The 68,206-nt window shown below is 39.0% G+C and overlaps 2 protein-coding genes across 2 annotated transcripts; both read left to right on the top strand.

Moving 5' to 3' along the window:
* Positions 1-29,398: 29,398 nt before the first annotated feature.
* On the top strand, positions 29,399-47,018 carry KLF5 (KLF transcription factor 5). Its single transcript, XM_061170609.1, has 4 exons — positions 29,399-29,967; positions 32,339-33,212; positions 34,205-34,264; positions 45,259-47,018. The coding sequence occupies exons 1-4, from the start codon at positions 29,716-29,718 to the stop codon at positions 45,435-45,437; spliced, it is 1,365 nt and encodes a 454-aa protein (XP_061026592.1). The 5' UTR covers positions 29,399-29,715; the 3' UTR covers positions 45,438-47,018.
* Positions 47,019-59,343: 12,325 nt separating this feature from the next.
* Positions 59,344-59,921, top strand: LOC133076122 (peptidyl-prolyl cis-trans isomerase A-like). The gene has a single exon (XM_061170558.1). The coding sequence runs from the start codon at positions 59,344-59,346 to the stop codon at positions 59,890-59,892; it is 549 nt and encodes a 182-aa protein (XP_061026541.1). The 3' UTR covers positions 59,893-59,921.
* The last annotated feature ends 8,285 nt before the right edge of the window (positions 59,922-68,206 follow it).

Below are 68,206 nucleotides of genomic sequence, written 5' to 3'. Positions count from 1 at the left end.
TGATTATCCTGGTAGATATGAAAAAAGAATCTATCTAATCACTGTGTTCTTTGAAAGTTTACAGTATCATAGGCTATTAGTTGAGTGTGAGAGAACAGAAAAAGTCTCTGATAATAATATACACTTGTAAATCTGCTGTTGGCCTAAAAACCCTAATCTCATCCTTCCCTTTTATTTCGTTTGGATACATCTAAAATACGACTTTCTGCAACAAAGATTTGTGAAAACGGCCTTTCTCAGGCACGCATCCTAAATCCAGATGCCCTTATAATTCATTAAAACTAAACTTGTAGCATAATTTGTTTCCTTCCAAAATGCTAGAAGAGAATGTCTGTTTTATTTTCACCTCTAGTTATTAATCGAAAAGCATTTTATAGTTTTGTTCAGTCAACCCTGTTTGTTATATGTACGTATTTTAATATAAAGGAATACTGATTGATTATCCAAGTTAAAGTAATGGTGTGGACAAAGGCACAGAAGCAGGAAAATTTGGAGCTAATTTTAAAAATAGAAAATGCAGTGATGAGGAAATTGAGGAAGTCTTCCTCCCTCCAAATCCCTATTTTTTTCCCTCTTCCTTTCCTTTCATTTGTAGATATGAATTACTCCTTTAAAAAAAAATAGTTCTTTCTATCATTTCCTACCATTAATAAATCTCAGGATTAGACTGTGGTATGAAATCTTTTTGGATGACATTTGCGAATTTTCTAATTCAGATGCCACTCCTTCCAGAAAATTCTATCTGTTCTACCATAGTAATTTGTGTACTCTGTACTCTATATCTCTAATTCTGCTTACCATATTTTATAATAATTGCTTACTTGTCCATTTCCTTGAAGGCAAGAACTATTTCTTAAGCTTTTTTTGGTCCTCAGTATTTAGCACTGTGCCTTGAATTTAAGCTGTAAATGTTTATTTGATGAATTTGGGCACAGATGAGATACAGTGATGTAACTTTTTTTTAATATATTAAAAATCAGAGTTGTTTTTTTTTTAGTATCACAGAATCTATTCTAGCTCATTTCTTTTTGTTTTGGGGGGGTTTTATTGAATTTTTGAATTTTATTTTATTTTCTTATACAGCAGGTTCTTATTAGTCATCCATTTTCTACACATCAGTGTATACATGTCAGTCCCAATCTCCCAATTCATCACAGCACCACCCCTCGCCGCCTCTTTCCCCCCTTGGTGTCCATACGTTTGTTCTCTACATCTGTGTCTCTATTTCTGCCCTGCAAAGCGGTTCATCTGTACCATTTTTCTAGGTTCCACATATATGCGTTAATATACCATATTTGTTTTTCTCTTTCTGACTTACTTCACTCTGTATGACAGTCTCTAGATCCATCCACACCTCTACAAATGACCCAATTTCGTTCCTTTTTATGGCTGAGTAATATTCCATTGTATATATGTACCACACCTTCTTTATCCATTCGTTTGTCGATGGGCATTTAGGTTGCTTCCATGACCTGTCTATTGTAAATAGTACTGCAATGAACATTGGGGTGCATGTGTCTTTTTGAATTATGGTTTTCTCGGGGTATATGCCCAGCAGTGGGATTGCTGGGTCTTATGGTAATTCTATTTTTAGTTTTTTAAGGAACCTGCATACTGTTCTCCATAGTGTCTAGCTCATTTCTTAATACCACTACAACCCTTGCCTTTTCTTTAAATTTCCAGACCTTCATTTTCTCTTTCTAATTTTTTTTTAAATATATTTATTTATTTATTTTTGGCTGCGTTGGGTCTTCGTTGCTGTGCACGAGCTTTGTCTAGTTGTGGTGAGCCGGGGCTACTCTTTGTTGCAGTGCGCGGGCTTCTCATTGCAGTGGCTTCTCTTGCTGTGGAGCATGGGCTCTAGGCGCACGGGCTTCAGTATTTGTGGCTCTCGGGCTCTAGAGCGCAGGCTCAGTAGTTGTGTCGCACGGGCTTAGTTGCTCCACGGCATGTGGGATTTTCCCGGACCAGGGCTCGAACCCGTGTCCCGTGCATTGGCAGGTGGATTCTTAACCACTGTGCCACCAGGGAAGCCCTCTTTTTTTTTTTAATTTTTATTTAGTTGTGCCAAGTCTTAGTTGTGGCAGGCGGGCTCCTTATTTGCAGCATGCGTGTGGGATCTAGTTCCTGCCCAGGGATCGAACCCGGGCCCCCTGCATTAGGAGCACAGAATCTTAACCACTGTGCTACCAGCGAAGTCCCTCTGCTTACTTTTTTTTTAATTGTGGTAAAAAACACATAACATAGACTTTACCATCTACCCATTTTTAAGTGTAGGGTTCAATATGTTGAGTTTATTCACATTGTTGTACCACAGGTCCCTCAAACTTTTTCATCTTTCAAATCTGGAACTCTATACTCATTAAACAACTCCCCTTTTCCCCTTTCTCTCACCCTATCACACAGTGACCCAGAGTCACTATGTTGTACAGGCAGTGGTTGGATAATCACCAGGAAGTTTAAGGCCAGATTCCCACCTTTAGGGGAGGTTGAAGTTGTTAATGAGCCAGTTTCCCTTTTATTTTACGATTCTGAGAGACTAATGATAGACAAAACAAAAGAGTTTGTCTTAAATATTACTCCTTTAAAAAAATAATTATTATTGTAAATGCTTCAAAGAAAGACTTCCTGAGGCTTGGAGGTCACCAGGCAAAACTCGCCAGCCAAACAGCTATCTAGAGTCCTCCAAGGTAATGTTTACTTTCGTTGATTTACAGAGCCCATGGTCTAGTCCTCAGCCTTACAGGACTCAGAAACTTAATTCTGTTAATGAAGTAAAGATGACACATCTTTCAGGAGTATGCCCACACTTACTGGTTGTAAATCGTAATGTATCAGTTGTGAGTGAAAAGTAAAACTATTATACAGAATGTAACTTACTGGGATAAGCACAAATGATGTGTTCTTGCCTTATTTTCCCTTGGCTTCTGCAATACTGTACTCTCATTTTCCCCCTTGCTCCTCTTCTAGCTGATCATAAAACATTAGAGTTTTTCAAAGTGTCTTTTCCCCCTTAAGTCATTTTTCTGTTCTGTACTTATTCTCTTGATAATTTCTGCTCCCTGGCTTCAGTTGCTATATGCCAGTATTCCCAAGTTTATATCCCTAGTCCAAACTGTTACCTTTTAATATAAGACCTGCCTACTTGACATCTCAACTTGAATGTCTCATTGTGACTTTAAACTTAACATGTGCAAAACTGAATCCACCAAGTTTTTTCTCCAGTGTTCCCAGTTTCAATAAATGGCTCATATCAGTGGCTATTCAGTGGCTTGTATTACAAACCTATGAGTCATTCCAGACCCTTTTCTCATTAGGCCTCAAGCTTCAGTCACCACGCCCAGATGATCTAGCTCTTAAATAGTTCCCTTTTTTTAAACTTTAGATTATGAAAATTTGCAAATATATAAAAGGGCAAAATAAATCTTGGGGTGATGGATATGTTCACTATCTTGATTATGGTGATGGTTTCATGGGGGTGTATATGTATAAAAATGTTTATCAAATTCTACTTTTTTAAATGTACAGTTTATTGTATGTCAGTTGTACCTCAATAAAGATGTTTAGAAAAAAGAAAGGTAAGAGTTAGGAAATCACCATTTAGTAACCCCTGGTGAAATGATTCAGGCATCAATCACCAATGAATGCTAAAGCAGTTAGAGGATATCGGAGAACTTTATATCAGGTCATAACCACCAAAATGCTCTAATCAACCTTGGATTATGTTGATTTATGTGACTCTTGATGTGATGTAACATGAAGGATAAAACAACACCTAGGGCTTCCCTGGTGGCTCAGCAGTTAAGAACCCGCCTGCCAATGCAGGGGACACGGGTTCGAGCCCTGGTCCAGGAAGATCCCACATGCCGCGGAGCAACTAAGCCCGTGCACCACAACTACTGAGCCTGCGCTCTAGAGCCTGCAAGCCACAACTACTGAAGCTCGCGCACCTAGAGCCCGTGCTCCGCAACAAGAGAAGCCACCGCAATGAGAAGCCTGCACACTGCAACGAAGAGCAGCCCCCGCTCGACGCAACTAGAGAAAGCCCACATACAGCAACGAAGACCCAACACAGCCAAAAATAAATAAATTAAATAAATTAATTAAATAAAAACCAAAAAAAACACCTATGCAGTATCCTTGCAAAAAAATAATAAATAACCTGAATCAGATCAAGTCTTCAGACCTAACTTCCAGTCTGTAGGCAAAACAAGAAACACACCAAGCTTAATGACACCACGAAGGATGAGTCATTCTGGGCACTGGGAATGTTCATTGTTTCTAGGCCCTCAATGTTTCTAGGCTTTTTCAGTAGACAGAGTTATGAAATAAGTGTTTTTAAATAGAGAGGGGAAGATCATCAGTTCCTACCAGTATATCCAATTCTACTTTAAGATTTTTTTAAAGATTTCAACTTCTTTGATTTTATACTTTGTATTTCATTTCCTGTTTGTGAATTTCTATCACCACCTTAGCTCAAATCCTCATGTCCTCTTCCCTAGATTACGTCAGTCTCCTAACCAATCTCCCTAAATCTACTCCTGCCTCTCTCCAAACCATTCTCCACAGAGAATAATGATCTTTTTCCTTTTTTAGACACTACAATTTTTTATTTAGAGTTTAATCTACAGTTTATACAAGGTATTATAAGATATGAACTTAGAAAACGGAACACATTGCAATTGAGGTACAAGCTGAGAGCATAGTATGTCATGTTTCAGTAAATTTAATTGAAAAATTTTAAATGAGGACTTCCCTGGTGGTGCAGTGGTTAAGAATCCGCCTGCCAATGCAGGGGACATGAATTCGATCCCTGGTCCAGGAAGATCCCACATGCCACAGAGCAACTAAGCCTGCGAGCCACAACTACTGAGCCTGCGCATCACAACTACTGAAGCCTTTGCGCCTAGAGCCCGTGCTCCGCAACAAGAGAAGCCACCACAATGAGAAGACTGTACATGGCAACGAAGAGTAGCCCGCACTTAACCGAAACTAGAGAAAGCCCCCCACAGCAACGAAGACCCAACACAGCCATAAATTCATTAATTAATTAATTTAAAAAAATTTTTTAATGACCAGATAGATAAGCCTTACTTTTTCCTAAGCCCACATGAAATAGTTCTTTTATGTGTGGTAGAGAATAGTTTTATTTTTCATTTAATGCAGTCACGGGAATTTTAATCATAAAATTGTACATCATTGGCAAATTTAAAAATCATTGACTATATTGATCATAACTTAAAATTTTTTTTTTGCAATAGTTGCAGAAAGGTATTTCACTTGCTGCCTTCACAGACTAGAAGTTCAGAATTACCTTAACTTAAAAGACTTCTGGGCTTCCCTGGTGGCGCAGTGGTTGAGAATCTGCCTGCCAATGCAGGGGACATGGGTTCGAGCCCTGGTCTGGGAGGATCCCACATCCGCGGAGCAACTAGGCCCATGAGCCACAACTACTGAGCCAGCGCGTCTGGAGCCTGTGCTCCGCAACAAGAGGGGCCGTGACAGTGAGAGGCCCTCGCGCACCGCGATGAAGAGTGGCCCCCGCTTGCCGCAACTAGAGAAAGCCCTCGCACAGAAACGAAGACCCAACACAGCCAAAAATAAATAAATAAATAAATAAATAAATAAATAAAATTTAAAAAGAAGACTTCTGTGCTGGCATTATCAGGATAAATGCTTCTAAATAGATGGATTAAAGCATATTTTATTACCCCCAGTTAGAAGCCAGTTCTTTTAGTTCTTGTACTAGACGTATGTTGTTTCCTTTATATTCAAAGAGAGAACCTACAGTTTAGAAAGATCTTCATAAATTTCTTTTAAATGAAGCTAACTTTTGATACATTTTTTGTACTTTTCAGGGGGGGTTTTCCCTTATTTTATAGTTGGGCACTTTCTAATTCAAAAACCTAACACTACCTAATACACTTAATTCTGTGACCTAATGAAACAGGCTCTCAACTGTATTTAGCAATTTAGAATCTAACATATTGCCTCCAAATGGAGTGGGATGGAATAGAATAAAAATGACTGTCCTCTTAACCCAGATGCAATATAAAATAGTTCTCTTTTCTTCTAATAATAGAAATGCTTATGTATTACTTACTAGGGAAAAAAAAGTTTTAAGCTTTAAAGATTTAAGCTATTCAATTCCACAGCATATAATACAGCAGTTATGTCCTTTATTGCTGCCAGCTTCATAAAACTAATTTGTAGTTTCAAACACAGAAAAAGCTATAATACAAGTACAATTTTTCTTTAATTTTCTAAAATTCCGCAGCATGTGGACTAAATGGATTAAGAACAGAGAAAAAAAAAATTGTTTTAATTGCAATTTCTTCTTTTAAATAATCAAAACATAAGCCCAATAAATCAGAAGAAATGTTAGAAGCTGATCCAAAAACTTGAGTAACAGCTTTGCCGTCTTAGGGAAATGCATTGAACACCTTTTGGTTAGTTTATGGTTATAGTTTCCTTCCAAGTAAAGCCAAGCATGAAGTGGGTGGGGGGGATTGCCACGACTTCTAAATATTTGTGAAACATTTTTATAATATTTTTACTATATCACCCTATAATTAGCATGTTGATTCTCCAAACCGCCAGATCTCTGACAATTTTTTAAATTATAGTAAAAAAAAAAAATTTGTGTCCCTTACACAGTGTCGAGGGGTGTGCTCCTAAGTGTTTACCAGCCGGCTCTCAGGAGGAAGCATCCAGATTCGGTGGGACCCAGATTTCAGCGGTGAGATGGGATAAAGACCCCCAAACCACCCAGCTGGCGCTGGGCAGGGGTGCGCAGCCTCTGCCCTGAGGTGCCAGCCAGCTAGCTCCACACGCCGCCGCGGCCTATGGGGTGCAACCGTACCTACTTTTCAAGCTCCTTTTGAGCTACTCTTTACATAATTCAGTGGCCTTTTTGCAGTTCCTTAAACTCTTCCAGCCCCTTTTTTGCCTCAGGATCTTCACCACGGCTGTTTCCTCTGCCGAGGATACTGCGTCCTTCCTCCTCTGGTTCTTAAAAAAGCTTTAAAACCACTGCCCTAGACGATACTGGAATGGGCAATGCCATCCAGACTCTGATTTTGTAGGTTTTAGATGAACAGTCCTGACCTCACCCTGCCATTACCACGTTGCCTATACCTCTGTAATTTACATTCTAGTCACTTCCTAGTCCTTCCTCTGGGGGCCTGTGAACCCGCCTTCTAGGTGACTGTGCACACGTCTGCTCTAATCCAGTAAACTGGTGATTTTATTTTCACTCCGGAGGACTGCTTGATCCTTAAGTGCCACAATACCTTTGTGCTCCATGCCAACTTCGCAAGTTGTATTTCATTTGTTTCTGCTAGTGATTTCATCACTGCTTACTGTCATGTGATTTTGAAGTCATTGTTCAGACTTCTGTTTTAACATCCCTCTTTAAAAAGGAGATTGTACCTGTATCTTACCTAAGTCATTTAAATACAATTGAAATGCAAAAGTCACTTTAATCACCTTATAAACATTGTCTTTAAATAATAGGATTTATTTATACCACTGCTGTATATTTCCAATGACATCATTTTCAGGAAAGTACTATGAAATTCTCCATGGCCCTATACTTATTAAGTCTTCCTTTCTCTTCCCTTTCCCCCCTCACTCCCTCTCCCTCTTTGCTTTTCTTTTTTTTTGAAAAGCTTTCTTTTTTATTTCCTTTAATTAGTAAATTGTCCTCTGAATCAGAATAATGAACTTGTTTTTGTATCTTCTTTGATCTGATACTTTGTATCAGGTATTTACTTAATCTATTTTTTTATATTTATTTATTTACTTATTTATTTGGTTGAGCTGGGTCCTAGCTGCTGCAGGCGGGCTTCTTAGTTGCAGCTCACTGGCTGCTTAGTTGTGGCATGCGAACTCTTAGTTGCGGCACGCGTGTGGGATCTAGTTCCCTGACCAGGGATCGAACCGGGGCCCCCTGCTTTGGGAGCACAGAGTCTTATCCACTGCACCACCAAGGAAGTCCCCCCCTCTATTTTCTATATCTAATCATGTTTTATCCTCTCTTTAATAACCGTAGAACAATTAAAACATTTACTGAGAATCTAAAATTAAATTTCTTTCCCCTAAACCTTCAAAGTTCATAGCATATGTAATTCCCTGAATGCCATCTGTTATTGCTTTATTAAGCAAGTTGTTAAATGTAGCAGAAATGTCACCAACATTCAAAACTGTGCTCTAAAATATGTGTAGACATTCTAAACTGCTGATGACTTCTCTCTCATTACTCTGCTCACTTATTTGTAATACCGCAATCAGAGTCATAAATCTGCCTCTTTTACTTTTGCTTCCTTCCATTTATTTTTGGTATGATCATCTTGATTTACTGTTATTAGCAAGATTGGCTCATTATCATTACTGGTTACTAACACAGTTCCAGGAACACACCACCTATTCTATAAAAGTTACCTCATTTTATTTTCTTACTTCTAGGATCTTCTAAACATATCTATCTATTTAAAATACTTTCACCAGGAGCTGGAACAAAGCTATGACCCTAGGGACCTAGAACAAATAAGGAAAACACTTGTCTAATTCCTATTACCTTTGGTAACTAAAGGATAAAACACGATGGCCACTGAGGCCAACTTTAGGAGAACAAAGAACTTTAGGAAGGCATATCCTCCCACTGGTGTCCTCAGAGCTTAGAATAATGCCTTGCACACAATGAATACTCAATATAGGATGGTTGAATCAATGAATTTGTGGGCAAGCAGAGACAATAGCCATGTCTTATGTGGCACTGAATGCCCACAAATATATATGTATATTCATTAATTGTAGAATTAACTGGTGTGTCCGTCCAGTTGATCAAAATAAATTATATGGTCAAATATAATCACAACATGTTTGTCCATGTGGGGTGTTCAGTCACAGGTTCTTTAGGTACCTTTGTTTCAGTAAAGGTGAAATAAAATTTAGCATGTGATTGTTCCAGCAAATATTCATGCAGACAAGTGAATTGATTTTGGTTTTGTTTTTTTAAAAAAACGATACTTACTTGTTTTCGCTTTATAGAATCAGGAGTAAATGGTTTTGGCAGAAGTATACAGATGTTGATACAATTTTCTTTGGCTTCATAAATAGTTTTGAATTTATTTTTTAAATGCCTGGATTTTATAACTTATTCAATATTTAGATACATAATTCCTTAAATTCCCATTTCGAGGTTTAGGGTTCAGCCCCTTCCTCCTCACACATACTACCCAGGCCACACACCTGCCCCTCTACATTCCATTTGCTTTATTTTCTTTAGAGCAACATCTGAAATTCTTATTTTCTTATTTGCTCATTGCCTGTCCCTCCTAAATAGAATATATATTCCGGGAAAGCAGAAAATCTTATCTGACACTACTGTATCCCCAGCGCCTAGCACAGTGCCTGGTACAGAAAAATTGTCCTTCAAAATTTTGTTGAATGGTAGGAAGAAAGGAAGGAAAAAAGAAATGATATTTGCTTCCTCATTTTTTTTTTTTTACATTGAATTTTTGCTGGAAAATGTCTCAGTCCATTCAGGCTACTATAACAAAATATCATAGACTGGATGGCTTACAAAGACCAGAAATTTATTTCTCAATTCTGGAAGCTAGGAAGTCCAAGATCAAGGTGCCAGCAGACTCAGTGTCTGGTGAGGGCCCATTTCCTGGTTCTTGGGCAGCTGTGTCTTGTTGCTGTGCCCTCAACTGGCAGAAGAAGTTTGGGAGCTCTTGGGGTCTCTTTTATAAAGGCACTAATCCAATTCATGAAGGTTCCACCCTCGTGACCTAATCACCTCCCAAGGACCCCCCTCCCCACCTCCAAATACCAGCACATTGGGGAATGCGATTCGACATACCATTCTGGAGTGAAACAAGCGTTCAGTAGAGCAGAAAAAAAACGTTAACTAATTTGATGACCTTTTCTCCCATGTTACCCAGAAAAACAAGATCATTTTCCATGTCTATCTTAACATCTTTTTTTCCCTGTTCTTAAAAGAAGAGGCTTGGGCTTCCCTGGTGGCGCAGTGGTTAAGAATCCGCCTGCCAATTCAGGGGACACGGGTTCAAGCCCTGGTCCAGGAAGATCCCACATGCCGCGGAGCAACTAAGCCCGTGTGCCACAACTACTGAGTCCACGCGCCACAACTAATGAAGCCCGTGCGCCTAGAGTCCGTGCTCCGCAACAAGAGAAACCACCACAATGAGAAGCCCGCGCACTGCGATGAAGAGTAGCCCTGGCTCTCCGCAACTAGAGAAAGCCAGCGCACAGCAATGAAGACCCAACGCAGCCAAAAATTAATTAATTAATTTAAAAAAAAAAAAAATAATAGGCTTTTCTCCCTTCCAAGGTTAACCCCGTTATACTTGTACTGTTTACCTTAGATTAACATCCGTGGGTGAGCAGATGATCCAGGAAGAGTGAGAAGTGAGAAATGCAGAGGGCCCAAGACAAAATTCGAACACTTGAGGAAAAGACAAAGGAAAGGAAAAAAAAAAAAAAAGGAGAACCTCTCATTTACCCCTTGCAATCTGGTTTCTGCCCGAACCACCAAATTGAAACCAGTGTCCCCGAAGGCACTTGCTACACCTCCTGTTACTGAATTTCTAATTCTGTGTCTCTCACCACATCCTAAATGTCCTTCTCTCTCTAATCCCTTGGATAAAGTCACTCCTCAATGTTCAGTTGTGAGCCCCATGTTTTGTTTTGTTTTCCTCCATTCTCCTTTCAGCATAAAAAGTATTAGCGGGAAATAAACGTATCCCGCCGTCACCTTCCCCGCCCACACTCCGTGTTTTCCCTGAGGAGGGTTTTTTCCCAGACGCTCCTGCCTCTTTGCACCTCCTGACTATCTGATTGGTACATTTTGTTTAAGGAGCTGCGCTTGTATAGGTTTTCCTCTTTCTGGTTTTTTTTGTGGTTGGTTTTTTTTGTTTGTTTGTTTGTTTTCTACAAAGGAACCACCTTTTCTATCCCTGGGACAGTGCCCTGCTTTTCTTGTTCTAAGTCATAGTCATCACCTTGTGACGAGACGGTAAGTCTAAGGCACAGTGGGGGGAGACTAAGGCCCACTTGACCTTCCCTTTCAACTATTGATATATCCTCCGATATAACATATATTAATAAGAAAGAGGGTATAATCTCTATCCATTGCTTTTGTCTTCCTCATCTAGACCCTGCCTGGAAAGAAACATTCTATTTATTGAGCTCCTCACATCTCCACAATAGTAAAGACTTTTTTTTTAATGAGATCTGTGTACTCATCTTGAATACATATAAAATGTCTTTTTGACCCTTTTCTCTTCCTGATATACCTTTCTGGTGTCCAAACATACAGAACTTGTTCCTCCCGAAAGAGTCAGTGCAGACTAATTTATTTGAGCATTTATTTTTTTCATCACTTTGGAAATAAAGGTGTCAGTAGCTCTAATAGTTAGTACAATTGTTTTTTTTTTTTAAGTCCTAAATGATGAAAAGTATCTTTCTGAGTGAATGAAAGGAATGAATCAATTACTCTCATCTGTTCTCACATACAACTTTCAAATCTTCCTCTGTACCCCTTATAATCCCTGGAGTCTTTTCTACTTCCAATCCTATGTTACCAATTGTCTACGGAATATTTCCTCTTAGATTTTATTTTATCCAGTGCCCTACATGTTTTTCAATTCTTTGAAACTTTTTATTTTGACATAATTGCAGGCTTACAGAGAAGTTGCAAGAATATTGCAAATAATTTTATCCTTTACCCAAATTTTTCAAATGTTAACATTTTATCACATGTGCTTTGTCCTTTTCTCTAGTCTCTCTTTTGTTGTTGTTCTAAACCTTTTGAGAGTACTTTGAAGATATGATTTCCCTTTATTGCCAAATGGTTCAGTGAGCATTTCCTAAGAACAAGGACATTCTTTTACATAAGAAGAAGACAATGATCAAAATCAGGAAATTAACATTGATACAGTGCTGTTATCTAATCTAAAGACCTTATTCAGATTTCACCAATTGTCCCAATAATGCCTTTTATGCCAAGGAAAATCTCCAATCATTCATTGCATTCAGTTGTAGTATCTCCTAGATCTCCTTTAATCTCGAATAGTTCCTCAATCTTTCTTTGTCTCTTAGAACATGGATATTTTTGAAGAGTCCATGTCAGTTATTTTGTTGGCTGTCCATCAGTTAAATATTCCTTTGACCCCATCCATCCACATTAATTTGCCCTTGGAACAACAATGAATACATGTAATCCATTTTCTACGTCCATATTCCAGTTTCATATTTCATCACCTCTCAGTAGGTATGTGATCACTTAACCTCTCTGTGCCTTAGTTCCTCATCTTAAAAACTGGAATAATTATACCTTCCTAATGAGTTATAGAGAGGCTTAAAGGAACTGATATGTTTAAAAGGAATTTACCCTACAAACTCATCAAGTTGTATACATTAAATATACACAGCTTTTTGTGTGTTAATCATACCTCAATAAAGTAGTTTTGTTTTGTTTTTTAAAAGGGATTTACCCAGTGCATGTCACAAAGTCATTTGCTTTTCATGTGATTTGATTTCTCAACTGTCCACCATTTTGCCACTCTTACATAAATGCATTCTAGTTTGCCCAGGTGTCTCTAAAAAGGGGCTTCTAGAACTACTTACAACTCACCAAAATAATTGTCAGCCTCATCTGACTATTTTTTTAATTAATTGATTGATTGATTGATTGATTGATTGATTGATTTTTGGCTGTGTTGGGTCTGTGTTGCTGCACATGGGCTTTCTCTAGTTGCGGTGAGCGGGGGCCACTGCTCGTTGCAGTGCGCAGGCTTCTCATTGCGGTGGCTTCTCTTGTTGTGGAGCACGGGCTGAAGGCGCACAGGCTTCAGTAGTTGTGGCATGCGGGTTCAGTCGTTGTGGTGCATGGGTTTAGCCGCTCCTCGGCACGTGGGATCTTCCTGGACCAGGGCTCAAACCTGTGTCCCCTGCATTGGCAGGCGGATTCTTAACCACTGCGCCACCAGGGAAGCCCCTCAGACTATTTATTAATATTGAACCTGTAGTCAGTTAAAACCCCTAAAACTTTTTCTGCATCACCTTTTTTGGTATTAGTATCATTACTACAACTAATACTAGCACCAGTACTTCTTGGCCTAACTATATGTGCCGAGATCTGCATAGAACACCTCTTTGGATGGCCCTTTATGTTATGTACTTCTCCCAATTTCATGCAGTAGTTATTATCTGCATTTTTGAGACGAGGAAACAGATTCAAAGCAGTTAAATCACAGGATTTGTATAAGTGAGAGAGCTGGAATTTAGTCCCAAGTTTTTCAGAACATGAGTAAAAGTCTTTGTTTCTCTATTAAGTATCGTTTTTAACTTCTGCCCATCCTTCTGGCTTATTGGAACCCTTAAGATTCCTGATTTTGCCAACCAACATATTAGCTTTTTCTTCCCAATTTGCATCTTGTATAACTCTCATGTCTTCCTCCAGGTCATTGATGAAAATATTATTTGAGAGAGACCTCTGTGATAAATGCTGAACATTTTCTTCTACATTGAAATCAATCACTCTCTGGGTACAGTTTTTTCAAATAGTATAAATAAATCTTGCTAGATTGTAGGCTAATTCACCTACAACCATCTTATCCACAAGAACAACTTAAGATTTTTTTTTTTCATGCCTCTGGCATCCCCCCTGGCTACTAATCTAATAGCACCACTGGGGGAAAAATGTTTGTCTTAGTTTAGCCCAGCTTGTTTGTATTGGAATAATATTGGTCCCTAGTGGTTATTCCTTTTCTTCTTACAAATTTTCCCTTTAGTAATCTATTCTAGAATTTTGATAGGGGTGAATTCAAACAAGGGTAGTTTCCAAAATCCTGGTCCCTTTCTAACAATGTCACTGAGTTGCTATGTGACCTAGAAAAGGTCACTCTTTTGACCTAGACATTTCTGAATGAATGAGAAAATTAAATCCACTATTTATTAAGCTCAGTGTACGAATTACATTTATTTGATTTTGGCCACAACTTACCCAGCAAATATTATCTCTGTTTCACAGATGAGAATGCTGAGCGTTGGAGAGATTTGGGAACTTACCTAAAGTCACTCAAGTTACAAGTGGTAGAGCTGTTAGATATATTGAGTCAAAAAAAATAATAAATAAATAAGTGGCACATTTTTGCAAACTCTTTATGCTGTAAATCATGTCAGGACACTCTGCTGCCATTAATTGTTCATTTGTACCAAATGGTATAGACTAAAAAGTAGATTTGCTTGAGCATCTAAGTGTTTCCTACCCAATCAAATCAGTAATGTATCAGAAGGCCACAATCCTCAAAGTGTTTTCAAAGGAGCACTCCAGTAGCCTCAGGCTAAAGAAGTTCCGTCAAATGTTTGACATAAGTTTCATTCTACTGAGATTCTCTTGGAGATTCAAAGCCTTCTGAGGAGCCCTTTAGAAAAGAAACCCATTTAACATTCGTGAGCCACAGAGCTAGAGTTTCCCTAATCACTTTTGACACAAGCTGTTATAGGTGTTAAAGTAGTTTTTCTTTTTTGGTCGTTTCTACTCCTTGGGACTCCAAGGATGTTTCTCCGGGGGTACAATGAGGTTTAAAAACATATTTTTATTTATATGAACATACCTCTTATTTGACAGTGCTCCCTCATGTCCTGAGGTTGAACCTGGCCTTCACACCCTCCTAAACCTCCTAGTTCAGGGATGTGCTGTTATCCCTTTTTTTTCTTTTCTTTTTTTTTTTTTGGCTGCGCCCATGCAGCTTGCCGGATCTCAGTTCCTCCACCAGGGATTGAACCCGGGCTTCGGCAGTGAGAGCACCGAGTCCTGACCACTGTACCGCCAGGGAATTCCCAGCTGTTATCCCGATTTTACATTTGCAGAAAAAGGTCTAGAGTTTCTAAGGAATTTGCTCAGGCCTGACAGCAAGAGAAGGGCCAAACCGAGACTCAGATTCAGATTTTTCTCAAACCCAATTCAGCACTCTTTCACTTGACTCATGTCTTTGTTTCTCTGCCTTTGATCATTTAAAAAGCTTGCTGACATTTCCGAAAACAAGCAACTTTGGAAAATGGACCAGGTTATGTTAAAAATGGTCGATGACCTTTACATTACGACTGTTTAAATACTAAACTGATATTTGGAATTTTTCCCCTTTTGAAAAGTTCTTATTCCTCCCTCAACATCAGCAGTTGGGGCTGGGGATGGAAAGGGGGTAGACCATACTAAGTTTGAGCCATGTGGGAAAACGATGGGATCCTGAAAACAGCAAATTAGCCCACAGCTATACCTGTTTACATAGTCAATGTGTGTTTGTTCTGTTTGAAGATACTTCAAAAATAACAACTGTAAAAGAGATTACTGCTTTGATCAGAGAATCTGAATCTCCTTTGTTTGACCATGAATAATTGGTCTTTGTAATGTTAATGCTTCTTTTAAGGAATATCAGATCTGTAAATGCACCTTAATTACAGGCAAGCCGTTTTGGAGGGAATTCGCGACAGCATTTTATTGAAGGTCTTTTCTAGTTCCCCTTCAAATCTAATTACAGTAGAAAGATTATTTTACGCCAAGCAGCAAAAAGCTATAATTATTAGTGTTTTCATTCATGTTCACATAGGTGAAAAGAGTTATCTTATTGAAGAATAAGATTGAAATCTTAAAAATGTCCTAGTTTTCCTATTAAGCACAGAAGGAGGTAAAGCCTTAACTGAGTTATACTTGCTAACCTGTTAACCATAATCCAGCCGGCAGCTCTGAAGTCTGTTTTCCCCAGACTTTACACTTGGAAGCACCACTTGGGAATCCGCAACTTAAGCAATGATTGATTCCTAAATCTTGTTTTTAAATTTGAAACCAATTAAACAATCCAGTTAGAGTATATAAGTACAGTAAGGAGAGAAGAAAATATCTTTTTTTAAAAAGGCTTCCAATTGTAATTTTGTGGTATTCAGCTTAGTTATTTTTGTTGTAAGAAAATAGATGTCAATATAGAAAGTTAGATGTTGCTGAAGATGTGAGGAAATGGGATTGCTAAACTGCAGATCGGGTGATTTAGTTAGATATGGGGAAGAATGTCTCAACAGCAGAGTGAAATCTCCTTACGTGGAGGTGGCTTGAAAGTTGCATATTTTATGAAATGGTATGGGGCAAAGCTTGTGAGCCAAGCAGGGCCTTCTCAAAGGGGAAACTTTCCATAGACTGCATTTGCTGTCTTACTTTGTATTCAATCCCAAAATGGAATTTTCTCCTCCTCTGGCCAGAAGGCTAACGACCGTTAAGCACTTATACCTTGCCCCCACCAGCTTCCACCTTCCAACCTGAGAGCATTTTTTGCAATATCATGTTAACATTTAAACTTATCATTTTAAAACTATGAATAGAGCCCATCACACCTGTATAGGAGGGGAAATGTCTCTGAGGTTTAAACCACACTGAGTTAGCACATTCTCAGTCATTTGGGGTGTGGTTTTTTCCTAATTATAGCAGCAATTAGCTTTGCAGCATTGCATTCATTCCGAACAGCAGGGATGGAGAACAATAATCTTGTTTACCTGAAGCTGGAGAGAGTGTACCTAGCTTTGTTCCCTCCGCAGCCTAATCTAAGAGCTTTGCGAGGTGCCATCCTGCACAATGGAGTGTGACTGGGCCCCTCAAAGAGCCTCCCTCACCTGGTTAATTCAGTTGTCATTGAAAACCTCCACAAGGTCAATGAAAAACAGGTAACACGCCGTTTCAGATTTAATAAGGTGGCATCTTTTATTTACATTGATTTCAAAGACAGAGCCCTCGGATATAGTGATACCTTTTTTTTTTTTTTAATCGTTTAATCTGTTAAAATTATCCCAGGGAAAACAATGGAACTCCTTTAGAGTGTTCTTGACAGTGAATGAAATAGGAAGATGGCTGTTGTTAAAGGTTCTTTTGCAGTCATGGGGAGGAGCAAATTATTAAATGGACAAGTTATTTACATTTGAAAATGAACTGCATCTCACACGGGGAAATTGGGCGACAGGCGATTCTGCATTACAACGGGAACATGTCATTAGTTTTCATTTTCCACAACAAAGATTTTAGGGTAATTTCCTTTCATGAGAGTTGTTTCTCTTCTACGTACATTACCCTTCAAAACCACTGTTGTCACCATTAGAGGGTCTTCGGTTTGGGTTTGGGTTTTTTCCTTAAGGTGTAAGAAGAATAGCCTTGATTATTCTAAATACCTAAATATTAGGGCAAAAGTTTGATTGCAGCCAGCAAGAACTGAAATGGTGGGTGGGTACAGTACAAATGGGTCATAGCCCTTGTACATTGCCAAATGATAATACTCTGAAGGTATACTACAGCGTTTGACATATTTTAGTGTTTTACAGTGTACACAGTTTATTTCTCTACTGTCAAATGTAGGCTACTACAGAGGAAGAACAGTAATCAGTTATACATTAACCATGAAAGGTCATTTCTTGTGGCAAATGCAAGGTCTATTGATCAAGTAATATTTGTTGGTAGAAATGAGTCTCATTACTGAATGAAGCTTGTGAAGGAAAACATTATCTAGTGGGACATCATGATGTGTGCAAATCATCCATTTGCTCAAGGTGGTTTGAATATCATCAAATGTTTATCTGAACTTCTTAAATGTAATTTACTGACTTTTCAGCTAATCAATCCCCAAAGCTGCGTTCTTTTGTCAACTTACTAGGCTGCACATTCAAACAATGATTAATTGCCTCATGTTAACTATGAGATAAGAAAAAAAAATGAAAAGAAAATGAATGACGTATTCACTTGGGTTACAAAATGGGCTATAAACTAGTTTCCCAGCATGAGCTGTGGTTTACTTTCAAACTTAAATAACTTGTCCATGTAACCTTATCTTCCGGGCACTTCCTGCAAACTTCATATATTATGCAATGAAGCCCATAAATATAGGTAGAAGTTAACTTGAATGGCTGGAACAGAGTTAACCACACACATGTAGTTAAAGCTTTATCACCATTTCTGTCATAAACCTCTCCCTTTTCTTTAAGAGATTTACCAAGCTATCATAAAAAAGTATTATGGCTGTATCTTTGCAAAAAAAAGAACCCTTGAGAAGTGGCTTACCTCCTTAAACATACTGGACTTCGCCTTACAGTCCCATAGTCATGAACCATGAGTGCTGCCACATGTCAGGAAGGCCAGTGTGTTTGCATGTCGAACGTCACAGGGTTGAGGTGGCACTGGCATTTATTATTCCCTTATTTTTCATAAATTCCTAAAAAATTTAACACAGTATAACTCCAATGATGACATATTACTAGAGGTATACGATTTAAACACATTTAGCCAAGTCACCAATTAAACAAGGAAAAGTGTAAAATAGAATGCTTTATGGGGGAAAAAAGTGATTATACATAATCAAATATCTGTAATGAGAAGGATAGAAATTTTCCAGGCATATAATCAGCCTAAAATAACTGGGCAGGAAAATTGAAAGGATCAGATCCCCTACATTGACTTAGTAAATGGCTATAGCAAGCACCCTGATGATTCTGCTGACTTCTTTTCAAGAGCTAACACCAGTGGCATTATATCTTGCAGTATACGTGTAGCATCTTGAGAAACTCAGTCATGGTAAGTTTCTAATATATATTTTTTAATGGGTAGACACAAGCCCTCTCTTTCTAGGAATGATTTCTCTCCAGAAATATGAGATTATCTTTAATTACGTCTTACTTTCTATGTTCCTATCAGAGAAGTCTGAGGATCATGGAGTAGAAGATTACTGGACTTGAGTCAAAAAACTGAATTCAAATTCTTCAAGGCCCTTCTCAGAGATCTCTTCCTCCAGGAAGCCTTCCTTGACTGTCTGACACAGATAATGCTTTATCTTTTAGGTTTTCAAGGTATTTGGTGTTTAATCTTTAATAACACTTTTTAACACTTTTTTTTTTCCTTTGAGTCACCAGTGCTCTTTAGCACAGTTCATGTCCCATAGTAGGTGCTCAGTAAATGCTTGTTGAATAATGGGTTTCTAAAATTGAGAGGGTTCTATTAGGTGAGATGAATCCTTTGGTTCTTTTCAGACCAACCACATTCCATGAGTCCTAGCTCATCTTCCTAGTAATAGGCATTTATGGAGATAGGCTACTTTTTGCATGGAATCGCCAATGCTTAACTGGGACATAACTAGCAACCTCCCTCCCTGCCTGCCATCCACAACCCCCAATCTCTCTCCTCTCTCCAGAGGTAAACTGTTAACAGTTGTGTGTTAGCCATTTTAGACAATATATGTTTCACATAAATCGCTTACATAAATGACACCATGAGATATGTATTAACCAGTGACATTTTTTTTCACTTATTGTGCCTTTAGAGACATTTCATGTCAGTATAGATATAGCTACTTCATTCTGTTAAAATTTCTGGGTAATATGTGGATAGAGTAGAATTTACTCACTCATTTAGTTGACCATTACTTATTGCTGGATATTTAGATAATTGTCAATCTTTCATTATTACAAACAATGCTGCAATAAACATTCTGCTACATCTATCTACTTTTGTGCACACTTAAGGGATTTTGAGGAATGAATTTCTAAGAGTAGAATTTCAAAGTGTGTGAAAATTTTACCTTTTGATAGATGATTTAGAGTGCCCTGTGCAGAGAGCCGTTTTACCAAGACCCTACAAAGTTATATTTTTACTAACATTACGAGACTTCCAGTTTCCCCACACCCTCTCTGAATCACTTTCATTTCTGTACATCAGGTGAGCAAAAATGGTTATCCCATTGCTGTTTGTTTTGCATTTCCCTGAGAGTGGTGGGGTTGAGAAACTTTTCATACATTTATCGGCCTCTTGTACATCTTCTGTGAATTGCCTATTTACCACCATTGCCTAATTTTCCTTGGGTTATCTCTGTCTTACAGATTTTTTTTTAAAGATCTCTTTTATGATTGTGAATATGAATCCTTTGTTGCAAATGTTTTCTCCCAGATAGTCACTTACTATTTAGGGGTTTGGGGTAAAGGGGTCATTTGTCTTTTACCTTCACGATCACACTGATACACAAGGCTCTCCATTAGGTTAGACTTTCTCTTGGACTTTATTATATAAATTCTTTATATAGCATGTAGAAATTAGGTTTGATCTATCCGTGGGCCAACTGTTCTCACCAGTTTACCCAGTTTGTGATTTACCCTAAGCACTATGTCTGTTCTTACATAGAATTCCCTCCTCTCTCCTCCTATCTGCTGTTTTGCAGAAACTTGTGTTTTCTTTAAGGTCAATTCAAGAATCAAAGTCCACAGCGGATCTCTCCTTCTTCCTTGTTCATTATCCACTGGCACAAAGTTATTTTGCTATTTTATGTGCACATATACTGTAACTTCAACGAGATGGGAAGCTACCCAACTGAAGGTCCGTTGCTTTTGCCATAACTCCCACTGTCTAACACATAGTGGGACTCTAATAAATAATTGTTGGTTGTTTTAAAAATTCTTTTTTATAGGAAAATACTTAATCTATCCCTTCTCCCCCAGACATGTACACCATCCCTGTGCATTTCTTCAGTCATCTTTTTTGTGTAATTTGTCTTTTGTTCCATTTGTCGTTAGGTCACACCTGCTTATAATGTCTGAGGTTCTAAACCTCAACAATAAATTGAGAGCAATGTTAAGGATCCGATTTTCTCAAAATTCTCTGGTGGCACAAAGAAGAATCTAGTATTTTTCAAATTTGAAAGCTGCATCTCCAAAATCTAACTTATTCCCTGGGACAGGTTTTTATTTCATGCTACCTGAGACCTGTCTTCTCAGACACTAAAGAGAGACTACGGCTTTACGGCAGTTTTTTTTTTCTTTTTTTTGGTTTATTTGTTTGTTTTTTAAAATTAAAAGTCAAAAACCTAATCTACACTACATTAAAATACAATTTATATTTCATTGATTGGTCAAGTTGTGCTTCTTATTACTACTGCTTCTACTGTGCTTTCCTTAAAAAAAATTTTTTTATATCATAGAATGTTTCAAAAAGATACAAAAATAGTGAGAATGAACCCTTCATGTACTCATCACCCAGCTTCAACCATTATTAACTCGTGGTCAATCTTTTTCATTCATACCTTCATTCAGTGTTTATCCTCTCTGGGTTATTTTGAAGCAAATCCCCAAATGTCACATCATTTTATACTTAAATATAAAATTTAAGTCAAAAAATGTAGTTCAAAGCTCTGGAGGCCCTTGTGTTTTGTGTGTGTACGTGTGCGTTCTTCATTCAGACATGCATTTTCATATAGTACTCTGCACAGCAGAGCCATGGTTGGCTGAAGAAACAAAGATGAATGTAACATGTAATATAATAAAAATAAATTTGATAAGTGCAGTGATAGTGGTGGTACTCAGTACATAGGGCCATCACGACAAAAATGATAGTTCCATAAGGTCTGTATGTTTTAGCTGAGGTGGGATTGCTTTTATGGGTTTGTGATAGGTTCTCCTCAATTTAATTTCAAGTCTCCTACAAAAACAAATCTGTGAAGACCAGTGCCAGAAAGCAGGATCTCATCTTTCGAAATAAAACAAATTGTTCTCAAACCTTTATTCTTTTTTTTTCCTTTTAATTTCAAAATGATTTCAAACTTAAAGAAAAAGTTGCCAGAATAAACAAAAAATTCCCATATTCATTTTACCCAGATTCATCAGTCACTAACATTTTGCCACATCTGCTTTCTCTGTCTCACTGTTTATCTCTCTGTCCCTCTGTTTTTGCCTATCTCTCTCTGTACACACACACACACACACACACACACACTGGTTTTGGCCTTGATTAATTCAACCATTAGTTGCAAACATCATGACCCTTTATCCATAAACATTTAGGGAGTATATTCGAAGAACAAGGGTATTCTCTTATATAACCACAGTTATACTATCGAGTTCAGAAATGTAACATTGTCCATACTCAAATTTTGCTAATACCCCAATAATGTTCATTGCAAACAATGCTGCAATAAACATTCTGGTACGTCTATCTTTGTGAACATTTAAGTGATTTTGAGGAATGAATACCTAAAAGTGGAATTTCAAAGTGTTTGAAAATTTTATTTACAGTTCATACTCAAATTTTACTAATTAGCCCAATTATGTTTATCGTGACAGTTCCCGCCGGCCTCCCCGCATGTAGATCAAACCAGGATTATTTATTCCTTTAAAAAGAAACAGTAGCTGAAACTTTGTCTTCCATGACTCTTTCATCATATGCATATTATTTTAATTTATTTTTGGCTGCGTTGGGTCTTTGTTGCTGCGCGCAGGATTCCTCTAGTTGCGGCGAGCGGGGGCTTTTTGTTGCGGTGCGCGGGCTTCTCATTGCGGTGGCTTTTCTTGTCATGGAGCACGGGCTCTAGGTGCATGGGCTCTAGGCACGTGGGCTCAGTAGTTGTGGCTCGGGGGCTCTAGAGCGCAGGCTCAGTAGTTGTGGCGCACGGGCTTAGTTGCTCCGCGGCATGTGGGATCTTCCCGGACCAGGGATTGAACCCGTGTCTCCTGCATTGGCAGGCGGATTCTTAACCACTGCGCCACCAGGGAAGTCCCTCTTTCATCATATTTATTGTACATTTTTGAAGAGTGAAGCCAGTGGTTTGTAGAAAGTTCCTCAATTTGAGTTTGTCTGACTTTCCTCATGGTTAGATTCAGGTGATGTATTTTTATGTACAGTACAATACAACACAAGATAAACAACGTTGCATCCTTCTCAGTTCATCACATCAAAAAAACCCCAAGATATCAGTTTGTCCCATTAATGATGATGTGAATTTTGGTCATCTGCTTAAGGTAGCGTCTGCCAAGTTTTTCCATTGGTAGGTTACTATTTTTCCCATTGTAATTAATACCTTATTTGTGGGGAAATACTTTGAGACTATGTAAAATATACTATTCCTCATCAGAATGGTACCCAATCATTTTAGCTTCCATTAATTCTTGCCTTAATCAATTACTACTACGATGGTTGTAAGAGGGTGATTTTTCTGACTCATTTCTTCTACATTTTAAGATGGCATTCTATGAAATTTTATTCTTAATTTTACCTTTTATGTTTATAAGAATAAAATTGAGTTCACCAAACATCAGTGGTCTCTTTGGTGTGGGATACTGTGCTCAGAGGCATCATGATGGGCACAAAGACAAGACCATTTGTGTCCTGCAGGGACATGCGATTTTGTTGGGGGAGATGGATTCAAGGCAGATGGTAAGGAGTGCTTTACTGGGGATACAAAGCTAATGGGAAGGAGAAGAAACCAAAAGAGTGTAATTTTTACTGGGGTATATGGAGTGACCTTGGGAGAGAGGTGGGATTTTAGCTGGGCTTGTGATTTATGGTATATGTAGTCAAAGACAGACATTGGAGGGAACAGGAGTGGCATTTGGGAAATGACAAATTTTCCCTATGGTTAGAGCCTAAGGTTCCTGGGAGAAGAGGCAGGGAGGCGTACGGAGATTCCAGGCTGGAAAGATCGGCTGGGGTTGGCTCAACGTCCCAAACTGAAGAGTTTGGACTCCAATTTACTGAGAAGCAAGAAACATATTTGGTGGGGGGGGGGGTTACCTGTCAGATAATGCTTAGGGCAGGGACTGTATCCTACCCATCTTCATATTTCCAAGGCCTACAGCAGTGCTCAGCACACTAAGGGTGTTCAATAAATGTTTTCAGGCACCAGTGATGTGCTGGATGATTTAGAATAGGGGTGTGTGTGTGTGTGTGTGTGTGTATGTGTGTATGTTTTACTTGTGGGTTGAGGTCATGATGGGAGGGTGGAGAAGGGGCATGTGGGCCCTTAACTCTGAAAGCAGCTCTCTATTGACTTGTTTATAGAAAAATGTTTAAAATATTAAGTTCCTAGACCACCACCAACATGCTCCCCTGACTTTAATTTTCAATTCCCAGAAAGCAAGTTTGGGAATTACTTTTGAACAACTTTAGGAGAACAAGCCTCTCAGAGAGAAGATAGTAAAGACAGCCCATTAGAAACCATTTTACTCTATATCGTCTTTATGAATATTTTAGAATTTTAAAAAACTCCAAAAATGGGAATTCCCTGGCAGTCCAGTGGTTAGGACTCGTCGCTTTCAATGAGGTGGCCCTGGGATTGGTCGGGGAACTGAGATCCCACAAACCCTGAGGCGTGACCGGAAAAAAAAAAAAAACCCACAAAAAACACAAACAGCCCTTAAGAGATGCATATGAATTTTAAGAGTCTATGCATTTTGTCAAAACACTGTAAATAACCTAGTTCATTTAATAGGGGAAAACAAAGCAAGAACGTAAAATGAGATACCCAAAATAACTTTGAGTATAAATCATTGCAGAAGTCTTGTTGATCACTTAGGAAATAAATTAAAGCATATTTATATTTAAAACATTCCCAGGTTATCCCTTTCCAAACTTCAAACCTTGTAATCTCTCTTCAGCTTGTTTACTCTGCAGTGAATGCTGAAAATCTACTGGCTTGGTTAAGAAGGTTTACATATTTTCCCAGCACAGGGTGTCGGCAAGTTGTGGCTGTATTTGGTGCTCTCAAATGGAAAATCATTTGATCTTCACCTACAGTTCCAATAAACCCTTAACTGTATAAAGGTAACATTTTTGTATGTTTTTTATTAAAAACATTTATTCTGGTTACAAATGGAATATGTGGCAATTGTGAAAAATTTAGAAACTATTCAAAAGTATAAAGCAATGTAAAACCACCCATCATTTGACCATCCAATGAGAGCCACCAAAATACATACGTGTTTTGTATTTTCTTTTCATCTTTGGGTCTGTGTTTATAAAAACCTCTTAACTTTGTTTTACTTCACATGTCATGAGTATTTTCCCATGTGACTAAATATCCTTTAATACTATGAATATGGTAGTAGATTCAGTGGCTGCTCTTGAACTACTCTCCTATTGTTGGATACCTGGGTTCTTTTCAGTGTATAATGTAATACATTTCCTAGAGGGGGAATTATGTATTGTTTTAAACGTTGTTTACATTTTAGCCTTCTTCTGCTTATTGTCAAACTGTCCTCTTCAAAATTAACAGAAGTTTACACAACCATCACCAGTGGATAGACGTGAAGGCATGAAGAGCCAGCATTGGGCTTAGCACTATCCTTACACATTTCATTCACAAATTAACCTCCAAAGGCGTACGCAGTTCACCTGAGCATTCAGTAGGAGTGCCTCACAGCCTAGGACCATTAGTGCTTTTGTCATCACATGAACAGCAATTGGCTCAAAACACTGCCCATTGTGATGCTGGTGATGAGGCCTCCTTAGTGTTCTAAGAGATTGTTTGGTGTAACTACTTCAGTTCAGGATTTTTCTCTTGACCTTTCCTAACATGTTGAGAGTCAGAATTCAAATACTGTACAGTTTAAGCTACAGTATGCCTGGCCCTGGCCTGTAACTTGGTTCAAGGCATTTATAGTTGTCTGCTTATTATACTCACAAGATGGAAAAAGCAATCCCAGTACACCCAAAAGGTAAAATACTGTTTTTTGTATATTACTAGAGTTTTAAAAATAGGATAAATCACAGTACATTTAGGAATAAGTGCACATTGAGAGTTTTATGAGATATTTCGGGAAGAACACATTTAAATCCAAACTTAAATATAAAATTTAATTTCTTAAGAACTGGGGTTGAGATAGGAAAAAAATAGAATATGAAGCTTTTTTCTTGACATCGTTTTAATTTATACAAAAAGAAGTCTATAATCCTATTTAAATTACATACTGTTTCATCACAAAAGGAAAGGACATCTTTTCTCGTGTGTCTTAATTTTTTGAGTCAAAATGGTTTGAATTTTGACTAATCTCATTTGAAGCTTCTGTTTATTGTGTTCTTTTCTCAATGGCATTTTTTTCTTTGTATGTGGGGCTACAAGCAGTTGCCATTAATGAATAGAAAAGATTAAAAGTGTGAAATAAAGGACAATAATTCTGTCTTACGTTCCTACTGATACAGATTCTAACACTAGGTGGATAATCAATGATTATCAAAAAAGTCACTTTAAATTGAATAATCTCACCCTAGAGGAGAATTTACTCCCTTATTAAAAAAAAAAGAAAAAGATTTTTATTCTTTGTCGTGCTTTTTCTATGGCCCAATATCACTCGGAAATTTGACTTTGATTTTACCGAGTTGCAATATTCCATGAATAGTTTCCAAAGTGAATAAAATGTTGTCAAAAATACTCTAGATCCCTTAATTTCAAGCTCTCCGTGACGTGTCGGCCAAACAACTGAGTACAGATATTTCTTTTGCCGTGTCTTCCTATGAACGTTGCCCTAGTGATAGCTTCATATTTCTCTCATCTCATCATTCAGAAGCTATTTATCCATTTTTTTCCACTGCCTCCTTCAAACCTCCCCCTCCCCCATCGTTGAATGCCTATTCAGCCTCCACACATTCAGGCGTATTTATTCCCGTAAAGATAGTGACACTTAGGGTTTATTCTAAGACTAAATCTGTGTTGCCCAGTGACTAAGGACTTAAGCATGCACACTGCTTCTGTGCTTACCCTCCTACCTAACTTGACTACTCAACTTTTCTTCTTTCTTTCCCTCCGAATGCTCTGTTTTGGCACAGTTCAGTTAACACACCACTGCCAGGCCACTAATTGATTTTTGAAACCTGACATTTGTTTTTTGTTTTCTCCTATCTTCCCTCATGGTACAGCACTACTAAGCAGGAAGGAATGCAAAGAACTAGAAAGTTCAAAGTAATTGAGTATCTGTCCATTCACACTGTCTGGCTTCACGCCAATGCAGAACCTGGAACATTTGAAAAATATTTATCAAGTTTTAACCCTTTTGGCTAAGTCAGTGAAGCAGGTTTGCAGCTGGGGCATTTGTGTTCACAGCAACAGCAAATAAGCTTGGTTGAACATGTCTTTTATATGTTCAGAACCGCATGGCAAATGTCTCAGAAAAGGATTTCTTTCCAATTTCTGTACTATTGTACAGTGCTAAGCTAGTTATTTTCTGTGAGACTGCAGACCTGGGTATTTCAGAGAAACTATTACTTAAAAGTGGCAGCCCTATTTCATGAACCCTTATGTCAGGAATGAAATTTAAATAAATGCTACTGTATCTGAGCAAAAAAGATTGTATTCAGCTTTTCTGCTGTAAATATGTTTCTAGCCCAACCATAGCTAGGTTCATATCTTCATTCATTAAGAAAAGTGGAAATATGAAAAAAAATTTAAAGGACTATAAAAATGTTTTATTAAAAGTTTATCAAATAGCTTTTTTTTTTTTTTTGCATTGGAAACGCTTTTGTAAATGAAAGCATGTTAAAAAATGGTGTGAAATGTAGAAATATTTCCAGTAAAATAACTGGATTTTATTGCAGCGAAAGCTTAGGTTGAAATAATAGGCCATCAACGCTCTGGTTAAAAAAAAAAAAAAAAAGAGAGAGACAAAAGGAAAGGTCTAGACAGGTTTAAAAGCAAATTAAAATATAAATAGATACCAACTTGTATTAAATCTAAGTTAGATTTAAAGTTAAAAAGAATACAAAATTCTATTGTTATCTATATCACACAGGTTTGATCATGTTATCAGCATTCAGTACTAAAAATCTTGCAAAGTTCAATTTTTTTTAAAGTTACATTAAATCCCATACCAATTCTATAATCTGTTTCTAAATTATTTAATTATATAATTGGGTTCAATATCAGAGAAAATCAGGGCGGCTTTTTAAAGGTGAAGGTGGATGGTGTGAGATTGCTTAGAAAAAAATTTGCCAAAACGCATTAAATAATACTTTGGTAACATGAAAGTAGTCGTCAACCATTCTCTGAAATCAGTGATCACAGCTCTAAAAATGAATCATTAACAAGAACGGAATGAAAAGGAGAAAAAATATATTTTACAGCATAATTTTATGTTTTCTAATAATAAACACCTGTAACACTTTGTGTATATAAACTTTTTTAATCTACGCACTGAAACGAGATCCCTATCTGTGTTAGATTCACTTCTTGAAGAGAACTTTTTCCTAAGAACTCTTTTTTTTGTAAAAGCTGCCTTACTGTGAAGTGATGTTGTATATGTAAAAATGTCTAATGGTATAGTGTGCTGTCACCATATATATACATATGTAGTAATATTCCAGGCATTTTTATTTCAGTGTATTGTTATGGCTTCCCAATAAGCCAGATAAAAATCATGTACAAGAACATTAAAGATTCAGGAAAGTGCTTTCCTTAGGTGATTGCTGGCAAAAATTCACCTTCCCATTATAACACAGTCAATGGACAGTGATATATTTTGGCTATTACTTTCCTACAAATTTGGATTCCCAGTTTTCAGAGCTGCTGCCTGTCTAACGTTTGTGGCTTCTTTGGTTGTCTTTTCGTAGGAGTAGGTGCCATGGTGAAAGGTAAATGTGCTACGTTTCTGTTTTGTAACTATTAAACTCCACTTTTTGAACACACAGTGGTAGCAAAAATAAGTCAAAGATGTAATGTCTATTTAAATACGTTTCATCTAGTCGTCAGTGCTTAAATTAGATTGCATGCTTTGGCTAGAATCAACAGTGTAAATATTAAAAACTTCAAAATTCATATGACCCATCCCCCTCCTCTCCATACACGGATACGAGGTTGAAATGTGTGTGAAAACTACTCCTACCCATTTAAATACTGTAGGAAAAAAAAACCCAAGCTTTTATGTAAGGACTTAAAAAAATACTTGCCATTAAAACTTTTATTCAGGACATTCTAAATTTGCTTTGCTAAATGGATATATTCAGTGCTAAAGATACACAGAGACAAGAGCTGTTTTTAAATTTATCACACCGCCCCTAGTTCTGCGCTAAAGAAAGTACATTTTGTATATTTAAAAATACACGCTCATTAAACAAAACTCTCCAAAACCCTAGCGCCCGCACCTAGCTGCCTTCTAGGTTTCAGCTTGTGAGTTTCAGGTCCTTGCACAACACCTAAGACCTGCAAAACTCTTTTTTCTCTCTAATCCTGGCAGAGAACAGTCCGTAGAGATCTCCCTCCACGTCTCCACCCGAATTCCCTCTCTTCCCCAGATTCCACCCGCTTCTTTCCTTCCTCCGCCCCCAGCTCCGCCAGCCCAATCTGTCAGAGAAGTTGTGTACAAACTGCGCGGCCGCCCTGCGCGCGAAGCTCGTGGCCTGAGAGGGGTGCGGTGTGCCCGGCGGAGGCGGAGCTCTGGGCAAGCTTCTCCTTTCTCATAGGCTAGTCGCTCCGGCCCTGCCGGCCTCGGGGCCTCGGGATTCGCCGGAGCGCTGCCAGTCTTGCCGGCGGGCCCCGCCCCCCCAGAGTTGGGTAAAATAGAGGCGGGCGTCAAGTGTCAGTAGTCGCGGGGCAGGTACGCGCGCTAGCAGCTCGCTGGGGGACACCAGCAGTGGCGGGAGCGGGCTACGGGGGAGCGAGGGAGCGTGGTGGGACGGGGCGGGGCAAGTGGTCGCTCGGAGGACATCGGCGTTCACGCGAGGCGGAGCGGAAGAGTTTGGGTTTTCGTGCGCGCCTTCAAAAACCGCGCCTGCTGTGAGCTGAGGGGTCCGCCCGGAGCCTCCCCTCCTCCGCCCGCCGCCCCGCGCCGAGCTCGCCGGCCCGAGCCAGCGTGGGCGACGTGGGAAGCTCGCTCAACCCGCACCCCGCGCCCGGAGCCGACCCCCGAGTTCCCATGGCTACGCGGGTGCTGACCATGAGCGCCCGCCTGGGACCCATGCCCCAGCCGCCGGCCCCGCAGGACGAGCCCGTGTTCGCTCAGCTCAAGCCCGTGCTGGGCGCCGCGAACCCGGCCCGCGACGCGGCGCTCTTCCCCGGCGACGAGCTGAAGCATTCGCATCACCACCCGCAGGCGCAGCCCGCGCCGCCGCAGCCGGCGCCGCCGCCCGCCGCCGGCCCGAGACTGCCAGCCGAGGAGCTGGTCCAGGTAGGAAGAGCTGCTCCCCTCCCTCCGCCTCCCTCCCGGGGCTCGGGCGTGTCCCGCCGCTGCGACGCGCGGGCGACAGGGGCCGCTCCAGGCTGGGGCGCGCGTCGGGGCGCACCGCGGCCCGGGTCTGGGGGGCAGCCCCGCCCTGCCCTCCTGGCCGGGCACTTGCTTTTCGCCGGGAGAAGGTGGGGGGACCTGAAGGGGAGGGTCCAAGGGGAATCTGCCCTGGCAGCTCTGTCCGGGAAAGGTTGAGGGAACTGGTGCTCACGCGCACCTTAGTTGTTTTTCTTCCACTCGGGGGATGAAACCTCGTACCTCACGCCCTACTTCGCTTCGATTCCGCGTGTCCTCTTAATCCCGCCTCCTGCCGCTGCCCCGGCCTTGGACTCCCCCCCTACCCACCCCCGTCCCACGCCGTCCCGGGTTCAGTGGAAACGCAAATCGGGGTGCTGGAAGGAGGCCTCTCGGGGTGCTAGTTTCATATCCCTTGGTGCAACCTGCTTTAGACGCTATCGTAGGGCTGCCTTTGGGAAACGGGAGTTGGAAAAAGCTAAGGTGGTGTTGGAGCGCTTATTTTTCCTTAAAAAGAAAGACAAAGAAAGACCGGGGGGTGTTGGTTTCTTCATGTGCGCGTAAATTTCCTCCTGGAGCCTCGATGAAAGCTGGCAGTTGGCTTTTACACTTGCCCGGCAGCCGAATTAGAGCAACCGCCTGTTTCTTTCGCCCACGCAGGGAGTCATATAGCCCAGAAAAAACTTCCCGGGACTTTTAGCCTGTCCCAAGGAAAAAAAAAAAATTGGAAACATACCCACATGCAAACAGCTGGAAGAGCTAAAATCAGAAACCACTAACCACCATGGGAGCGAAGTGCACGAAAGGGTTTAGTTCGGTTTATTTCAAGACGCCTCATTTAATAGCCCCTTGGTACACTGTGTATTTGCTACCCAACTCCTGCTCCGGAGGGTCTGCGAGTGTCGCGGTGCTGTGAAAGGGCAGTGGCATTTGTCAGAGAAATGACTCACAAGACCAGAGCGTTAATTTTTATTTTTAAATCGTGTCTATGCGGGAAACACGGTCTATATCCACACCGAATGATTCGGGGTCTGATTTGAAACACTTGAAATTAAGTAGTAGCAAAAAATGACTGTATGATTCACTGGTTAGGATGCCGCGGTTGATCGTTCTATGAGCATCTAGTTTGGGGTGTTTTGTGTGTGTTTGTGTTTTTTTTTTCTGTTGAAATTTCCTTTCAATGTAAAAAATTGTAGAAGTTTATGTTATACCAGGAAAGACGATAGCTGTAAAAGACTGAGGAGACCAGTTACAAGCTGGGTTGTGTCCTAAAAAAAAAAAAAAAATGACCATTTTAAAATGATTTGGTTATTTGTCAGTTTGCTGCTTAGAAGACACAAGAGGATAAGGATGACTGAGCTTTTTACAGAGTGAGGGGGAATGTAGCATTGGCCCACTGAGGAGCACACGATAAATCTTTGGCTGATGACTGTGCTGGCGACAGGCAGCCTCTCCCCACCCACGGGCCCCTTAGCACCACTCTACCAAGGGCATGGTTTTCCCCTAGGTAATTAAAGATCTGTTTTGGATAGGGATATGAATAGGAACATTTCATTATCATATTAACCAATTACAGAATCTGCTGATTAAAATCAACATTTAGATCAAATGGTGAAGGGTGAAGTTGGTTTGTTCTTTCAGTGGATACTGTGTTTTGCTCAAGACATTGTGTTTAAGTTTCCACTGAACTATAAAATGGAAAAGGCACTGAAATAGCCAAGGAATATGTTTTATATTAAATATTTTAGCAATATCTACCCAAGCAAAAAAAAAAAAGAGAGAGAGAGAGAGAAACTTTGCAATATTATGGTTAAGGTTTGCTGGTTTTTTTTTTTTTCTTTCTGTTTTAAACACTGAATTTACCTGTATGACATGAACAGAATCAAGGTAGTTTGGCCATATTACAATACTGTATTTCAGTTGCAAACTTAAATGTAATGGGGCAGGGAACCCTGGTTGTACGTGAGTGATGATAAAGTATACTTTATTATTGCATCAGAAAGGAATATTTTTTCTGTTTGCTTCCTTTTTCTTCTTGGTTTGTCTCTTTCACTTTTTATCTGGGGTTGATTGGGGGCTATTTTACCAAATACTTGTTAAACACAGTTTCGTAAGTTTTTGGTGAACCATTTTGTTACACAATTGACAAATAAACCTGATATGTTTATAAGCAACACTTAGGAGTTTGCCTTAGTACTTTTCATAAGGATTGTTGGGGGAATTTTTAGTAAGCACAGTTTGTCCTTCCTGAGATGATGAATTGGGTGGATTATACATGTTTGTATCTCTTCTTTTTTAGACAAGATGTGAAATGGAGAAGTATCTGACACCTCAGCTTCCTCCAGTTTCTATAATTCCAGAGCATAAAAAGTATAGACGAGACAGTGCCTCAGTCGTAGACCAGTTCTTCACTGACAGTGAAGGGTTACCTTACAGTATCAACATGAATGTCTTCCTCCCCGACATCACTCACCTGAGAACTGGCCTCTACAAATCCCAGAGACCGTGCGTAACACACATCAAGACAGAACCTGTTACCATTTTCAGCCACCAGAGTGAAACGACAGCCCCTCCTCCGGCCCCGACCCAGGCCCTCCCTGAGTTCACCAGTATATTCAGCTCCCACCAGACCGCAGCTCCAGAGGTGAACAATATTTTCATCAAACAAGAACTTCCTACACCAGACCTTCATCTTTCTGTCCCTCCCCAGCAGGGCCACCTGTACCAGCTCCTGAATACACCGGATCTAGATATGCCCAGTTCTACAAACCAGACAGCAGTGATGGACACTCTTAACGTTTCAGTGTCGGCCGCCATGGCGGGTCTTAACACTCACACCTCTGCCGTCCCGCAGACTGCCATGAAGCAATTCCAGAGCATGCCCCCTTGCACATACCCCATGCCAAGTCAGTTTCTTTCCCAGCAGGCCACTTACTTCCCCCCATCACCACCAAGCTCAGAGCCTGGAAGTCCAGATAGACAAGCAGAGATGCTCCAGAATTTAACCCCACCTCCATCCTATGCTGCTACAATTGCTTCTAAACTGGCCATTCATAATCCAAATTTACCTGCCACCCTGCCAGTTGCTTCGCAAAACATCCAGCCTGTCAGATACAATAGAAGGAGTAACCCCGATTTGGAGAAGCGACGCATCCACTACTGCGATTATCCGGGTATGTGATCCTACCTGGTTGAAGCATCGATACGAGTATTTAGTGTGTGTTTGTGTGTGCCTTTTTACACGGGAGAGTAGTGCTTGACGATAAAAAAAAAAATTCACCTACTCTGTTCTTGTCGCATCACAGTCTCTGTGCCTTACCCAAGTTTGTAACCGTTTAGTTACCTAGTGTTTATGTGACGTGTTAAAAAGTCTGGACTATTTGGATAAAAAAGGTTACTTTGGACTTTTTTCTCTTTAATATTATATACGTTAAGAGTCTTGCTACGTTTTCTTTGTTTACCATAGCAGTCTAAATTGGAGTTCTTAATTCTACATTAAGTACCCTGAAAAGGGATTACTTAAGTAAGGTAGGGGAAAATAAGGGGTGGGAATGAAGAGTAGGTTGCTACAAGACAGAACTATCTACAGAATAGATTTCAAGGTTGGTTCTGATAGCATGTGAACATACGCTCATTCTTGAATGAGATACGTGGCCCAAAATATAAATTGATGACGGTTATGAATAAATCTGCAAGTTGCTGGCATAAGCTAGTTTATGATTAATACAGGGTATAATTTATTATACATGATATGGCATGACATACTAAATGAAAAAACAAGAAATGTGGGAGTACAGAAAATTGCAGTCATCTTGGATAATGGTTTAACATTGTCAGCTCTAGAGCCATTAAAATTTTTTAAATCACTGAAGTATGTGTTACTAGTATAAAGCACCTACTGGTATAAACACAAATTTCCCATTTGTAACTTGGCTTGATTGCCTGCTCTCTTTCTGCTAAAGTGATACATGAAGCAAATCACATTATACCTTTAATCAGGTAGTAGGGGAGTATGCTTTGAGACATCTCTTAAAATTGAAGTTTCAAATACCTCCTTGCGTGAGAGATTTCTTCTTTAAAGCCAGATTTTAAACACTGAATCATCAAATGTAAAGATTGCAAAAAGATCTCCAGAATGACACGCTGTTCTTCTCCTTTATTTTAGGCTGCACAAAAGTTTATACAAAATCTTCTCATTTAAAAGCTCATCTGAGGACTCATACTGGTATGTTAATTTTCTTGTTAATTCTGTGAGTTGTGTAAACAGTATTAAGTGGTATTCACCCTTTAAAAGCCAACACGTGGTTTGATCTCTTCTTTCTTCTGTCAACTTTTATTTTTTAATGGCCTACCTTTTCAGCACTGGCTTGGCTCAAAATTCAGTTCAGTGAAAACGTTTGGTTCCAGGAAGGCTGACGGTTCCCTCACTAAGGCCTTGCCCTGTCACCTCACATAGAATTAATTGCTTGCAAACATAAACAACGATGTTTACTAATGGATTTTAAAACTTTAATGGCACTGCTATTCCTATCTTGAAGGAAAAAATGTAACTCATTTTCTCCCTCCGCAGCAAATCAGTTGGCTTCTATAAAACTATATCAAACACTAAAACCTTTTCTATTTAGCATGTAAAGCATAACTCCTGAATACATTATCTTTAGTTTCACCTTAACCTAAAATATCTGCGTTTAGCGTTGTTTTCCGTGCTTGGTGAAAGGTAGGGTCGAAATTGCAGAGTATTAAAATCAGGCAAAACTGGAGTCATGGTTTAAAAGTTACTCTACATCCTACCCCAGCCCGTATTTTATACATCGGAGAGATATTCTTATTCTAGCTTATATCTCATCCGTGTTGAACATGTTTAGCCCCTATAATTTTATGAATACATATCTTGTCAGATCTATACAGTCATTTTAAAATGCTTTTTCATTTTAAAACTTTACATCAAAACTCATTTGAGGACGAAACTAGGTGGCAAGCTGTAAAAGCCTCCAAGTACCCAAAGTATTTGCAAATATATAGGTGGTTACTGTGATTTTCTTAAAAGGATAGCCCTAAAGGGAGGAACCTATACAAAGTGATGGTGTTTTTTTTTTTTCTCTCAGTAAATGCAGCTTTAATCTAAAGTTCAGAGAATAAGTTTGCTAATAAAAGCAATGACCTAGCAAAATGTTTTATTCCATCATTGCTATGGAAACCAAAGTATTCAACAGCTCCTTTGAATGGGTTGTTGGATTAGTGTGAGGACTTGAATCTCCCCAGGCTAGATGTTACTATGGAAATTGAGTATTGATAAATGAAACAGTTATCTCTTAACTGCTGCATTAAAAAGTAAAAGCCTTTGAACAAAGGTCAGTGCTGAGATAGAGCTCTAAGAGGAATATGGCTGCAGACATTTTGTGTGCACTTAGGAAGTATTGCTTGATATCCCAGTGATAAACACTACTTCTTCAAATCTAAATAGCGTTGGCGACAATGTGGTAGATTCCAGGTCTTTCTGAGAAATTGCTTTTAAAGAAAAGACATCTCATGTATTTATCAGTGAAACCAATGGATTAATTCGGCCCAAAGTTTTTAGATAGAGACAAATTGATTATGTAAAAGGAAAGATCGTACCTCAGCAGCCCAAAGTAGAAGTTATATTTATAGTTAACAGCCGTTAAGCATATAAACTCAATCTGAAGTTTTCAGAATACATATGACAAGGCCATGAAAACATTCCCTATAGAAATATTAAACTATCCTTTATGTGTTATATATTAAGGAAACATTGAAAATGGGTTTTTACTTGAATTTTGATTAAGGAGAAGAGGAAATAACTTCGAAACTTTTGAACGATTTTTTTTTTTCCTTTGAAAGTCCTTGAAACAGGAGATAGAAAGGAGGGAACACGTTTCTCCTGAGGTTAAAGTCTCCTAATAAAAGAGGAGGGCGATACTATATAACGATGTAATCAACTGCTTATTGCAGGGATGTAGTCAGAGCATATCTAAATGGCCTTGCAACCCCTGTCAGGGTTTAGTGCTCTGAATGCTTATACCTAGGATTCTGGAACTTGACCTGCTGGCAGAGAAATTTAATAGTGGGTTGTCTTAACAATGCGCGTACTTAAAAAAACAAAAAAACAACTAAAAAGAAGACGTAGGTCTAGTTTGGGTCCCATGCATCGACTTTTTCACCAGATCATAAATGTGTGGCCATCGACATCTGATGAGTGAGACCCTGTAATCCAGTTTAATAAAGTTTTGTTTGATAGCCTTTCAGATGCCTTGGGGAGGGTTTGTAGCAGACTTGTTCATCTGGCTAAACCCGTTCTTGGGTAATCATAGAGCATTGAGGTTGTTTTCTCCTCATTTCTAGTTTCTAGACAATGCCTTTGAAAATTACCTGTGCTCTCTCATTGCATCCTCCCCACCCTGCCTGTTGTTTTTTAATGAATGTATCTGAAGCCAGCAAAATCTTTTTTTTCTTCTTCTTCCTTTAAAGGCCCAGGTATTTCTAAGTAACTGCTCTCATGTGATAGATTTTTGTTTCCTTTCTGTCTCCCGCCCACCCCCTGCTCACCTCCCCTGACAATTTGTTAGGGGACTTTAAAAACAATTTTTATGGGAAGGTCGATCTTGTTTTTGATTTCAAAAATAAAAAATAACTTTTTAAACGATTGCCATTTTGCAGGCAGAATGTGAAGGACCCTAGGATTTCTTTGGAATATAATTGTGATTGCTTTAAAATGTCAAGTTACCTTATGTTTTAAAAATGATTTAAGCAATTAAAACAGCCTATGCCTGAGTTCTATTTGCATATTCTGGATTTTTAGGTTGCAAATGCTTCTTGACTTACAAATTGAACATAAGGAAATAGTCCTTCCAAAACAAGACCTTTTTAAAAAAATTTGGGATGAAAGAGTAGAAATAATCAGTTTCTTGAACCAGAAGTCTCATAGCATTCAAGTTTTTCTAAGTTTATACACTTTGATTTCTTTATTCAGAAAGAATATGCAAATAATAAAAAGTTCTATCTTTATATGGGTAGACAAAATACCTGAAACGGATGTTTCCTCTATTCTAGGAAAAAAACTATTTCACTTAAAAACATGCTACGTCTTTATATACATGTGGTACCATACTTATAAGCCTATAGGGGTACCCTTAAACGTGTGTAGGGGTGTTTGTGTGTTATTTGTAGTGTGTGTATATACATGTCATGCCTCTGGTTAGAAATAATTATGGCTGCTTCTAGGCAACAGTGTCAAGAAGTGTATATTTCCAAATAAAATTATTTGCACTTTTAACAGCATTTAAATTCAAACATTCTACTGAAATTTGTGTAAGCCTCGTGACGTGTACAAGGGGCTTTAACCATTGCCATCATCTGAAAGCTGCTCCCAAGCACCTTTTTAAAAAAGAGATTCACATACCATTCTGCCCTTACAGATCAAGGTGACTGTTAAACTGATTCATAAATCAAAAAGAATATTCTACTGCAACCAGCAGTATAGTTGTTTCTGCTCATACATCTTACTGTCTTTAATTTTGTAGTGAAGATTTTAAAAACTTCTGAGCACAGGCTTGGGGCCAAAATATAGGAAAAAGTTAAGACTATATATAACAAAGAAAAATTTGCAAGAAACTGAAAAAATTTCTCATCATCTGATACTGGTTTCTTAGTATGCCTAAGAGTACCATAAGTTAAAATGCTGCTTTTACATTGAGTGTGGAAATTTCTTTGAAAATTGTATTTACACATTAGTAAAAAGTACTTACTTTCCAAAGAAAGAGTTCTGAAAAAGTAAATAGTGAACTCTGAATACAAATGTTTGAAATCTGAGTAGTTTTAGTTTCATGTATGGCTGTGCACTTAACCCTAGAGTATATACTAAAGCAGTTGGGAGAAGAGGGTATGGTAACATTTTAAGGTCATTGGTCAGCTGCCTGCAGCAGGGCAGAAAATGAGCATGTGTGCAGAGTCTGAGCGGCGCACGCACTGGGCCCCGGTATCCCTTAGACCCGGACTCTGCACGGGCTGCTACGTGTGGACTAAATGATCCCAGAACGCCTTGCCCCGGGTTGACAAGAAAAGGACCATTGGAAACACCCCACAAAAGAAAATGGAAGCATAAATAACATAACAACACAAAATGGACTGTGGGTGAAGCACTGTCCTGTTAGAATCTCACAGTGAGCTGTATTTGGGATTCCTTGTTTAAGAAAGAATTTCACAGTAAGCCTTGGAAAGATTTTGAGCCCAAGCCTACTTGTAAAGGGACTAAATTCCTTCGTTCTGCCTTACTTGCTCTGTAGAACACTTTCTTTTCTAATGGCATTTATATTAAGATGTTACCATGTATACTCTAAAATACAGAATCTCTGCTAGAGGTTTATTGCTAAGCATTGATTTTAGTTTCAGTTTGGGTACTAAAAAATCCTTAGGTATAAATTCCTGTCTAGTTCCTTGCTCTACACTTATTATCCATGAAATATATTAGATATGGATTTTTATTTTAAAATACTGACCATGTTGATAATAAAGGTATTTTGATTTGTAGCACTTCCCCACAAATAGAAAACATTCATAATGTTCTGAGCATGAGTTACTCCTTTTGTGGAACTGTGGGAAGTGGTAAAACACTTAAAAAATATAGGAAGGACTTCATTTCCTTAGAAAATGATTTAGAGCTGAAATCGGCATATGATTGTATATATGGCCTTAGTGGAGATCATGCAGTTTGGATCTAGAGATCAATATTGGTTAAATGTGTAACCTGTGTTATTGGTAAAGGTGAAGAAGTTTTGCAGGATGAAATTATTTAGTACTCAGTGATTTTTTTGAGTCTATATTTGAAAACTATGCAGGAAAAAGTATCACATTTAGCCTATGTTATATGTTACTAGTTAAACAGTCTTAAATTATTTTTGTTTGCACTTTGAAATTTATTTTCTGTATTGACAATTTCAAGTTAATGTAAAAAAAAAAAAATAGTGGCTTAAAGAGATTCTCTGGTTCAGACCCCTGGAAAGGTATTTATGAGCATGAAAGCTTAGAAACAATTTCTTTTTAATGACTCACTGGGAAGATTAAACTTTGCTTCTGGGACTTGTTCTTTCATCCGAAAAACATTTACATAGGAAATTGATTAAACATTGTTTTGAGATGATAAAGCTTATGGAAGGTTAAGAAGTATAATTTAATTAAGTAAACGTTTTTGACTGATCTTGTGGAGGATCCAAAGAGAATCTCTTCTTCCTTTTGTTTTTATAAATTAGTGGGAGAAGGTGGTTCATAGATGGATTAAATAGAATTGCTGAAGTTGAGACAGAAACGGTTAGCTGTGAAGGTAGTGAGAATGTAGTTTTTTAAAAGTAATGGTTTAATCACCAAAGGTTTTTACTTTGGCAGCTATTTTTAGTTCTATAGAATGTAGTAGTTGCTGACTTGATGACCTACATCTTTTCAGGTGAAAGATTAGAAACAAAGTAATGTCCTACTTCAGTAAGTGTCTCTGTAGCAGCATTCCTATTCTGTCAGCCTGTATTATTTATATTCAAGGATCTTTAACAACTCTGATTAAGGGTGAGTTACTGTTTTAGAAATACACCATAGGTAGCTTTCATTTAAAAACATCGGAGCGAAAGAAAATACTTTTGACTACTTTATAAATATAAACCTTTAAGAGTTGGGAAGAATCTGCAGGTCAAGGTAACCATGTTAAGTGCAAATCAAAGGAAAGGATATCTAGTACTCATTCAGTGCTAGAAAAATGAAAACATAGAATTTTTCTATTTTCGTTAGAAAGGAGAAGGTAAAATATTTCACCAAGACTTTGCTTTTTTAAAAAAAAATTCGGTTTGGGCTCTTATTACAAGAAGGTGAATCTGAATGTTGTCTTTTTGTCAGGAGACTCAGGAATTGGTATTTCATTAACACTGTCGATGATAGAGGTTGCTTTTGTCCAGAACCCTTAGGAGAAGTAGCAGAGAGGAGCTTAGGTGCCTAGAGATTGGTCCTGCTGGGGTAGAGATATCCTGTCACCCAGGATATCACGCCCACCCCTGTCCCCTTCAGGTGTGGCAGTTCCCTGGCTGCCGTTGGCCAGCACTAGGGGCTCCACAACTGCTTGGTTTTCATCAAATCCAGTCCAATTCTGGAAAAGAAAGCTCGTTTACATAGTTGATTTATCCTTGGACAACTTCGGGATGGATAATCAACTGATTCTGAACATGTCCTTCTGAAGAGGCTAAAAGTACGGCTCTCGCCTAAATGTACCTTTAGTCAGATTACACTCAGTGGTCCTCAGCAAAACAGGACCAGGCAAAGCTCTGCTGCAGGTGGGGTCGTGGAAAAAAAGACACAATATGGTGGCCTCACACTAGATGCTTTCCTGTCTCTTATACCTTCCCTCCTTTTTGTGAATGAAAATTCCCAAGTTGGTCAGCCTTGGGCCGAACGTGATTAACCAAAGGTGCACGAGGAGAAGTGAGGCAATAGAAGACAGTCTCTGCCTTTGAGGAACTTTCACGGCTAGTTAAGGAGGCAAAAATACAGCTATTTGAAGCCTTCATTCAGCAATATCTGTGCCAGTGTAAATCAGTCATTTAAATCACATTGAATTGATGATGGGGATATAGAGAAGTGGAATGATTTCTCTTGGACTGTTCAGAGGTTTTCTAGAAGGAATCAGGTGAGTCCGATTTTAAAGATAAACACACAGGGAGAAAGAAGGGAATTTCTTAATATATCCTTTTAATTAGCCTCCTTAAAGTGAGTACATTATTGACAGGGATACTATATCTAGTAAACATTAGGTGCATTTTGCAAATACTGGTAATACAGATCTTTGAAATGAACTGCCTACCCTTCCGTTGCCAGGTGTAGGAGATGTTCTGCAATGACCTTTAATAAAAAGATTTTTAATGGAAAATTACTGACATAGATGTATACAAATATGAATTAATGAGCCCAAATCGTCTTGCTTTATCTGTTTTTTAAGATACCCAACATTTCCCTATGAGTTTCTTTAATCTTGGGATTAAAGCTTCTTTTTTTTTATCCTTTTATTAGAATGTATACTGTTTCAGCTCTAAATTCCTTAAGTCACTAATGATGGGAAAAGATCTAATTATTCTTGAATTGCATGAAAATATTTTCCTCCTGAAATAAGAGCTCATTTTGAGCATCAAGGACTCAAGTTCTAAGAATTAAGCTTAAGTATTGGCTATTGAAATAATTTTATTCCACTTTAACAGTCAGAATAGAATATGGATGTTAAGCTCTTTGAGGCCAGAGACCAAGTCTTATTCGTTGTGTTTTGCAAGTCGCTTGGTACAGGTTACACTCATCAGTACAGGTTATACTCTCCTTTACTAAACATTGACTTTAATTTTGATGATTTTGGGCCTCTATCAAATATAATTGATTGGATTTATTTTTTAGCCATCAGGAAGGAAACCAGGTACACAAATTTGCTGTAACAAAAAAGTTACCTAAAATAACTATTGTAAGATAAATATTGCCATCTGTGATATTTTTCTTTTGTTAGAAGAATCTGTGTAGAACATTCTAGGGAAAGGCCTTGGTGTGAGTCTTTTGAATATGTTCAGCAGAGCAGAGAAACTTTTCCCATTCTATTGTGGCAGATTCAAAAGTCATTTCTTAATCTATTCAACAGAAGAAAAAACATCGCTAAAGACTTTTCAAATACTTAACAGACATGTTCTGCTAACCCACTGAAGTTCCTTTAGCCTGGGGTAAAAGAGAGCCATCATTAGGTGATATTTGGGGATCGTCAGTCCCAGCTTAGAACAGCTGTCAGGACTGCACAGGTCCTGAAAAGCAGGTCTCCCCCCACCGAGGGATGGCTCAGTCAGGGTGTGTGTCCTGTGCTTCAGACAGTCTGGGATTTCAGGCCTGCTCTCAGTCCGTTAAGCTAGTCATTAACTGACCTTCACAAGTGGCTTCAGAATCTTTAAATAAAGGTGAACAGTATCCTTGTGTTCCTTAAATCATTCATATATAGAGCGTGTATTGGTGTTTGCTAATGGAGGATGTAAGCAGGACGTTGAGGAAAAGTGGCAGGCCAGGCTTCTGAACGTGGAGCTCATCATTTTGCTTCTAACTCCTGGAGGTGTTGTGAGGATAAATGAAACACAAGTACCTGTGTTGGGACTATGCGCTTAGTGTCTGTTTCTGCCTGCTCCCTCCTTCTACTGGTGATGTTTTTGCTTAACATTAATTGACTTCATCAGTATGGACCCATATGTATGTTTAACTTAACAATTTTTTAAAAGATCAGGGATTTCTAGTAAAATAGTCCTAGTAATTTTAAAAGAGAATGAGAAAGTACGTATTTACTTGAGAGAATTGAAGCTTGTTTTACATGCTGTACAGATCTGTCACTTTTTTTTTTCTTTTTGCCTTTGGAAAGTTTCACATTAACAGCATGAGAACTTAAAAATACAGTTGATGTTGAAAGAGCTTAACTAAATATTTTAAATTGGTGGTATTGGAAAGAGATTCTGTAAAAATCCAATTAAACTTTTGAAAGCTCTATCTTGTTGAAATAACTTAAAGGAAGTTAGTTTGGTTTCCCAGAAGTACCATGCATAGTGTTTCTGGCTGAGGAAGAAAGGCCTGCATCTGCTATTTGGCCAGAAATTGGGTACCAGTTTCCTCTACAATGTTTTACTTGAGCCGTGTTGACACTTGAACAAATCCCGTAGAAACTGCCTCAAGTGGGGAATAGTTGTCCTTGCTTTTATGGTAAAGCCCTGGCCCCATAACTAACGTCCAGACAGTGGTAGTATTCTTGGCTGAATAATCTATAGATACATATAAATTGAGAGCAAAACCCCAAATGTTTTAGGAATTTTCATGGCTACCGTTTTTCAACCAATCAGTTAAGTAAACTTTTAAAAATACTGATGCAGTTTATTGCTTCCTAGCCAGTAAAAATAGTGAACAAAAAGAGTCTAGTGTCCCTTGTTTCTTAAATAAACTTTGAAAATTCAGTTCTCTTGCCATTTAATTATTCAATTCAAAAGACTAGAATGACTTCTTTTAAAATTGGGGCACTTTAGGAATTTTTTTCCTTGCCTCAGACATCAGAAATAGCTTTCTCTTCCCATTAAATGACAGTAAAGTATTTAACCAACATGTTTGTTTTTGTGATTTATTTTTCACGAGGAACAAAAACAAACACTTGTGTGCAAAAGGTTAATTTTTTCTGTTTGATTTACATCGACAAGAGTGATAGCTACATTTACAACTGGCATTAAGACGTTTCTATGTATTAAACAGATTACATGTGAATATAAGTGAAAGAAAAGTGGTTTATTTCTTGTTACTCAAAAGGTTTAAGTATATTAGCTTAAATTCTTTGAATGTACTCTGAGGGGAAAAAAAAACCGCTTCAGGTATTGAGGTGTGCATTTTTTTAAATGGCGCAGTAGGAACCTAAAAGGGACTTAAAAACACAAAAAATATTTGTGTCTTGGCTCAGAGGCAGAGAGGAGAGGAGAGGGGAAGGGTGGCTAAGGGGTGCACACCACAGGAGTTGAAAGAGAAATCTCCTGGGAAGTAACTGGTACAAAATTCAAAGGGCTGCTGTGGCCCTTCCATCTTTGTCCTTAATGGGATTTTGTTTAGGAGTCAAGAGTGGTTATCAGGACAGCAAAAATACATTAACCACGAGCTGTGGAAATCTCAGTTGATGTGAACAATGTCTTTTAAAATTTGGACTCAGTTGAGTAATCTTACAACTTCCTGAATATGATCCTGTTAAATCAGGCAGAAAGGTAGTTGGATTTCATTGCGGTACTAAGTAACCAGTGTTCAAAGCACCTCTTCCCTTGCAGAAGAAAACGTTTTAAGGAATTTAGGAGTTTGGCTATTCAGAGTTTTAAAATGCTATCCATATAAAACTCAGCAGTAAGCCAGCAGTACTTTAATATGCAAATTGACTTCACAAACTCTATTCTTAAACAAACTCATGGAAAATTATAACAAAATAAAGCAAAAATATAGGAACTACTAGTGAATGCCCAGTGAGAAGTTCTTAGGTTTGGGGGTTTATTTAGAGGAATACATGATCTTAATTAAATAGGATTAATTAATTCTAAAACTGGGAGTTACGACTGCCTTATAAATAGCAAGTAGTTTTTTTTCCAAAGGTGACATTAATTTTATTTGTATATCAAAAATATGCAATGATGCAGGGCAATTGCATGAAGTCAGAAGCTGGTCTGGAGTGAAGGGTAGCAAAGGCCTTTGACAGACCATCCGGGAGTTTCTTTGGGTGCCACTGTAGGCAGAATCCTTTTGGGCTGCCAATATTGAGTAGTTTTGAAAGATGAGCAACCAGCAAACTTTAGACAACATTAAGAATAATACAGATTGCAGGGGGTAGGGCAGTGGCTCAGATGTCAGTTCAGTATTTAAGTGAAGAGAGCTGTGAAAGAACAGGAGGATTGAATTAGAGGCTTTTCTATGTTACACATACAAGCTCCATGAGGTCAGGCATTTTTGTTTTATCCTAAGCATTCAGGACGGTGCCTGGCATATAATATGCATTTGGCACGTCGTTGATGGAATGAATTTTGCTTTTTGGCGCAATGCATTGCAAAGGAAAATTAAATGCATTGATCAGCAAATGTTAGAATTATTATGGCTGTTTCATGACCCTTCACCAAAGTGAAGTTATCGGTACCAGACTTTCTGATCTGGTTGAGGAATTATTAAATAGCAAATGCATAAAGCTTTAGCACCATTCAACTTTAATCTCTTTCTAGCTTTGCTTTGCTTCAGTCTGAAAAATGGGAGGGTGTGTGTTTGTATGTGTACTGGAGTGAATTTCAAAGAGCCAGTGCCCAGTCGTCCATTTTGGAAAGCCATGTGTTCAAGCAAACTGGCTTATGTGCTGGAAGTTTCAGTGTGGCTGATTCACAAACTTTTAGGACCACTTTGTTGAAGTAAGGGATCTCAGTTGTGGTCAATTAAGTTTCTAGTATTGGTGAACAGAATACTTTTTCTCTCTGTAATTAAGTGCTCTTCTGCAAAACAGTGACTCTGCGCTCGATGACGCGAGGGGTTTTTAGTTCGTCAAGGAATTCACACACTTCCCCCGCTCGGAACATGAGTGTGAGAGAAATGCCTTAGCAGGCAGCGCTGCCTGTGTCCGTGTTGCGAGCCACCCCTTCACCTCCTCCTCTTGGTCCCCTGGCGCAGGTGAGAAGCCGTACAAGTGCACCTGGGAAGGCTGCGACTGGAGGTTCGCGCGCTCGGACGAGCTGACCCGGCACTACCGCAAGCACACGGGGGCCAAGCCCTTCCAGTGCGGCGTGTGCAACCGCAGCTTCTCCCGCTCGGACCACCTGGCCCTGCACATGAAGAGGCACCAGAACTGAGCTGCCGCCGCCGCCCGCGTGTCGCCTGCCGCCGCTCCTCCACCCGCTTGGCAAAACTCTAAACTGCAGACTTAACTGTATAGAGAAAAATGAAAACGAAAACAAAAGACTGGAAATGTATATTTTGTATATTTGAGAAAACAGGGAATACATTGTATTAATACCAAAGTGTTTGGTCCTTTTCAGAATCTGGAATGCTTGCTGTAACCTGGCTTCACCCAGGCAGATGCCAATCATCTCAGACAGGCAGCCTCATCTCATTGGGGGTGCAGGGTGTGTTTGCAGTGTTCTTCCCAAAGCACCACCGTTTAATGTGACAGTGTTGAGTAAACAAGTCAGTTGGCAGGCACAGGAAGTCGGCCGGATTGTGTGTCAAGATGTTACTTGACATCAGAGGAGTTTTTTCAATACTAGGTAATTCTCTAGAGGTGCGCAGCATACCTGGCAATTCCAAATAGCCATTGAACAAATGTGGTTTTTTTTTTTGTTTTTTTTTTTTTAAATATGAGTTGCCTATATTTGCTATTCGAAATTTTGTAAATATGCAAATCAGCTTTATAGGTTTATTACACGTTTTCTAAGATTCTTTTGGGGAAAAAATCATAAATAATTCTTTTGAAAATAACCATGAATACATTGACAGTTAGAACCTGTGGTAAGATACCTTTTAAAACCTTACCAAATTCATTTCTCTAGGGGGAAGAAATAATCATTCAAATGAACTTCAAAAGCAGATTTCATGCACTGATTAAAATCAGATTGTTTATTTTAAATATGAGCGACATTTTGTATGAATTCTGAACTCAAGAGCTAAAAGATAGTTAACGATATTCAAAAATTAAACCTCTTACAATAAGCTGAACAGTATCATTTTTTAAAAAGACGGACTTATGTAGTTTTCACATGGCCATGTTGAGTTTATGATGTAGTTTTCATATATGGAAACATGGAATTTATGATGCAGGTTTCATATATCAAGATGTTTGCTCGTGCAGTACAGTTGGTTAAATGCCAGTTTATGTGGACTTTGCATGTAATATACAGTGAGACACAGTAATTTTACCTAAATTACAGTGCAGTTTAGTTAATCTATTGTTAATACTGACTCAGTGTCTGCCTTTAATTATAAATGACATGTTGAAAACTTAAGGAAGTAAGTGCTACACATATGCAATATAAAATAGTAATGTGACACTGATGCTGTCAACCAAAGGGCAGAATGAATAAGCAAAATGCCAAAAGCGGTCTTAATTGAAATGAAAATTTAATTTTGTTTTTAAAATATTGTTTATCTTTATTTATTTTGTGGTAATATAGTAAATTTTTTAGAAAATTTTCATAACTTGATAAATTATAGTTTTGTTTGTTAGAAAAGTTGCTCTTAAAAACGTGTAAATAGATGACAAACGGTGTAAATATTTTGTAAGAGGCTTCAAAATGTTTATACGTGGAAACATACCTACATGAAAAGCATAAGTTGGTTGCTGTTTTGCTTCTTTTTCCCTCTTATTTTTGTATTGTGGTCATTTCCTATGCAAATAATGGAGCAAACAGCTGTATAGTTGTAGAATTTTTTGAGAGAATGAGATGTTTATATATATAAATGACAAATTTTTTTGGAAAATAAAAAGTGCCTAAAAGATTCATGTTGTGCCTTCCTTCTTCCCCTACCATAGCCAAAACAACAAATTCGTTTCTCATAAGTATATAAAAGGGTCTGTTTTATGTGGGCAGTTAATAAAAAAACAATTCCCACTTTGAACCAGTATCTACTTTTGTTTAAGACAAAAGAGAGGAATTTGTTTTTACAATATCGGAGGTATAAAGGGAGGCATACTTCATGAATGCTGATTTCTTTACACAGACACATATTGACTTTACCTTTTCAAGATCATTAGTTGAAGACACTGTGGAGCTCATTTGTATGTATCCTAGTTTTGTCAGAGGTAAACAAAACAAGAATTGGGGTTTTAACTTTTTTTTCCTTTTTAAAAGAGAAAGAGAGGGAATTTCCTGGTGGTCCAGTGGTTAGGACTCTGCCCTTCCACTGCAGGGGCCTGGGTTGGGGCCTGGGTTCGATCCCTGGTTGGGAAACTAAGATCCCGCAAACCGAGCAGCATAGCCAAAAAAAAAAAGAACACTGAGATGATTTTAACCACTAGCAACAGTACACCTTGGTTTCTAATGTCATCTCCAATAAGAAGAGCCAAGAGTTGCTCCTCGGAGAAATGGCTGATTCTGGAACTAGGGTAGGAAGCTCACAAGGATGCCTGGAGCATCTTAACAGCGTTGGAAAGTAAGCAATTAAAAAAAAATTCCAGGACTTCTCTGGTGGTCCAGCGGGTAAGACTCTGCGCTCCCAATGCAGGGGGCCTGGGTTTGATCCCTGGTCAGGGAACGAGATCCCCCGTGCCGCAACTAAGAGTCTGCATGCCACAACTAAAAGATCCCGCATGCTGCAACTAAGACCCAGCACAGCCTAAATAAATGTTAAAAAAAAATTCCCACAGTGATGCTGGAATGTCAGAGCAACAATATAAAATAGGATTGGATTATAACCCAAAGTATAAAATACCCGTGAGTCCATGCTAATATAAATGATTGAAAAAATAGGAAAGACATCTGCAGAAGAATTGCAAACAGTTTTTGTAGATCCTCCAACCTCAGAGGTAGAACATAAGTCCCCGCTCGCTTTAAGTGCAGGTTGCACAAAGTGACTTTATTCCAGAGTACAATATGGCCAGGAGGGGAGGGAGGATCCCTATACACTTAGAGAAGCCTGCCAGACACCCTCAGCAGGTGATCAAGGTCCTCGTCAACAGCATTAGTCATGTTCATAGTATATACTCTTGGTTTGATGTTATGAAAATGGAACTTTGCCTCTGTGGTCTTCCTCCTAAAAACACATAAGCCCAGTCTAATCGTGAGAAAGACATTGGACATCCCAATTGAGGGACATTATACAAAATATCCAACCAGTAAAAACTCCAGGTCATGAAAAACAAGAAAAATGTGAGAAGCTGTCACAGCCGAGAGAAGCCTAAGGAGACATGACCAAATGTAATGTAAACGAAATGGGATTCTGGAACAGAGAAAGGACGTTAGGGGAAAACTGAGGCAATCTGAATAAAGTATGGAATAGAGGAAACTGGGGGTGGGGTATACGGGAACTGTGTATTATCTTTGTAGTAGTTTGATAAATCTAAAGCTTCTAAATCTAAAGTTTAGAGCAACTTTATTCCTGTTCTGCCGCTAGCAATTATACTCCAATAAAGATGTAAAAATAAATAAATAAAGTTTAGAGCAGAAGTTAGAGTGAAAGTTTAAAGTTTAGAGTGAAGGAAAAGAATCAGTATCACTATTATATATTTTCAATAAGTGGGAAAATCCCTGATGGGAAAATAAAGTGAAATTGCAGTTACATAATTTGGCATCATAAGTTTCTTCAGCCTCTCTCATTATTGGACCCCTCATTCTTCCCTGTCATTCAAGCAACAGCTAGCTCAAGAATACCACACATTCATTCCCTAGCCAGAACCTCATTTTTTCATGGGTGAAAAACATAATTGCTTTGGCTTAAATTTATTTCTAGACATTGAGATAGAAAGTGAGGCTACCAGGTTTCTGAAGCAAAGACAACTCTATGTCTAATGACAAATCAGACATGGGTCAGTATTCAGCTGATAATTGTAAGAATTAAGTTTTCTTGTGCGTAGAATCCTTCACTCTTGCTTTGGTTCCCGGCACTTAATTGTATACAGCTCCCTAACACTTCAATACCATTTTACTCCAGATTACAGAGCACAGCTGTTTCTAGTCTCTCTCCCTTTCTTTATTCTCCTTTTCTCCCTTTTGTAGGCTGCCCTTTCTCCTCTCTTGTCAGCTTCCTGTTCACATCCTTGTCGGCCACAGCTCAGTTCAGGTCCTCAGTGGAACTTCTTTTGCATTTGGAGACATTATGACACTTCAGCATTTGAATATTTTCCAACTTCTATCATATATGTTTTTCCTCCTCAGATTGTCAGCTCTTTGGAAGAAACACCACTTCTCAGATTGCCTTTGTATTCCTGCTCTTTTTGATTGATAAAGCAGATGTCAAAAATAACTTTACGGTGCTGTGTGAATTGGCTTAAGCCCTGCAGGGGTTGAATCTGTCTGATGTTCACCAAATTTCCTCTTCATGTTGCCCTGTTGATACAGCATTGGTGCTGGATTCTTGATAAGGTGTGTGACTGAAACTGTGATTATAAGGTGAGCAAGCAGATAATACCTTGTGAACTTTCAAACATTGTGAGTGAACTTTCAAAGGGAAAATATTTTAGACGATTGCGCCTAACACACTTTCAAAGCTGCAAACAGTTTATTTACTGATCATTAGCATATCCATTAAATAAATACCTGCATTCAAACATAGTCTGACCAGTCTTTTGGTAAACAAGCTACCCCGTCTAGACAAAAATTGATGACACCAGCTTCCAGTTAGCCAGAACACAATGATGTGATTTGACGTCAAGTTAGTAATGCTCTGAGTTTTAACTATCTTCAGTTAGTTTTTATTCTCCCTTCCACTCCTTGCCCAAGTTATCTTATTTTCTGTTTTGCTTCATTTTGTTGCTTCATTCTTACGTTGCAGCTTGTGTTAAGTGCATCACTTCATGGCATCCAATTAGAGAATCCTTAGATAAGCATGACTTGGCCTGCCTACATAAAAATGTTCTTTAAAATCTAGCTAGATTCCTTTTCCTATCTGCAACTAAGCCCACCAGAGCTCTTTGGATTAACTCATGGGCCATAACATAACAAAACAGGGCTTTATTCCCCATTACTAAATCTGGTCTCTACTTTGAAGTTAACCAAATTCCATCTTTGGTTAGATTCTTTACTGCAGCCTTAAACTAATCAATAGGAGACCACCACCACCCCCTTTTTTTACTCATACCAGAGTTACCGGTGACAAAACCTGGCAATCATTTAATACTTATTTAACAACGACTATTAAGAAAAAAAAAAAAAGCATAATAAATCACATGAGAGCTATGTGTGATTAGAAGAGTTTGCTACATGAAAACTCAGAATTTCCCTTTTTCTTTGTAAACCAGCAATCTTTATTTCACCTATCACTCTCAGTGCTTCCCACCCCCATGAAAGCATTTGGGGACATAGAAATGGTAATATTCTTGAACATGAATGTAAAAGCTTAGTGCTATTTGGCCACCAAAGACATTTGAATGATGAGATATATATATGAAAGGAATTGAATGGGAAACTAAGAAGCTCATACAGACGTCTAGGGAAAAAATGGTAGATTACATGCCTCTAATTTTGCAGCCTCCTAAAGCCCCGCTAAAATGAAGAGCCTTTTTCCTTCAAGGCATAAAGCTATGAGGCGAAAAGGAAAACAGAAGTACCAACAAGCTTGTGGGAACCGGGAAAAGCTAGAGAAAAGAAACAACAAGCTGAGTAGAACTGAAAAAGCTAAATCTGAAAGTAGTCGTGGAGAAAACTAGGAACAAACCTAATTCTAATCCCCATGAAAATCCCAAAAGATCTCAGGAATTTGTAGACTCAGGGACTTCTAAAAGTAGAGCCAAAATACAATTGTTAACAGTTTGTCTAAGAAGTTGTTAATTACCTAGTCCACCCCCCTCCCCACTCCCCCCTCCCCACTCCCCCCTCCCCCACCAATCCCGCAACCGCCCCCCAAGCCGCCACCCACTCCATCATCAACACCATGAACAGGGCATAACAAGCTAGTGCCCTCCCCAGCAGAAGAATGGAGGTTTATCTGCTTATTCTCTGCAGAGGGTAAAGACAGAGGGTCTCTAAATTAGTAGACTACAGGCCCAGTTGTGGGGAGGAGTGCCAAACAGAAAATAGGAGAATTCAATAAATGTGCATGTTGGTTGTTGAACCAGTTCCTCTTCTCTTCTTTATTTGGTTCTCAGAATGCTGGAACCAAGCCTTTATCCTCCAGGCAGGAGGCTGGAAAATTCTTCAGAATGGACCAGCCCAAGAGGAAAGATCTAAATGTACTGAAAATCCCGAGTTCTCCAATAATATGGCCCAGCCAGATCACTCACAGAGAAACCCACAGGTGGTTAGCCTCACGCATATACTCAGAGCTTCCAATTGTTGGTCCCTCACTATTAAATATTAATAAACAACCAAGAATTACCAGATATCTGCGGAAACGATTTAACATGAAAGAGATAAAACAAAGAAGAGCAACCTGGAGAGGAAAAAACTATGTGAGATAGGTCAAATATAAAAACAGAACAAAACTATTATTAATAGCCTCAGAGATATAAGAAAGATACCACAATTATGAAACAAACAGGATGCTCTGAACATGCAGAGCAAAAAATTAAGATTCGAAATATGAGAGCAGAAATGAAAGAATCAAAAGTAAACAGAAAAATACAAAAAAGATAGAGTTCCAGTCTAAAAGAAGATAAGTAGAGTTCTATCATCTAACAATAAGTCCCAGAAAGAGAGACTAGAAAAACTGGGGGTAGGGAGAGACATTAAGAAAATAATTCAGGAAAATTCCTTAAAATCAAAAGACATGAATTTCAAGAGTAAAAGACTTTGATGTCCTAACACACCAGTGTGAATAGATATACATCTGTATGAACTTTCAAAGCCTGGGACCAAAAATAAGTTCCTAGAACTTCCAGAGAGAAAATAAGTCATATATAAAGGAAGCTGAAATGCTTCAGACTTTTCATCGGTGACATTGGAATCTAGAAGATAGTGGAGAAATGCCTTTTGAATTCTGAAGGAAAATGATTTTTAATCTAGAATTTTATAACCAACCATACTATCAGTCAAGTACAAGGGAAGAATAACATATTTTTTGGACATGGAAGGTCTCAAATTTTTTACTCTTTTACCTTTCAGAAAGCTGCTGAAGTCTACACTTCACCAAAATGAGGGAGTAAACAAAGAAAGAGAAAGATATGGAATACTGAAAATTATCTGTGCATGGGACCCTGTGCAGATGAGAAGTGAAGGGGATCCTCTGGATAAGGTGAGAGAACAGGTAACCAGGCCGGACTGGAACCAATTAAAAATCTCTGGGAGATTCTTCTCCAAGATATGAAATTGATGGAATATTGGATACATCTGAAAGTCTTTCAAGGAGATTTAGGCCAGAGGTTGACAAACCACAGCCTGAAGTCCAAATCTAACCTAAGGCGTAATTTTTTTCCTGCCTGTGAGCTACAGAGGTTTTCCTTCTTTTTTTTTTTTTTTTTTAATTATTATTTATTTTGGCTGTGCTGGGTCTTAGTTGCGTCATGCAGGCTTCTTAGTTGCAGCATGCGGACTCTTAGTTGCAGCATGCATGCGGGATCTAGTTCCCTGACCAGGGATCAAACCTGGGCCCCTTTCATTGGGAGCGCAGAGTCTTATGCACTGGACCACCAGGGAAGTCCCTACAAAGGGTTTTTTACATTTTTAAAGGGTTGGATCAAAAAAATGTAGCAAACTGTATGTGAACCAGAAAACCTAAAATATTTACCGTCTATCTCTTTTATAGAAAAAGTTTGCTGACCCCTGATTTAGACATCTGGTGAAGATTTGGGGGGTTTAATTAGAGATCTGTGTATAGAAAGCCAAACAAACAGAAATTTACACACACACACACACACACAATTGTTGATTTCATGTAAAAGGAAAAGTTGTGCAACTGAAGAGATGGCAAAGCAAATGTGTTATGTAGAAATAGGGAGGAGAACATTGAGGACTGGGCTGAAATAGTTGCATGTGGGTGTCTCTAGGGATGGGGTAATGGCAGAAAGAGGGAAGGTGGGATTATTGATTTTTCATTAAAAAAGCCTTGTAGAAGTATTCAACTTTTAAACAATTTAGCATTTAATTTGATAAAAATTAAGGGAAGCAGGAGGAAGGGGAGGTAAGGAGGACGGTAAACACACAAGAAAGCGTGTAATGTGTACACCATTGTTCCTTTGGAAACTGCTGGATAATTCTGAATGGTTGACTCTGTCCCTCCCCTGGCATCGAGCCCACCTTTGGTAGTTTGATGAGAGGAGGCTCAGTTTCTCACGTGAAGGTCTGCATAAAAGACAAAAGAAAACTGTAAGAAGTGTAGGTTTAGAAGGAGGTAGGTATAATAATATTTGGAGGTTCTTTATTATACAAAATGGTTGAAAGTAATTTGCATTGAGGTACTAATACTGGGGTGTATGGTTTGTAAAGTACAGAGATGTACAAGAAGATACTGTTATCTTGAAAAAAATGGCACAGGGAAAAATCATTTTTTCCATTTCTGAATGTTCCACACTGGGATTGGGACAAAGTCAATGCTCAATAAATACACGTTGACTAAATCAAAGAATCTGTAAAAATACCTCATAAAGATGGAAGAAATTTTAGGTACATTAGACCAAGAAAATTAGGGTGATTTAAATCTGAGTAAAAGTGGTCATGAATTTTCACCAAAAATTATTAAAAAGCTATTGTTCTGTGTTACAGTTGCAACTGTCTTGAAAAATTCTATTACTACATAATAAGATTCAAGGCTATGTCTGAAATATTTGGGACTTAAATGAACTTGCCTTGCTGAGTACCTTAATTTCTTTTTTTTTTTTAATTGAATTATAGTTTTTTTAATTTTGTTTTTTTGCCACTCTGCGCAGCTTGCAGGATCTTAGTTCCCTGACCAGGGATTGAACCTGGGCCCCAGCAGTGAAAGCACTGAGTCCTAACCACTGGATCGCCAGGGAATTCCCAAACTATAGTTAATTTACAATGTTTCAGGTATATAGCAAAGTGATTCAGTTATATATAGATATATATAGATAAATATAGATGTATAGATAGATATACGTATAGATCTATCTATATATATTCTTTTTCAGATTCTTTTCCATTTTAGGTCATTACAAGATATTGAATATAGTTCCCTGTGCCATACAGTAGGTCCTTGTTGTTTATCTATTTTATATACAGTGGTGTGTATCTGTTAATCCCAAATTACCAATTTATCCCCCCACCCCTTTCCCCCTTTGGTAACCATAAGTTTGTTTTATATGTCTGTGAGTTTTGTACATAAGTTCATTTGTATCATTTTTTTAGATTCCACATATAAGTGATATCATATATTTGTCTTTGTCTGGCTTACTTCACTTAGTGTGATTATCTCTAGGTCCATCCATGTTGCTGCAAAAGGCGTTATTTCATTCTTTTATATGGCTGAGTAATATTCCATTGTGTGTGTGTGTGTGTGTGTGTATGTATATATCTATATCTATATCTATAGATATAGATATACGTATATATATACCACATCGTCTTTATACATTCATCTGTCAATGGACATTTAGGCTGCTTCCATACATTAATTTCTTTTTTTTTTGAATTTTAGAATTTTATTTATTTTTTTATACAGCAGGTTCTTATTAGTTATCTGTTTTATACATATTAGTGTATATATGTCAATCCCAATCTCCCAATTCATCCCACCACCACGCCCCGCCACCTTCCCCCCTTGGTGTCCACTTGGGCAGCCAGCATCTTTGTCTCAGGTCTCCCTGGACGGAGAACTAACCAAGAGGAAAGTGATATTGCCTTCCTTTTTTGAAAAAGCAACTGTTTGTTTTCCATAACTACATCTCTATGAGTACTTTATGAGGTGCGGCCACCATGCCATGATTATAGGCAACAGAGAGTCAAAGAGAACACGATAAAACAGTGACCAGGAAAATGGAGTATTGTTGAAACAGGGAGGGGTCAATTTTTGGAAAGGGGTGGTCCAGATGAACCTGGTGTCAGGTGATCAGGCCTAATCTTATAAGTCTGGTTGTCACAGCCAAAGAGTGTGATGAAAACCAGGCAGTGTATCAGATATAACCAACGCATACTGTGTGCCAGGGTACTGTCCTGGGTCTTTTTTTACACACATTACCTACCTTACTATAATCCTATAATGGGCTTATTATTACACCAATCTTATAGATGAGGAAAATAATGCTCAGGAAGAGTAAGTGGCTTATTTTTCCTCACGGAAACATAGCCGGTAAGAGACAGAGCTGGGTGTTCTGACTTCAACTCCTTGACTCTGAAATAACAAACCCATCTCAAGAGTCACGAGACTCACGTTAAGTCTAGGGCAGCCCATCAGAATCAAGGAATTAGGGAAACTGGACTTGAGGTAACTTCAGTTCATCTAGAGGGCTTCCCAGTCTCCCTTTGGGGCAGGAGTCGCTCCAGGGTGCAGCATGCCTGGGCCTGTCAAGAGTAGTAGGTGAGTCTTGATAAGATAAAGCAAGTGGATTAATCTGCTTAGACAGAAGCGCAGATTCTGACTGTGTCTTGAGGAGGAATAGTGGAGGATCAGAGCTGCCATGTATAGGAACAGACCCCAGAGCTTGGATGGGCCTTTGGAGTGCTTTGTCCACTGACTTGAGAAAACTATCCAGGCCAAATAATACAAGCCACTGTCGAAGCAGAATGACAAGTACATTCCTTGAGATTATACCTAAAGGGAAGACAAGAAGAAAGGAAAGTGGGGATGTTCCCAGGCCTTTGATCTTGTCTACCTGACACAGGCCTCTCCTCCCCCTCCCAGAGACTTCCTGAGGCAGGAAGTGGTGACATCACCTTGGGTTTGTCAGCCCTCTCCTGCTCTGAGTCATCAGGATTGCTGGCATAGTTCTCCATGAGATCTCCAAGTAGATAATTCACTCCCCTTGTAGGGGCTTGGCATCGTGCTGAGTGGCAAATCAGTCGTGAACTGCCAGACTTCCATCCAGTGTGAGATTTCCTCCTTGGAATGTCACTCAGGGTCCTTATAAAGCAATATCTTCTGACTTTTATTAACATTATCCTATAGTAACTAACTGTAAGTGGGGGGGGTGTTGGTTATCAAAATAGCCAGTGGAATGAATTACACTGAATTTTAACCATTCCCCCGTTGTGGAACGTCAATATGGTTTCCAATTATTTGTTATTCTAAACAATGTTAAAGAAAACATCTTTCTACATAAATGTGTGCCTGTGGATGAGTTTCTGTAGGATAGATCTCTAGATGTGGAACTGAGGGGTCATTTAATTTATTTAATTAATTTATTTTTTGATTAGTTAATTTATTTATTTTTGGCTGCTTTGGGTCTTCGTTGCTGCGCGCGGGCCTTCTGTGGTTGCGGTGAGCGGGGGCTACTCTTCGTTGCGGTGCGCGGGCTTCTCACTGCAGTGGCTTCTCTTGTTGTGGAGCACAGCACTTAGGCGCGCGGGCTTCAGTAGTTGTGGCACGTGGGCTCAGTAGTTGTGGCTCGCGGGCTCTAGAGCTCAGGCTCAGTAGTTGTGGCGCACGGGCTTAGTTGCTCCACGGCATGTGGGATCTTCCCGGACCAGGGCTCGAACCGTGTCCGCTGCATTGGTAGGCGGATTCTTAACCACTGCGCCACCAGGAAAGCCCAGGGGTCATTTAATTTAAATAGAGGAAAAATAACATAAGTATTTATGTTGTTTTAATTTACCCTATTTAAAGCCTTTTTATTATGGAGATTTGCAAGCAAATATAAAATTAGTACGGTAGAATGAACGCCCACTACCCCTTTATGAACTCACAGCCACCCTTAATTTACCCTTTCCCCTGCCTTTCCTCCCCTTGATTATTTTGAAGCAAATCTCAGACATTGTATCATTTCATTTGTAACTATTTCAGTATGCAGTCACTTCAAGATGATTCTTTTAAAAAAACATAACCACAACACCATCTTTGTACCTCAAAAATGAATAATTTCTTAATATCCCAGATATGTCATTTAAGATCTGAATAGGTTCTCAAAAATTGTCCTTCAAAAAAAAAAAAAAAAAAGAATATTTACCCTTCCACCAACAGTACTGCAGAATTCTGGAGGGAAAGGCAGTGTACAAGGGAAGGAACTTGCATCAGCCAATGTTGAAATGCGAAGCGACACCAAGAAATGGCAATGTAGCAAGAGCGGAAGCTGAACCCACCAGTGGTCTCTGAGCTCTCCTCATACATTTCACCCCCTACTAAAGAACAGTCTTGAATAGCAGACGACATCAAAAGGCAGCTGTGCTTTTCTCAGAATAAAACAGCTGAGTTAAACAACCAAAACCAAACAGCTGTACTGCCTTTGGATTTAGTGTTACATTAAAATTAGATGTTTTCTTTCCCCCGACCTTTTTTTTTTTTGCAGAAAGAAACAATTGAAGAGTTTTATTGTAGACATAAATGTTATGTTCAAATCACGTGCACACAGCCCACAGTAAAATGTTAGTTATTATGGAAATTTGGCTGATAGCATTGTCACACATAAGTCTAGACCCTCTCTCTATTGTTTTCATTATTCAATACTACTTAATTATTTAGAATTTGCCTGTGTACAGTGAACACTATTTATGATCCAGAAGTGGAAGTTCACATGCAAATTTTTCAGGTATTTTATTTGTAAAAAATATGAAAATATTCCATGGAATTAAAACAACTTAAACTTGATTTTTAAACAAGGATTATTTCTTTCCTTTATAGAAAAGTTAATTATTATCTTAAAATCTAAACTAAATGGAACAATACAAGCAAAAAACAAAACACGGTCTTAATTCTTCCTTAAAATAAGCCTATAACCTTCCAAAGAATAAAGGTAATTTACATTACAAAATATGACTTGATTGTAGAAATATGGTTAAGCTGAAAGAAGAAAATAAAGATTCCTATGGTTCTACCATTTATTCTTCATATATAACCTGGTATCCATGCTAGACACCAGTCAGAGGTAACTACCGGCCATTCATAAATCCATTTTGCAAACTTAAGGGTTACACTGTACATTTTCGTCGGTAGTCTGCTTTGTTTTCTACCTATGTCATGATAATTTTTCCATGTCATTAAATATTTTTCATGACATAATTAACATAGTCCCACAAAAGTGTTTTTAACTTTTTTCTCTCCATGAGTACATTCTGGGAGTCAGACTCTCTAGAAGCAGAAAAGAGGAGACCGACTTGAAACCAACGCTTTTCAAATTATGTGTGATGAAGGACAGTTTTAAAAATTTCCAATCTTGGGAATTCCCTGGCAGTCCAGCGGTTACGACTTGGCGCTTTCACTGCTGGGACCTGGGTTCAGTTCCTAGTCAGGGAACTAAGATCCCACAAGCCGAGCTGTGTGGCCAAAAATAAATAAATAAATAAATAAAAAGTAAAATTTCCAATCTATTATGGACTGACGTTTTAAAAAATATGATAAAAATAAGAGAAATGAAACATTAATTTCAGAAACAATTTTCAAGGAAATATTTAAAATAGAAAAATAGAATAAATGTATACCAAGTACCAGCCTAAACTTTTTATTTTATTTATTTATTTATTTATTTGGTTGCAGGATCTTAGTTCCCCAACCAGAGGTCGAACCCACGACCCCGGCAGTGAAAGCACAGGCGTCCTAACCACAGGACCGCCAGGGAATTCCCACAAACCTTTTAATATTAGATGTGATAGATATCAAATTCCCCTGTGAAATGGTTGTATAAATTTCAGAGTGTTTATTCTCAGTATTTTTTATTGATATTATCACAGGCCAGTGGCAGTTACATGGGCTGTACTTTGATTACATTACTTTAGACCCTCCCAAGAACATTAAGTAAATACTTCTCTTCGTAAACAGTCAGGGGTGGAAAGGTTAAATAATAATTTTAATTTGCTATTTGAGAGTTGAGCCAACAGCCTTCAACTCTCCTTCACTTTCCACACACGGGCAGGCCCAGCAGGGTCCTCAGGATGTCTTGGTGGATGGTCACGGGAGTGTCATTCCTTGGGCTTTCCTTACCAACAGTCTTGTTCCCACATTCCTGAAAAAAGGTGTGTGCAAGAAACCTATCTTTCTATCTCTCCTCTACCGCAAGCTCCTTTAAGAATGATCCCAGCTTTGCAGACGCCGCCACCCCAGAACCTCCCTCGCTGCCCAACCATGGTCAACCCTACCGTGTTCTTTGACATCGCCTTCGACGGTGAGCCCTTGGGCCGTGTCTCCTTCGAGCTGTTTGCAGACAAAGTTCCAAAGACAGCAGAAAACTTTCGTGCTCTGAGCACTGGGGAGAAAGGCTTTGGTTATAAAGGTTCCTGCTTTCACAGAATAATTCCAGGATTTATGTGCCAGGGTGGTGACTTCACACACCATAATGGCACTGGTGGCAAGTCCATCTATGGGGAGAAATTTGGTGAGGAGAATTTCCTTCTGAAGCATACGGGTCCTGGCATCTTGTCCATGGCAAATGCTGGCCCCGACACAAACGGTTCCCAGTTTTTCATCTGCACTGCCAAGACTGAGTGGTTGGATGGCAAGCATGTGGTCTTTGGCAAGGTGAAAGAGGGCATGAATATTGTGGAAGCCGTGGAGTGCTTTGGGTCCAGGAATGGCAAGACCAGCAAGAAGATCACCATTGCTGACTGTGGACAAATCTAATAATAAATTTGACTTGTGTTTTATCTTAACCACCAGAACATTCCTTCTGTAGCTCAGGAGAGCACCCCTTCATCCCCATCTGCTTGAAATATCCTATAATCTTTGTGCTCTCATTTCACTTCTTTGGGTTCCATATTTTCCTTATTCCCCTCCAAGTTTAGCTGAATTGCAAAGTTAAGTTTATGGTTATGAAATGAAAACTAAACAACCAACAACAACAAAAAAAAGAATGATCCCAAACTGCTCTCTGAATGAGCCAACCAATAAAGTGGCCCACGTAGCTCTTGCTTTTATTATGATTGATTCTTTTAAGCAGCTTTATTGAGGTGTGATTGATATACAGTGAACTGCACATATTTAAAGCATACAATTTGATGTGTTGACATATATATACCTACTATATATATATATATATGCATACACACCTGTGAAACCATCTCCACCATCAAGATAGTGAATATATTCATCACCCTAAAGTCTTTTCATGCCCCATTAACATTCTTTCCTCTGCCACTCCTGCCCCCTCCCCTCTCCCAGGCAAACACAGATCTGCATTCTGTCAGTATTACCTACTTTGCATTTTTTAAAACATAAATTTATTTATTTATTTATATTTTGGGCTGCGTTGGGTCTTCATTCCTGCGCACAGGCTTTCTCTAGTTGCGGCGAGCGGGGGCTACTCTTCGTTGCGGTGCGCGGGCTTCTCATTGGGGTGGCTTCTCTTGTTGTGGAGCACGGGCTCTAGGCACGTGGGCTTCAGTAGTTGTGGCTTGCAGGCTCTAGAGCGCAGGCTCAGTAGTTGTGGTGCACGGGCTTAGTTGCTCCGCAGCATGTAGGATCTTCCTGGACCAGGGCTCAAACCTGTGTCGCCTGCATTGGCAAGTGGATTCTTAACCACTGTGCCACCAGGGAAGTCCCTACTTTGCATGTTTAACAATTTTATATAAATGAAACCATACTGTATGTACTCATTTTTGTCTAGCTTCTTTGAATTATTTTGAATATATATATTATATAATTATTTTGAGATTCATTCCTGTTGTGTGTATGAACATTTCATTCCTTTTATTGCCAAGTAGTATCCCATTGTGTGGATAGAGCACAGTTTGTTTATCCACTCACCCGTTGAAAGATATTTGGTTGGTTCCAGTGGTGTATGTCAGTTGTATCTCAATAAAACTGGAAGAAAAAAATTATTTTTTTCTTCTTATTGTGTTGAGGTCTTTTTAAAAATAATTAATTAATTAATTAACTAGGTTGCATCAGGGCTTAGTTGCAGCAGGCGGGCTCCTTTGTTGTGGCATGTGAACTCTTAGTTGCGGCATGCATGTGGGATCTAGTTCCCTGACCAGGGATCGAACAGGCCCCCTGCATTGGGAGCGTGGAGTCTTATCCACTGTGCCACCAGGGAAGTCCCTGCTGAGGTCTTAATATAGTCTGATGCAAGTCCTTTCTCAGATATATGCATCGCAAGTTTTTCTCTCAGTCAGCGCCTGCTCTAGTCACAAAGTCTCCCCTCTGTGTATGTGTTTTTCCTAATCTTATAAGGACACCAGTCATGTTGAATGTGGGGTCACCCTAATGACTTCAATTAACCTTGATTACATCTTTAAAGACCCTATCTCCAGGTATAGTCCCATTCTGAGGTACTGAGAGTTAGGAATTCGATATATGAATTTTGGAGGGATACAATTTATCCCATAACAGCCACCTAACTGAAAGGTGAAACTATTCAGAATTCAGAAGGACTATATTTCTAATCCATTCAACACTGGTAACTCAATGGAAGATTCTTCAAGTGAATTTCAAGTAAGGATGTCATATTATTTGTGGAACATGGATTCTCTCTAGCAGTTCAAATTACATGACATTGGCCATATCTACCTCATCAATGGATGAGCTTTCCCAGAAAAAAGACCTCTTTGTGAATCCTGAGTCATTCTCTCCTTTTGTTAGCTGCTGAGCTCTGAAAGAAGTGAAGCAACACCTTTCCAGGTGTAAAATAGAGATAATAACAGTATTTGCCTTATAAGGTTATTGTGAGGAAGCAAAGAGATAATTCACATAAAGCCCTTAGAACAGTGCCTAGCACTTAGTCAGGGCTTAAAATGTTAGCTATTGTTATTTATTCATCAAATACAGGCTGAATTCTGGCTTCACACTAAGCTCTGTGCAGTGTTGCCGCAGAGTTGAAGATAAATCAGTCATGGATACAACAGCATCAAGTAAATGATTAATCTATTCGTAGTATTAGTAACTACCAGTTATTGAGGGCCTTCTGAGGGTCAGCTTCTATGCTGGTGCCTTATATTGATTATTTCATTTACTCTTCAAAAATATCTTGCAAAATAGGTCTTGTTCCATTTTATAGATGAGGAAACTGAAACTCCTTGGGGTAACTAAAGCCCTATAAATCAGCTATGTAGTCATGGGCGTGAGCTTTACACCAGACCTGTCTGATGCCTAAGTTCTGCTCCTTTCTCTGTGAGCTTGTGGTCACAGAAGAGACACTGCACATGTATCAAGAAATATACCACAGGGAAAAAGTGCTATGTGCCTTAAGAGAGATATTGATTGTTATAGGCATTCGAACAGGAAGAGAGATTTCCCTTTGGGATTTTAGGGAAAACCCGTAGGAGAGAAATAATTTGGGCCGAATTGGCACGTGTGGAATTGGCAGGGTTGGGGGATGGCAGCATTCCTGGATATAAGAACAAAACCATACAACAGGAAATTGTGGTTTTTAAATGAGGAACAAGAGGGTGTTTGGTTTGACTAGAATTATGTGGAAAACCCTCATCAGCTCCAGCTTGAACTACTGTCCCTTTGTTCTCCCTCTAACTCTCCCTCTGTCTCATCCTTCTTTGCACTTGGTCCCCTATATCTTGTCCACATTACTGGGAGATGGATGATCTTTCTAAATCTGATCATGTTGTTCCCCTGCACGAAATTCTCCAATGTCTCCCCATCACCAACAGAAGAAGTATCTAAACTTTAGATCCATGATGATGTGTCTCCTACCTACTGCCTGGTCACACCCCCTTACGTTTCCCCATCTTGCAGTGTGGCCTGCAGTACTGAACCCCCAACTAAGAGTTGGGAGGAACTGCCACATTCCCTGACACTGCCCTGGTCTTCACACTTGCTGTTTTGCTTTTTCCTTTCTTATCCTCCTGGAAAATTCTACTTTCATTCTTTGGTTTCAGCTCTTAAAAAAATGCCTTCCTTGAAGCCTTTCCAGATTCTCCTCCATCCCCTCCCCCGAAACTTGACTCATCTTTTTAAGGACCCACTACATTTGGTGTGTGATCATCCAATGATTATTTTATTATGATGATTATGTTACTTAGATATTTTTCCATTTTTTACCTTTTTGAAGGCAAAAGCTGTCTTACTTTCTCTTTTGCATTCTCAAGCCTCAATAAGTAGCAAGAGTACAATGAATACTCCTTGAATAAATGAATGAATGAATGCATGAATGAATACCGGGGCTATATTAGCAAGGAATATTGAGGTTATATCTTTGGGGATCTAGATGGTAAGTTTAAGTGATTCAGTTCTTTTATTCATTTTATTTTGTTCTGCACAGGGAGCCAGGGACCATTTTTGAACCAGGGTGATTAATCATGGGTTAGTATGTAAAGCCATAGGAAAGGCCAGAGTCAGGGAGACCAGGAGGCTATTATAGACATGTGGGAATTGGGGTAGTATTAGAAAATATTTCACTTCACCTCTTTGACCAAAGAAAATGTTACTGGGAAATGAAGTGAACTTTTCATTTACTAAACTTTTTCTCAAAATCCCAGAGCCTAAATAAGAAATTCTTATCTGCTCCATTACCATGTTCTCCTGCAAAATGAGATTGCAATGGATGAGTGTTAATTCCTAGTGGCTGATACCAGAGGTTCTCACTTTGTTGTGCTCCTTCAGGGCAGGGACCGCCCATGGAGATCCTTGAACCCCCGGAACCTTGAACAGAACTTGGCAAATGGGTGCTCAATACCCATTTGTTGGAAAAAAAAAAAAAAAGCCTTCCAGGGTTGTCATGTTCAAGTTAATGGCTCTGCTGTTATTGATCTCATGTTCTTAAACCCTCTCTGGTCCTCTCCATTCAGACCAAAAAACCTCTTTCTGATGCTTATTCTTTGATAGTGTCGTTTCTCCAGCCTCTGTAAGCCTCTTTGTCTCACCAAATCCAAATCGTATTTATATTCTTTCAACCAAGAAAGCTCATCAGCTTTTCCCAGCAGAGTTCAACTCCCTATCTTCTTCCACTAGTTTCTGACTGCTCTGCTGAAAACCACTTTGATTCAGTGGCTAAGAGTTAAATGAGGCTCTCGAAACCTGGTCACTGGCCGGCTGTGGGTCCTTAGAGGAGGTAAAGTCTTGGTTTTTTTAGTGAATTTAGCCCTAGTTCCCTGGTTCCTATATCTGGCTGAATGTCATGATCAGGGAAACTAGTTAAACATCTACATTCCTGATGCAATTCCAATGTCACTGACTCAGAATTTGAGGTGGCTGGGGGCTGAGGACCACAGGAGGCCCAGGAATCTGAATCTGAAGTGTCCAGGCGATTCTGACATTCAGACGGGTAGTCGAAACCCTTGGTGTAAATCTCTTCCCAGGTAAGCCAAAGGGCCAGGGAAAAGGATATGGTGGCGACTGGGGGAGGGAAAGAAAGACCCACAGTCTAGGTCTGACTCTGCTCTTTAGGGTTACCTATGCACTTTTAATTTTATGTTTATAGTCTATGTTTTCTTTCATGCTTTTCAAGGTTAACAGGTAGACGGAATCTGGAGGCCCTAGGACTTGCTACTACATCTATTACAAGCAGGAATTTCCAAGAAGACTAACAGACCTGAATTCTTTTATCTCGCAATCCTAGAATTGCTAGGAATCTTAAAGGTCATTGAGTGGGACATGTACATTTTGAAGACTGCCTTAGCTATCCAAAGGACAGGCAATGACATCAAGATTAGTGATGCGCATAATTCTGGTGAGCAACCCTAGTCAGGCTTTACCGGAGGCTTCCTGCCCCCAGCATTGCTAGCGGAGAGAACAGGAGACCCAGAGGAAAGGCTGATGGGGGGTGGGGGGGGGAAGACCTGGATGGTTGCCTTCAGGAAAATGAAGGGAGATAGGATTGTATAGGAGCGGAGTGAGTGGGTGGAACGGTATGGGTAGGAGCGATGGTTCAGTGTCTTCCAACAGAAAGGAATTTATTTACTCACTCCCCAAACGTTTATTAGTTATCTACCTGGAGGCTGAGCTGACACTAGACAGAGCTCCTGCCCTCAAAGGGCTCTCAATCTAGTGGGATAGACAGATACATATCACAATGGAGAGTGATAAGTCCAACAATGGAGGCAGATACTAGGAGTGATGTAAGAATCTGCTAAAATACTACAGCCCACATTCCTCTTTCCTGCTCTTTTTTTTTTTTTTTTAATTTAATTTATTTATTTTTGGCTGCGTTGGGTCCTCGTTGCTGCGCGTGGGCGTTCTCTAGTTGTGTCGACGGGCTTCTCATTGCAGTGGCTTCTCTTGTTGCGGAGCATGGGCTGTAGGCGCGCAGGGTTCAGTAGTTGTGGCACACGGGCTTAGTTGCTCCGCGGCATGTGGGATCTTTCGGACCAGGGCTCGAACCCGTGTCCCCTGCATTGGTAGGCGGATTCTCAACCACTGTGCCACCAGAGAAGTCCCCCCTGCTCTTTTTTAAACCACCAACTTTCTTTTGTGTTTCTTTACAAACAAATATTTTTCTCTAGGGATGATGTGACAAATGAATACACTTCTCCTCATCTCCCCGCTTCCTGTAATTACGAAGCTTTTGTTGGGTGCTATGGACCAAAGGTAATTTATTGGTGTGATATAAAATGGCAACTGTGTGGACGTAGATTTTAAGATGTTAGGGATGGGTTGGCTAGAAGCAAAAAATGAAGAAACAGATTGAAGGGGCCCCAGATTGATTTGAAGGCAGGGAGATGCAGGAAAAGGAAGAGGAATTAAATTGGAGCCTGAGAAAGAAAAAAAAAATTCAAACATAGAAATGGCTGCAATTAGAAAATATCAGGCAGTATAGTTTAAACCTGTATCGTGAAAGATAACCATTCAAAATGTATTACTTTACTGAGTAGTAAAGGGGGAAATGTGTCCTAACCTTTTAATAAAGAGCCACATGAATCAGAAGTGCTGCAGGAAATTTCAAGGATACCAGGGAAGATATTACAATAATCTGCTGTTACAATAGTTAGCTTAATTGAAAATTGATAATCAAATTGATATAGTCAGTAGTAAAGTTACCCTGAATGATATCGGATGCTTAAAATTACTATATTACTATAATTTAGTTAGTTAATGCCAACTTCAAACACAATTTAATAATAAATTGTTTCAAAGAAAATTGAAACAATGGTGCTAGATTATATAAAGTTCTTACTGCAGTGGAATCCTAAATTGTTTTATGTAGCTTTTCATTTTTAACAACTAGGTTGAATCTGTGTTACACAGATTTAGTTACTAATAGATATCTTATAATTTCAGGCCTCTCCACGGAAGTCAGTGTTTCCTTTTTATTTCTTTCTGCTCCTGCTGCAAGACAAGCACCCACTAGGCATTCAGAAAATATTTGTTTATTGATGAAAACCTTGAGTAGATATGCATAGACTCAGAGTTCATAATTTTGATCTGTTGTGAAATAGAATAAACAAAATGTGGATTCCATAGTCTATAGTCATTTAAACCCATAATATTTTTTTCTAAGGATCAGGAAAGTACCTGCACTTTCTGGACAGATTTCTTCCAATAAAATTGAGATCTAAATTCAATCTGCTTATTCAGAGCTCAGTTCCAATACTTAGAGTATTGGAAGGTCGGTCTAGAATTCAGTATTCACTCCAAGTGGACTTTCAGCCTGAGGAGATGAATAATGGCCTCAATTTTTCTACCCCTTTCTGTGTTGCAGGAATCAGTCACCTGGACTCTGCAGTGTGGCCTGGTTGCCATGGGCAGACTTGTGAGCTGGGACTGTTTTGCATACAAAGGAGAGCACCTGTGACGGTACATATTGAAAATTCAATTGCAGGTGTATTTGCAAATTGGATTTTGAGGGGGAAGTTTAAGCAAATCCTTTTGAAAGCGAATCCCTCCAAGGTGTGAGTAATGAAGAAATAAAAGAAAAGTGACAATCAAAAACCTATTAAAATCTAGTTTCCAGAGAAGACTCTGACTGTCTAATGACATTTATGCTTTCATAGCTGGACATTTAACAGTCTTTTTGTGTCAGTTGCTTCCTTTATAAATGCCACGTGACAGATTTTTCAGTTCTCTCTGTTTCTAAGACCCTAATCCCCACCACTCTTAGATGCTTGAAATGAGCTGGTGACGCTGAGAGATGAGGTACTCTGTGCCTCTGGATTTCTCTACAGGAACCAATAATGACGCCTCAAGCACCAATATAAGAAATCAATCACTTGTCCAGTCCACTCATCCCGTTGATTTTTTTCTCTTTATTCAGTCCTCAAAATCTATTATTATGAAAAAAAAAAACCAAAACTAAACAAACCAGCTGTTTAAAAACTTTAGATTTTGGGGGTAGCAATGGAGTCATGTGTCTAAACTAGAGGAAGAAATTATTCTCACCTGATGATACTTTTCGTTTGCATTCTCGTCTGCCTCCCCAATGTTTTGCTTTTATTAAAAAGCCATTGCGCTCCCCCCCTTCCAAGATTTTTAGCCTGTTTAATTTTGCACCTGAACTCTATTTGCTACTGCTGCCATCCCCCTCAAAATGGTTGAGAAGGAAGGAGTGGAGATGACGAATCAGAAGCAATAGAAACCTAGATCTGACATTTTGGTCATATTATAAGCTGTGATAAGAGCAATGGATGATGAGCTTTTCACTGTGACCCTTTCACTCTCTAATTGACATTGGTTATTTGGGAGGGCGGCTGCAGGAATGGCTGTCTCAGGGCCCAAATCTCTCCCTTTCCCTGCATGGAAAATATAATTCTAATTAGGAAAAGAAGATGGAATTATCGAGTTTTATTACATCGACTGCTTTTTTTTTTTTAACTTTTTATTTTATATCGGGGTATAGCTGATTATCAATGCTGTGATAGTTTCAGGCGCACAGCAAAGTGACTCAGCCATACATATACATGTATCTATTCTCTCCCAAACTACATCAGCTGCTTTATAAGATAATCTTGGATGGGTTGAGTATGAATGTAGTTATGGTAAAGCAGCATTCACATTTTATTTGATCTCTGTTAGATTCTATGAATTGTGGCCCTGGAACCTGTTAAACATAAAT

This window comes from Eubalaena glacialis, chromosome 16 (genome assembly GCF_028564815.1).
Source record: "Eubalaena glacialis isolate mEubGla1 chromosome 16, mEubGla1.1.hap2.+ XY, whole genome shotgun sequence".
NCBI classification, from domain to species: Eukaryota; Metazoa; Chordata; class Mammalia; order Artiodactyla; family Balaenidae; genus Eubalaena; species Eubalaena glacialis.
Note: the sequence above shows the minus strand (reverse complement) of the source record. Positions and strands in the feature narration are given on the sequence as shown.

Bases quoted from the DNA above. Each gene is read 5' to 3' on its own strand.
- LOC133076122 (XM_061170558.1), top strand. From the start codon at position 59,344: ATGATCCCAGCTTTGCAGACGCCGCCACCCCAGAACCTCCCTCGCTGC.
- KLF5 (XM_061170609.1), top strand. From the start codon at position 29,716: ATGGCTACGCGGGTGCTGACCATGAGCGCCCGCCTGGGACCCATGCCC. The intron at 29,968-32,338 runs GTAGGAAGAGCT...CTTCTTTTTTAG, and splicing joins CAGCCGAGGAGCTGGTCCAG to ACAAGATGTGAAATGGAGAA. The intron at 34,265-45,258 runs GTATGTTAATTT...CCCCTGGCGCAG, and splicing joins TCATCTGAGGACTCATACTG to GTGAGAAGCCGTACAAGTGC.